General features: G+C 41.0%; 1 protein-coding gene across 1 annotated transcript; it reads right to left on the bottom strand.

Moving 5' to 3' along the window:
- Positions 1-4,425: 4,425 nt before the first annotated feature.
- On the bottom strand, positions 4,426-50,345 carry LOC122647870 (peptidyl-prolyl cis-trans isomerase FKBP16-4, chloroplastic). The gene is made up of 7 exons (XM_043841177.1): positions 50,228-50,345; positions 49,970-50,104; positions 48,800-48,855; positions 48,584-48,639; positions 48,173-48,230; positions 22,056-22,130; positions 4,426-4,638 (listed from the first exon to the last, which is right to left on the bottom strand). The coding sequence occupies exons 1-7, from the start codon at positions 50,292-50,294 to the stop codon at positions 4,426-4,428; spliced, it is 660 nt and encodes a 219-aa protein (XP_043697112.1). The 5' UTR covers positions 50,295-50,345.
- Positions 50,346-51,932: the final 1,587 nt, after the last annotated feature.

Genomic DNA, 51,932 nt, shown 5'->3' with positions numbered 1-51,932 from the left:
GGGTCTCCTTAAGAAGGCTCTATATGGTCTCAAACAATCACCAAAGGCATGGTTTGATCTCTTCCGACAGGCCATTTTGAAGAATGGATATTCCCAGAGCCAAGTTGACCACACCCTCTTTACCAAGCAGAGTAATCGTACTATCACAGCTCTTATTGTCTATGTTGATGACATCGTGGTCACAGGAAATGATACTGTTGAGATAGGTAATTTGAATAGCTATTTGGCACAGCAATTTGAAATCAAAGATCTGGGTCCCTTGAAGTACTTCTTAGGAATTGAAGTATCAAGGACCAAGAAAGGAATCAACATATGTCAGAGGAGGTTTATTCTTGATTTGTTGACAGAGACAGGGATGCTAGGCTGCAAACCAGGAAGTTCTCCTATTGAGCAGAATCACAAACTAGGAGATGACTGTGGTCCTCCTCTTGTTGATGCGGGGAAGTATCAAAGGCTAGTGGGGAAGCTTATCTATCTCTCTATGACTCGGCCAGATATCTCTTATGCAATAGGAGTTGTCAGCCAATTTATGCATGCTCCCAAGAGTGGCCATTTAGATGCTGTGTATCGCATTTTGAGGTATTTGAAGTCCTCTCCAGGGAAAGGATTGCTATATGCAAGATACAATCCCTTGAGAGTGGAAGGCTTCACAGATGCTGATTGGGCTGGTTCCATTACAAACAGGAGATCTACCTCCGGCTATTATACCTTTGTGGGAGGTAACTTAGTTACATGGAGGAGTAAGAAACAGCATGTTGTTGCAAGATCTAGTGCTGAGGCAGAATTTAGAGCTATGGCACATGGGGTGTGTGAACTCATCTGGCTCAAGAGACTTGTTCAAGAATTGAGGTTTGACACTGAAGGACCCATGAGGATGTACTGTGACAACAAGGCTGCCATCAGTATTGCTCACAACCCTGTTCAGCATGACCGGACTAAACACATTGAAGTTGATAGACATTTCATTCGGGAGAAGATTGACTCTGGCTACATTTGCACTCCTTTTGTGAAGACTGGTGATCAGTTGGCAGATATCTTCACCAAGGCTCTTGGTTCTCCTCAGTTTAGTACTCTCCTAAGCAAACTGGGAATGAATGATAAATATTCTCCAGCTTGAGGGGGAGTGTTAGAAGTGTTAGAAGTCATGTAGCAGGGGTAGTTTAGGAACTAGTTACTTTACTAGTTGTCTTATTATGTAATTCTTTTTCTTCTTTATTTCTCTAGTATCTCCCTAGGGAGGTGATTGTAATTCTCTCTTTATTATTATGTTTGAATCAATATAGGTGAATGGAGAACTCTCTCCATCACAATCGATTACAACCAAAACTTGCTCTCTTCTTCTCTAACTTCTTCTCTTGTCTTCCTCTTCTCCCTTCAACCTCCTCTCCTCTTCCACTTACTTCATTAACCTAAATCTAACTCTGAGTTGGGAGACAATTTGCTAGAGCACGCCAAGCAGTAAAGCTCTGTCTAGGGATGTGGCCTTTATACCAAACCACTTTTTGCCAAGGACAAGGTGTCCCTCTATGTCTAACCATATCCCAAGCGGAGCGGGAGCTGAAAGTGCCTGAGGTGGAGGGAAGCCATAATATGGTGTCCCCTCTGCCTCGATGTCCAGGAGGAATAAGGGGAAGGGAGCTCCAAAGGTCAGCGAGGGGGGGGGGGATGTGGGAGGGGACCAAGAGCCATTGGTGATGATGGAAGCCACTGAGGTAAGTCTGTCCAAGCCGGAATCGTAGATGACACGGGGGCTGACTAAAGAGGCCAGGACACCTGAGGGATGCCAATTGTCAAGCCCAAGATAGGTCTGCACCCCATCGTCAATCCTGCAAGAAATAGCTGCCTTGGCAATGTGCCTCACTTGAAGAATTCTGCGCCAAATCCAGGAGGAGTCTGGGCTAGAGCTGACAGTCCAAATAGAGTCTCTACGCAGAGGCCCCGCATACACCCAGGAAGTCCAGATACTAGACTTGTTGGAGAGAAGCTTCCAAACCATCTTAATGGAGCCAGCTAGATTGACATCTTTAATCCTTCTGAGACCCAGACCTCCTTCAGCTCTGGGAAGACAAATAGAGGACCAGCTCTTAGGGTAAAGGAACCTGGCGGAGTCCACACCTTTCCAAAGGAAAGCACACATTGGATTCGGCAGCCTTGATAGTAGCCTTTGGGAGGCCAAAAACACCACTCCAATACCCTACGTCAACTTGACCTAACCCTACCATCAAACCCTAGGTCCCATTAAACCCTAACCTATTTTCACCTAGCAGAATTACCTACTTCATAGCAGATCCTGGTTATTGGCTTCTAGTTGGTCTCCTACCAATCTAGGACTACATTAAGGAATCCCTAGATAGCATGGGACTCTTTCCTTTCTCAGAAGTAACCAGTTGGTCAATCGAAGCTTGCATAGATTCCATCATTGTCTGAATGGAATTGACAACAGTAGTGAGAGTATCAACACGTCCAATGAAGGTGTCAAATTTTGCATCACTTTCACTTTTGTATGAGTTAAGCTGTTGGATAATCTCGCTATTGGCGACTATGGTGAAGGTAAGTAGGATAACACTCGAAGGATAATGGCAAAACAATAAATAGATAAAGTTGGGAGAGAATGGCACAACTTGGAATTTAACAGAAGTTAAACTACAAGAGACAGAGACAATAAGCCCAGGTTTTTATCAAAAAAGATAATAAGACTAGGTGGAAGGGGGGCAATTCTGGAATTTAGAAAAAATAATAAAGAAACAAAAGAACAAAGGAAGAATAAGGGGTAATCTTGGAATAAAAAGAAATTAAAGGGTAAGCTAGAATTGGACAAAAGGGTGAGGGTAGATTAGGAAATAAAAAAATAAAGAAAAGATCGTGGGGTGGGGGTTACCGTTGGGGTGTGGACTCTGTTACTCGAACCAAAGGAGAGGTACGAGAAAATGGCGGAAGATGAGGAAGACAAAACCAGGTGTGCTGTCCAACTGCGATGGAGTCTCTTGTTTCGACACGGACCCAACCAGCGAGGGAACCGCGAGGGTAGGGCACTGCAATTGGAGAAGAGGAGGGATAGTGGACTGGGACTTCAACTGCAATGGTCCATGGACGACGCCGATGTAGGGAGTCGACGGTGGCGAGGGCAACAGTACACCAGGTACAGTGTATTTTCTCATTTTTATTTTTTTATTCAAATCTCTGCTTCTCTTCTTCTGACTCTCGCTCTATCTGCTCTGCTCTCTTTTTTTCTTTTTTTACAGGGTCGAACCCTAGAAAGGGTTGATTGAACTCTCAGAGGGAAAGGGGGCAGTGGGGGCTGTCGCTGGAAAGAGGCAGTGGGGTTTGTTGCGGGTTGGGGTTGCTGTGATAACATGGGATGATAGCGCGGAGTTTTTTTAAATTGAGTGAGGAGAGGGTTGCAGTGGAAGGGAAAGGAAGGGAAAGTTACAGTGGGAGTCAACAGGAGGGGAGGGGTTGGGTTTCAATGGGGTTTCAGTTGGTGGGAGATATTCTTTTTTTATTTTTATTTTTTCACTGCTGCTGGTCGCAGAACAGTAATGGAAGAGAGGGATGGAGAAGAAGAAAGATCACAAGGAAGGAGTTGAGGGATCCTTCGGCTCTGATACCAATTTGGTGGAGAGCCGGTTAGGAGAAGGGGGAAGCCTGGAAGAAATCAGAACTGCAGGGGGCAAGAGAGAAGAGGGAACACACATGCACAATCACTTCTTGCACAAACCAGCAATTTCAACTTCAATATTCAATTCTCAAATCTTCAAATCTGTTGCTCTCCAACGATTACAATGAACAAATAGAAAATGGCATTGCATAGGAATAGAAACCTAACTAAAATGGAAACATTCCAAAGAGGAAACTACCAAAATAAGCCATATCTAAGAAAAGGACACCACCCAAGAAATTCCTACGTAATCTACTCCTGAAATCAAATAAACTAAACTAAGGATTGCATCTACCAGCCCTTGCCAGACCAGAAAACTGGTTTAGGACCGGTTCTTGGCTTAGGCTTCCAAAGTGGGTCATATCGGTCCAGCAAGGCTAAGGCAACTGCATCAAAGTTGTTTAAAGTTGGCATGGACATATGCAACGAAGATCTTCGAATGCACCAGTAAGGAATGATATGATTCAGACTGGATGAGCTTAAAGAGCAAGGGGCAGGCCTAAGATGACTTTGGAAGAAGTAGTGAGGAAAGATGATTAGGATTGACAAGTACATATTCAAATAGGGTTGAACAGTGAAATTGGATCCATGTAGCCAAACCCATTTAGTTGGGATAAGGCTTAGCTAGATTGAGTTGAGTTGAATTGACTTGATTATTCTGGTCTGGATATACAACCCAAAGGCTTCATGTTGATGGTCCGCTTCAACCATATCCAGGTCCAGTTCTCCGGGAAAAAAAAGAGTGAAAAATGAGACCTTTATGACCGTTAAAAAGCTTTCATTTTGTCATAATTTCTCAATTTTATAGGACTACTATCTACATGCCATACATTATCTGAACAAAGGATACCCATGTAATAAAGAAATATCATACCAGGAAACCATCTCACCTGACCTCCAACGCGCATACCTTCAACACCCAGGTCTAATCCTCTAAGGACAGATCCTTTCTCAGATTGACCCACATCAAAACCATAAGGCTGCAGCAATGCAATACAAGCATATCAAACTAAGAAGTAAGAAAGATAGTCATGGAAAGAAGATTTCGTTATGAAGGGTCTTTTTGGTATCATTTTTCATTTTCATGTTCTGACAATTTTTTATTTTTTCATGTGTTTGACATCATTTTTGAAACTTGTTTTTATTTAAAATAAATGAAAACACCCCCAAAATCATAATAGACTCAAGAGTCTAATATGGATTATGGCCAAAAACGTTTTTTCCTTCATTTTTCGCTAGTTTAATGAGCATGTGCTCTTAAGCCCTCAAAGTCAAGGGTAAAAGCGTCATTTGCTTTTATTATTAGAAAGGCAAGCCCCTCCTATTAGAGTTATTAGAAGCTATGTAATAAGGATAGTTTAGGAACTAGCCTAATTTCTAGTTTCCCCTTTATGTAATTTCTGTTTTTTATCTTTTACCTCCCTAGGGCGTTGGATGTAATTTTCTTCCAATCAGTAATGAAGTTATTTAGGTATGTTGAGAAGTCTCTCAACATACAAGATATTCCACCGAAATACACTCCTCTCTTTCCTCTTGTCTTCTTCTTCTTCTTCTTCCTTTCTTACTTGCTTCCCTAACCTAAAATCCAACTTGGTATCAGAGCTTTAGGTTTGAGAGTCGCATCAGTCCTCTTGTTCCTATTCTTTTCCCTCTCTTTGGAACCCTAGAACTCAAGGGATTCCAAGGAAGAGGCTCCTATGTGAATAACTTGCTGAAATGGTGATAGGTTCTATACAACCTATTTCAGTGATTGAAGAAGTTCTTTGAGCTGTATTGAAGATTCCATGAAGTTTTGAAGGCAACCACGATACTGCTAGGGTTTCCGCCAGCTTTCAGTTGCAGTCCCTGATTTGTCTGCATTTCAGCATGTATTTGGATCTTGGAGCAGCTCACTAGGATCGTTTTCTGGTCCTTATGCCTCCTATGGTCTCCCTTGTTGAATGTTGATTCCATTTGAGCATAACTCAGTTTCGTGGAGCTTCTTCTCTGCCCAGGTAAACTGGATATTGCCGCAATCCTCTTGTTCTTGCCTTTAGAGCACAATGGGCTTCTTTTGTGGTTGTGAAGTGATTATGGACACCTCTATTTGAGGTTTTGGAACTTGTTTGAGTTGTTTTTGCTTCTGGAAAGTGTTGGAGTGAAGTTCTGTCCAGCTTTTACTTATCTTCCACCTTGCTGGAATTTTTCTTCTTGTATTGGAATCCTTGTTTGGGTCGAGTGTGTACTCCCTACTTCTTGTTGGTAGTCTTGTTTATGGTCAAGTGTCATTTCCCTTACACTATGGTTGATTCGGACACCTCTGGACTTAGTTCGGCTGATTCACAGCCCACTCCAATAGCATCTCAGCTTGTTTATGAGAACTCACACCCACAGATTTCTATTGTGAAGCTTGATAACACTAATTATTTGGACTGGTCACATTCAGTAAAGCTTTCCCTTAGGAGCAAAGGGAAACTTGGGAATATTACAGGTACTGTTAACGCCCCAGAGACTGGTTCTCCTGCCTATGAGAAATGGGAGACAGAAAATTCCACAGTCATGACATGGCTAATCTTCTCCATGAAGCCCGAGATTGGGAGAAGGTTTATGCGAAAAGAAATTGCCAAGGCAATTCGGGACAATGTCTCCCAGACCTTTGACAGGGTAGGTGACTCTTCCAAGGTCTATCAGCTTCACCAGAAAATTAATTCAATAAGGCAGGGTAACAGGACCATCTCTGAGTACTACAATGCTTATATTAGCCTTTTGGAGGAGTATGACCACTACATGGATCTCCAATTGACCAATCCAATGGATGAAGCAAAGGTGTATCGCACTCTGGAAAAGGAGCCTGTCTTCACCTTACTTGGTGGCCTGACCCCTGATTATGAACCAATCCGGCTCCAGATTTTAGGCCGGTCTCTTCTTCCATCTCTTGATGAGGTTTGTAGCTACTTACAGAGTGAGGGGACTCGGCGTGTTGCTATGGACACCAGCATCATCTCTTGAGAGGTCAGCTCTCAATTCTAGTTCTTTATGGGACACCCGTGAAGGTGGTAGAGGCCAGGGGCCCAACCATGGGGGAAGACAGAGCAGTAGAGATAGGTGGTGCTAGTGGAGGTAGCAGAGATAGGTTTAAATGTGATTATTGTGGGAGATCTGGACACACCAAAGATAGATGTTGGACCCTTCATGGTCGTCCTCCTGGTACACGAGGTGGTGCTAGTGGTACTCATGGTGGTCGTAGAGGGGGAGCTCGGGCACACTCTGTGATGACTAAGGCAGATGCTTCCCAGGATGACTCCACTTTGGTAGATGTTTCGGGGTTATGTCATAGCTGAGCACATCTTCTACACCTACAGTGGCCAACCCCTCTTCATCCTCAACTTTGCAAGTCTCCACCTCAACTTCTACTGCAGCCCAGTCTTGGGTCATTGACTCTGGTGCCACTGACCACATGACTGGTACATCCCATTATTATGATTCCTATACCATTTGTTCTGGTAAGGATAAGGTTAGGGTAGTTGATGGTTCTCTTTCCTCCATCTCTAGTAAGGGCAGCATCCCCATTACATCATCCATTTCTCTTACTTCAGTCCTTCATGTTCCTAACCTTACTCTTAACCTCTTTTTTTTGTGAATAAAAAATCTATTACCAAAAAGAGGGAAAAACGGGGGGAGGGGGAATATACAAAGGAAAGAGGGGGGGGGGGAGAGAGCTATAGGTCCCAGACAAAACTAAGAGGGGGACTGGAGCCATAAAAGAGCACTATCTAAACCCTAGGAATCAACAATATGCATGTTCCTTGGGGTGTCACAAAAGGGCTTTTGGGGAAGTAAACTAAGCTTTGTGGAAACATCTGGAGAGATGGCTTTCCAAATCAAGTCGAAAGATCGGGAATTGGAGGTCCATCTCCTAAGGTCCCTCTCCATCAAAATGTTGTAAAGAGCAACGTCAAGCACAAGCTTGCCAACAGTGTCGCAGATAGAACAGCCAGGATAAGTCATGACCAGCCAAAACCACTCTCTTGCAAAGGGGAGGGGTCTCCTGCTACGAGGCCAAATAAACGACAGGACTTTTTTCCATATGATAGAGGAAAAGGGGCAGGCAAAGAAGAGGTGGTCAATGTCTTCAGAACCGCTCCAGTAAAAGATGCAAGAAGGGGGAAACAAGAATTCTACGGCGAAGGAGGAAGGCTTGGGTGGGAAGGCAAAGGTTGAGGGTTCTCCTGGCTAAGAAGCTATGGCGAGAGGTGTGACCTTTGAACCAGACTAGCTTGTGCTAGAGGACAGTAGGGGCATGGGTCCTAACAAAGTTCCAGGCAGATCTAAAGCTAAAAAGGCCATTGGGGGAGGGGAGCCAAATAATCTTGTCCGCATGAGAAGGGGGGGAGGGGGGAGGGGGGAGGAGGAGGGGAGGACCAAAAACCTTGATAGATAATGGAGGAGAGGGGGGCAGACTTAGGGATGCCAGAGGAGTAAATTGATCTCGCTCCAAAGAAATTATACAGGACCCCATTGGGATGTCTATTAAGAATAGTTGTTTCAAGGGTATACTTGTACATAAACCCCTTTTTATGTATTCTATGTGTTATTTGTATTAGGCTAAGGGCTGAGTGTAATTAAATATTCTTTTCAATATAAGGCTGTTTGTCTCTAGTTGAGTGAGATAACAGATTACACCAAATCGTGTTTGAACTTTGTCTCTCTTGGAGCTTTTCTTCTTTCTTCTCTTTTTACTCTAAAACCTAACATGGTATCAGAGCAATTTATTCCTGGAGTTTGAAGGTGTTTGAAGGTTGCGTGGAAGGCTAGAGTTAGCTTCCATCTCCTCGTTCTTGCGGGTTTTGCGAAGGAAACCTTAAGGTATCTTCACCAAGCTGTTTCTTCCTTGTTTGACAACCAAATAGAGAGCAACCAGATGCTCTAGCTTCGTTTGGAAGTCCCCTTTCTTGCCATTTGATCATCTCAAGTCTACTGGCAGCATCAGAGGATAGAATCTGAGTTTCGGCCAGACACATTCTGCACCCTTTTCCGCCAGTCAGAGTTCTTGAAGTGATCCAGCTCTTCGATAGAGCTTTGTCTGTTACATTCTTTTTTACATTCAGCATCGTTTTTGGGTAAGGAAGACTTGCCCTTGTTGCTCTGCTGCTGTTTGCTGCTTTGTTGAGGTTTTACAAGCCTTATTCAGTTTTCTGGTCTCTGTTTTTGCCTCTTTTTTACTGCTGTGTTCAAGGGGCAGTTGTTGTGGTTGGAATACAGTTGTTTGGACTTACCAAGTATTTGATTTAAGGTCAATATGGGTGACAAAATTATGGAAACAGCCTTGCCTTTGTCTGCAGACCAAATTGCTGCATCACCCTCTATTCCTTCATATGAGAACCCAAATGTGCAGCTTCCCATTGTCAAGTTGGGCAATACCAATTACCTAGATTGGTCCCGATCCATGAAACTGATCCTTAGGTGTAGGGGAAAGATGGGGTACATAAATGGCAGCATCAAGCCTCCTCTTCCTACCGACCAAGGGTATTCCAAATGGGACACTGAGAACTCTCTTGTGATGGCTTGGCTTCTTTTCTCAATGAAGCCTGAGATTGGACGGAGATTTATGGGTAAGGAGACTGCCAAAGACATTTGGGGTAGTATAGCCCGTATCTTTGATCGTGTTGGAGACTCTACAAAGATGTACCAACTTCTCCAACAGATTGTTAGCCTACGCCAGGGTGATAGAAGCATCTCTAACTACCATGGTACTAAATCTCGTTTCGTTTCGTTTCGTAGTTTCGGTCTGACCGAAATTTCCAAGATACCGAAATTTCGTCGAAATCTCGGTCGAAATATGGTATTTTTCTGTGGGTGTAAAATGCCAAAAATGTCCGAGATTTTCGAAATTTTCGAAACGAAATTTCATCGAAATTTCCGAAATATTCGAAATATTGCATTTTTTCATATCGGACTTGCGTTTCGTTTCAGACAGGTCGAGATACTCGAAATATTTGATCTCGACCGAAATTTCGGGAGTTTTAGTACTATGCTAACTACTATTGTCTTGTTGTGGGCCTGTGGGAGGAGTATGATCACTATAGAGATCTTCAGTTGTGTCCTGATGATGAAGTCAAGGTACACAGGTTGTTTGAGAAGGAGAGGGAACTATTTCTTCTTGGTGGCCTAAATCCTGAATTTGAGCCTCTACGGGTACAAATCCTTGACCGACCTAGTCTTCCCTCACTGGAGGAGGTGTGTGGATATCTACAGAATGAGGAAACCCGTAGGGGTACCATGGGGACTAGTATCAACCCCACTGTTGAGCGATCTGCTCTTGTTTCTTCCACCTCTCAAGACTCCCCTAAGGGAGCTGATAAGGGGGCTGCTAAGGGACCTTCGAAGAGCCGATTCTTATGTGACCATTGTGGTAAATCTGGCCATACGAAGGACTTCTGTTGGGATCTCCATGGGAAGCCCCTTCTTGGTTCCTCTAGGGGACTGAAGGGACAGCGTAAGAAGGGGTCTAAGGCTCATGTTGGGGTCACTGAATTGCTGCCTTTCCCAAGCTGACATTGCTGCCTTTCGCCGGGTTGTAGCCCACCTGGATGGTTCACCTGCTGCTCCTACTTCTACTGCACTGCAGACCTCTTCCTCCTCCGGCACCACACCTTAGGTTATTGACTCGGGCGCCACGAATCATATGACTGGTAGGTCTCAACTATATAATTCCTACTCTGTTTGTTCTGGGAAAGATAAGGTAAAAATTGTTGATGGTTCATTCTCTTCCATCTCTAGTAAGGGAGATATCCAAGTTACACCTTGCTTACCCTTGAAGTCTGTTTTTCATGTTCCCAACATTGCTACTAACCTTCTTTCTATTAGCCAACTGACTAAATCCTTGAACTGCTTTGTCACCTTCTTTCCTACCCATTGTCTTTTTCAGGATTTGGTGACGAGGAAGGTGATTGGCAGTCGCCTCCACAGAACAGCTCTAGGGGGATCCAACGTGGCAAGGACATGGATGGGAATGGAGGATAGAACATGCTTCAGGAGAGTGACCCGTCCCCCAGCTGAGAGAAGTCTCCCCTTCCACCCTGCTACCTTGCTGCAAACTTTATCCACCAAGCCATCAAAGAAACTGATTTTAAGCCTTCCGCAGTGTAGAGGGGTGCCCAAATAAGTGATTGGCAAGGCATTCTGAGTGAAGCCAGTGACCACCCCCACCATCCTAGCTAGGGCCGGTGAGGCTTTAGTCCCAACCACAAAGCAGCTCTTCTGCTTGTTGACATGCTGACCAGAAAAACCTTCATACCTGTTAAGAAAGCCCATGATCTGTCTTAACGAACTCTTCAACCCCCTGGAGAAAATTATGGTGTCATCTGCAAACAAGCTATGAGATATCCCCGGGCACCCTCTCGAGAGCCTGAAATAGGAGGCGTGCCCCTCAACAAACAACTCCTTGATCGCCCTGCTAAGCACCTCCTTTGCCAAAATGAACAGCGTTGGTGACAATGGGTCTCCCTGTCGCACCCCCTGGTAGACTTGAAGAAGCCCGATTGCCTTCCTGCCAGCACAACAGAGAACCAATAGTTCTCGACCGTCTTCTTGATCAGATTGATCCAGTCCCTGTAGAAGCCAAATTTAGAGAGGACCCTCCACAGGAAGTCCCACTCCAGTCGGTCATAGGCCTTAGCCATATCCAATTTTAAAATCACATTCCTACCCCTCGCCTTCTTGTTCAGCTCATGAGTCACCTCTTGCACAATGGAAATGTTGTCATGGATGCACCACCCCTGAACAAAAGCACCATGCTCTTCGGCCACCAGAGTTGTCAGCAGCCCTGCAAGCCTAGATGTCATGATCTTTGCAATGACCTTGTAGGAGAAATTGCACAGGCTAATAGGCCTCAAGTCCGCCATCACCTCCGGGTTGTCTATCTTTGGAATCAGGACCAAGTTGGCGGCGGTAAAGCTTCTGGGAAGAGTACCACCTGCAAAAAACTCCTGGACAGCAGCCCACACATCATGCCCCACCACAGCCCAACAGGCCGTAAAGAAATGCCCCGAGAAGCCATCCGGGCCTGGCGCACTGTCACAGGACAAGGCAAAGACCGCACTCCTAACTTCCTCCAGGGAGGGGGTAGCTAACAGAGAAGTATTATCAGCCTCCGTCACCACCGTAGGGATCACCGAAAGAAGCCCCTCATCCACCACACGGCCCTGCGAGGTAAAGATGTCTGAAAAGTGTCGAACCACTTCCTCCTGCACCCCCTCCATATCAGAGATCCATTCCTCGTTGGCCCCTAAGGGGGCCTTGGTGTTAGGTTGCTGGAGGACGTTGGCCTATCTCTAACGCTTAAGGGGCTGTGGAGGGTCCTAGCGGATCATTCTCTCTGGAGCGAGTTCTTCAGAGCCAAATTCTTCAAGGGACTTCATGTTTCTCTGGCGGAGACTCAGGGGGTGAGCTCAAGATCTTGGAGGAATGCTCTGGCCTTTAGGGGGCTGCTGTTGGAGAGATCTAGGTGGCTGATTGGTACAGGGGATGTCTTCTTCTGGCTGGACAACTGGTCTGGGGCTGGTCCGTTGATTGATGCAGTGGACAATGGTCTTCTGGTAGATGTGGACTTGCGTGTAAAGGATGCTCTGAAAGAGGACGGCTCGTGGAAGCAAGGTTTGCTGGACCATATTGATGATGAGGCTATCAGGAATGACATCATCGCAGGTAACTTTCACATTTCTGACAGGACAGATGTCCTAGTGTGGGGCCCAGCAAGTGATGGCTGTTTTTCGACCAAGTTAGTTTGGAACGAAATCCGGAGTGTAACACCAGCTGTTCCTTATGCTAAGTGGATCTGGAACCCATCTCTACCTGTGAAGGTGGCATTTTTTGCTTGGCAGCTGCTGAATGGCAAGATACCAACAGAGGTTACCCTTATGTCGGTGGGGATCCCGCTGGCTTCTAGGTGTTTCTGCTGTGGGAACCCCATGAGGGAGACGACAGATCATTGCTTGGTTACTGGTGGAACTGCCTCCAAGGTGTGGGGTTACTTCTCCCGTTTGTTTGACGTTGTGCTTCTCCCCGGCCAGGAAGTTAGGAGCCGGATTGCTCTTTGGCATGGGTTGGCTAGCTGCCGCTTCCTCAGTGACTTTATCACAGGTCTGTTACCCGCTCTGATTGTTTGGGAGCTCTGGAAAGAAAGAAACATTAGAAAACATGGGGACCCCGGACGGGCTGCTCTCACGATTATTGGACGCATTAAAAGCTGGGTGAGAGAGCTACCATTACCTACTAAGATTGAAAGACGGGGGTCTACGCGGGACGGACTGATTCTGCAGTGTTTCAACCTTGTGGCACCGCCAACCAAGGTCGTTCGCCCCGTCCTTGTTTATTGGTGCCCCCTTTCTCTACGGTCAAGCTTAATGTGGATGGGGCCTATAGGGGTAACCCTGGAGATGGGAGGGGGGGGCGGTGTTATTCGGGACACGACTGGAGCGATCCTAGCAGCGTTCTCACACTTTTACGGGAGATGCACCAACTCTATTGCTGAACTGAGAGCCTTAAGGGATGGTCTACGATTATGCCAAGAGTTGGGTTACAAAGACTTGATTGTAAATTCAGATTCGGCCACCACGGTTAGACAAGTAAACCTTAAGAGGTGTAGGCTGTGGCAAGGGTGGTACTTGTTTCATGAGATTCTAGAGCTTGTCGAAGAGACGAGGGCCTCTGTGGCTTTTGCCTTCCGGGAGAGCAACAAGGCTGTTGATTGTTTGGCCAAGTGGGCTTATGACACTAGGTCTTCTATTAGTTTTCAGCAGGGCAACATACCAGTGGAAGGGTTTCATTGTATTATTAGGGAGGATAGAGAGGGCCTGCCTATCCTTAGAGTATAGCCCCACTTTTGGCTTTGCTGTAAGGGCTGTCTGGTTCGGATTTTTTGGTTTTATGAGCCTGTTGGCTTATTGGGCTGGGGTAAGGCAGAACGTCCCCCCCCCCCCTGTATTCTTTATTCTTTTCTAAATTAATAAAACTTTGGGGCTGGCCCGGGTCCCAAGGAAGTTCAGGTTAAAAAAAAAAGGTGATTGGCAGTGGTCACGAAGCTGATGGCTTATATGTTTTGGAGACTGGTGCTTCCCCTGCTGTACAACCTCAATCCTATGTTTGTGGGTAAGAAGGTGGACGTACTCAAGAGGATATTTTGCTTTGGCATCGTCGGTTGGGACACCCTTCTTTTTCTGTTATGAGGAAACAGTTACCTCACTTATTTACCTCCTTTCCTGTCTCTCATGTTTTTCATTGTGAACCTTGTTTATTTGCCAAAAGTTGTAAAACAGTTTATACATCCAATGGTAATCGATCTACTTCACCTTTTCATCTTATCCATACTGATGTTTGGGGGCCTTTCCCTGTTACTTCTTTGCGTGGCTTCCGCTACTTTGTGTCTTTTATTGATGATTATTCTCGGGTTACTTGGGTGTACTTGTTGAAACACAAAACTGATGTCCATGTGTCATTTACAAATTTTTATGAGTTAGTGTATACCCAATTTCAAACCCGGATCCAAATTGTTCGTTCTGACAACGGTGGGGAGTATATGTATAGTGGTTTGGAAACCTTTTTTTCTGACCATGGCATTATTCATCAGGTGGCCTGTGTTGATACCCCACAACAAAATGGGGTGGCTGAAAGAAAAAATCGCCATCTTCTTGAAGTGGCTAGGTCCCTTTGGTTTACCATGCATGTTCCAAAAACCTTTTGGTCTGATGCCCTCCTCACTGCTGTCTTTCTTATTAATCACATGCCATCTAGTGTCTTGAACTTCAAAGTTCCACTTGAGGTCTTACCTCCCTGTTCTTCTTCCTTCTCTCTTCCACCAAGGGTGTTTGGGTGTGTTTGCTATGTCCATATTAGCAAATCTGCCCGCACTAAATTGGATCCTAAGGCTTTAAAGTGCATCTTTCTTGGGTATTCCTCCACATCCAAAGGTTATAAGTGTTATCATCCCCCTACACGTCGGTGGCTTCTCTCCAAAGATGTCCATTTCTTTTAAACTATTCCTTATTTTCGGTCACCTCTTCAAGGGGAGTGTTCATCTCGGGGTGGTGTAGAGGGTGAAGAGGTTCCAGAGTTTGTTTTAGCTCCTCTTTTCTCCCCTGTTTCTATTTCTCCTTTTCAGATTGACAAGGGAAAGAAAAGTTCTGTGGATACTGTTGTTGAGGGGGAGCCTCCTGTGGATAATGTTGTTGAGGGGGAGTCTCCCAGTGCACAGGTGAATAGAGAACAGGGGGAGCTACTGGTGTATACGAAAGACAGGAGAAATCCTGCTTCATGGCTTCCTATAAAGAAGACCTGCCAAAACCCTGCTTCGTCTCCTCATCCTGAACTTCCATCCATCGAGACAGGTATACCTTCTTCTACTTCTATATCCTCAGACTTAGATCTTCCTATTGCCCACCGCAAGGGCACTAGGGCATGTACTAATCCCATTGCCAAGTTTGTTTCCTATGATTCTATCTCCCTTACAGGTATAGCCTTTTCTGTGGCTATCTCTTCCATATCTATTCCCAAGAATGTAGCAGAAGCTATGGTAGATCCAAAATGGAGAGAAGCAATGAATACAGAGATGTTGGCTCTGGAGAAGAATCACACTTGGGACCTTGTTGAGCTTCCTAAAGGGAGGACCCCTGTTGGATGCAGATGGGTTTTCACGGTCAAGTTCAAGTCTAATAGTACTGTGGAGAGGTATAAGGCAAGGCGGGTCGCTAAGGGTTATACACAGGTGTATGGCATTGACTATCAGGAGACCTTTGCCCCAGTAGCCAAGCACAACTCCATCCGTGTACTTCTCTCAGTGGCTGCAAATCTTGATTGGCCATTGTACCAACTTGATGTGAAGAATGCATTCTTACATGGTGACCTAGAAGAAGAGGTTTATATGCATCATCCTCCTGGGTTCAAGCTTACTGGTGATAATGGGAAAGTTTGTCGTCTTAAGAAGGCTCTTTATGGACTCAAACAGTCTCCTAAGGCTTGGTTTGAGAGGTTTAGACAAGCCCTCCTACAGAATGGGTATACTCAAAGTCAAGCTGATCACACATTGTTTATACAAAGGAAGGGCAGTACTACTACAGCTCTCATTGTTTATGTTGATGACATTGTGGTTACAGGAAACAGTGAAACTGAAATCTCAAAACTTAAGCTTTATTTGGCTCGGCAGTTTGAGATCAAAGATCTCGGTCCATTGAAGTAGTTTTTGGGGATTGAAGTTTCAAGGTCCAAGCAAGGGATCAGTGTTTGCCAAAGGAAGTTTGTTCTTGATCTACTTACAGAAACAAGTTACTTAGGGTGCAAACCAATCTCCTCCCCTATTGAGCAAAACCACAGACTGGGGGAAGATTGTGGCGAACCTCTTGTGGATGCTGAAAAATACCAGAGATTAGTTGGCAAGCTAATCTATCTTTCCCTCACCAGACTTGACATAACTTATGCTGTTGGAGTGGTGAGTCAGATTATGCATGCACCCAAGATGGGACATCTTGATGCAGTTTATAGGATCCTCAGGTACCTGAAGTCCTGTCCTGGAAAGGGACTTCTCTTCTCTAGGAATGATCACTTAAGAATCGAAGTTTATACAGATGCTGATTGGGTCGGGTCTATTTCGGATAGAAGGTCCACTTCTGGATACTGTACTTTTGTTGGGGGAAACTTAGTCACTTGGAGAAGTAAGAAGCAACCTGTGGTAGCAAGGTCAAGTGTTGAAGCAGAGTTTAGAGCCATGGCCCATGGTGTGTGTGAAATCTTGTGGTTGAAGAAACTTGTTCAAGAATTGGGGTTTGAGACAATTGAGCCTATGAATCTATACTGCGATAACAAGGCAGCCATCAGTATTGCTCACAATCCGGTTCAACATGACCGGACAAAGCATGTTGAGGTTGATAGACACTTTATCAAGGAGAAGATTGAGTCTAAGACTATTTGTACTCCATTTGTGAAGACAAATGAACAAGTGGCAGACATATTCACCAAAGGACTTAGTTCTCATCACTTCAGTTTCATGTTAGACAAGCTGGGTATGTATGACATATACCACCCAGCTTGAGGGGGAGTGTTAAGAATAGTTGTTTCAGGGGTATACTTGTACATAAACCCCTTTTTATGTATTCTATGTGTTATTTGTATTAGGCTAAGGGCCTGAGTGTAATTAAATATTCTTTTCAATATAAGGTTGTTTGTCTCTAGTTGAGTGAGATAACAGATTACACCAAATCGTGTTTGAACTTTGTCTCTCTTGGAGCTTTTCTTCTTTCTTCTCTTTTTACTCTAAAACCTAACAATGTCAGGGGTCAAGCCAGAGGGAGATGGAGGATCCATCAGCAATAGAAGAGGAAGTGGCTCTAAGAGCCAAAGGGCGGAGATGGAGGATCTTGCGCCAGACCCAGGAGGAATCCAAAGGGGTGGGGACTCTTAACGTTTTATCTGTGAGTCATTTGACTAAATCTCTAAGCTGTTGTGTCACCTTATTTCTGTCTTATTATCTGTTTCAGGATTTGGTGACGAAGAGGATTATTGGCAGTGGTCGTGAGGAGCAAGGCCTTTATCTTTTTTAACCTTTTTTGCCCACAGCTCAGTCCTATGTGTGTGGACGTAACGATAGTAGTTTTGTGGATTCTGTTAAGTTACGGCATCGTCGTTTTGGCCATCCATCTTTTATTGTAATGAGAAAACAATTACCTCAATTATTTTCTTCTATTGCTTCTTCTCATGTCTTTCAATGCGAACCATGTATGTTAGCCAAACACTATCGTTCATCTTATCCATACCATGGTAACAGATCTGCTTCTCCTTTTCATATTGTGCATACTAATGTATGGGGACCTTCCCCTACTACTTTATTTGGCTATCGTTAATTTGTCTCATTTGTCGATGATTTTTCTCGTGCTACTTGGACTGTCCTTATGAAACATAAAAGTGATGTCTGTGATGAATTTAAGAATTTCTATCAGATGATTCATACTCAGTTTGATTCCCGAATCAAAATTGTTCGGTCTGATAAAGGGGGGGGAGTACATGTTTGGTGGTCTCCAAACATTCCTTACTAATAATGCCATTATCCATCAGCTAACGTGTGTTGACACCCCCCAACAAAATGGGGTTGTTGAGAGGAAAAATCGTCACTTATTAGAAGTCACGCGTAGTCTCTTATTTGGCATGCATGTTCCCAAGACCTTCTGGTCTGAAACTCTTCTCACTGCTTCATTTCTCATCAATCGCATGCCTATCAAACTCCGTGAATCCAAATCTCTCTTAGAAACCTTATCTCCATAGGTTTCTGCTTTCTCTCTTCCTCCCAAAGTATTTGGATGTGTTTGGTATGTGCATGTGAACAAACCCACTCGCACTAAACTTGATCCCAAGGCTCTCAAGTGTCTCTTCCTTGGGTACTCTTCTACAACCAAGGGCTACAAATGTTACCACCCTTCTTCCTGTCGGTGTCTACTCTCCAAAGATGTCACCTTCCTTGAATCAGTCCATTCTTTGCCCGTTCTTAGCAGCCTCTTCAGGAGGAGAATTGTGAAAGTGAACAGGATGCTGATTTTCTTTCTCTTTCTCCTCTAACCATCTCTCCTTTTATGCTTGACATTGGAAAACACAGAACTGTGGATGAGGAAAATACTATTGAAAAGGAAGTTGTTGCAAAAGAAGTGGTTGAAAAACCAATGGTTATATACAAAAGAGGTGAAGGCTTGAAAGGAAAGAAGACCTGCCAAGAGTCCTCTTTGAATTCACATCCTGAGATCCATTCTCCTCAGTCAGGTGACATTCCTTCCCTTCCTTCTGATTTAAACCTTCCTATTGTTGTTAGAAAAGGAAAAAGAGCTTGTACTAATCCTATAGCTCAGTTTGTTTCCTATGATGCTCTTTCTCCTACAGGTTTTGCCTTTAATGCTGCTCTCTCTTCTGTTTCTATTCCCAAGAATGTTACTAAGGCTATGTTTGACCCAAAGTGGAGACAAGCTATGGCTGAAGAAATGATGGCACAAGAGAAAAATGGTACTTGGCAATTGGTGGATTTTCCTAGGGGCGAGTCCCAGTTGGATGCAAATGGGTCTACACCGAAAAGCATCAATCTGATGGTACAGTTGAAAGGTACAAGGCAAGATTGGTGGCTAAGGGGTACAGCCAAGTCTATGGAATTGATTATCGGGAAACATTTGCTCCTGTGACTAAGCATAACTCTATTCGAGTTCTATTATCATTGGCAGTCAATAAAGATTATCCTTTATATCAGTTAGATGTGAAGAATGCCTTCATGGTGACTTGGAAGAGGAAGTCTACATGCAAACTCCACCAGGTTTCAAAATTCCTTCTACTGAAGGGAAAGTATGTCTTCTCAAGAAGGCATTATATGGTCTCAAACAATCACCGAAGGCGTGGTTTGAACACTTCTGACAGGCTATTCTGAAGAATGGATATTCCCAGAGCCAAGCTGACCACACTCTCTTTACCAAGCGGGGCAATGGTACCATTACAACCCCTATTGTCTATGTTGATGATATTGTGGTCACTGGAGATGATACAACTGAGATAGAAAAATTGAAGATCTACTTGGCTCAACAGTTTGAAATTAAAGATCTGGGCCACTTGAAGTACTTCTTAGGAATTGAAATATCAAGGCCCAAGAGAGGAATAAACATATGTCAACGGAAGTTTGTTCTTGACTTGTTGACAGAGACAAGGATGTTAGGCTGCAAACCAGTAAATTCTCCTATTGAACAGAACCACAAACTAGGAGAAGATTGTGGTCCCTCCCTTATTGATGCGGGAAAGTACCAGAGGCTAGTGGGGAAGCTTATCTATCTGTCTATGACACGCCCAGATATTTCTAATGCAGTGGGAGTGGTAAGCCAATTTATGCATGCCCCCAAGAGTGGCCACTTGGATGTTGTATACCGCATTCTAAGATATTTGAGGTTTTCTCCAGGGAAAGGATTGTTATATGCCAGGCATGATCACTTGAGAGTGGAAGGTTTCACTGATGCTGATTGGGCTGGAACCATCACAGACAGAAGATCTACCTCCGGGTATTGTACATTTATGGGAAGAAATTTGGTTACATGGAGAAGCAAAAAACAGCATGTTGTAGCCAGATCCAATGCAGAAGCAGAATTTAGGGCTATGGCTCATGGAGTGTGTGAGCTCATGTGGTTGAAAAGACTAGTTCAGGAACTGGGATTTGATACTGATGGTCCTATGAGACTCTACTGTGATAACAAGGCAGCCATCAGTATTGCTCACAATCCAGTGCAACATGACACATTGAAGTTGATCGGCACTTCATCAAGGAGAAGATAGACTCTGGCTGCATTTGTACTCCTTTTGTGAAGACTGGTGATCAACCAGCGGACATCTTCACCAAGGCTCTTGCCTCTCCTCAATTTGGTACCCTCCTATGCAAGCTGGGAATGCACGACATTTATTCTCTAACTTGAGGGGGAGTGTAATAAGGTTAGTTTAGGAACTAGCCTTATGTCTAGTTTCCTCGTTATGTACTTTCTGTTTTTTCTGTTTTTTATCTTTTACCTCCCTTGGGAGTTGGATGTAATTTTCTTCTAATCAGTAATGAAGTTATTTAGGTATGTTGAGAAGTCTCTCAACATACAAGATATTCCACCAAAATACACTCCTCTCTTCCCTAGTCTTCTTCTTGCTCCTCCAACTTCTTCTTCCTTTCTTACTTGCTTCCCTAACCTAAAATCCAACTCCTCCTTTTCTTCTTCTTCTTCTTCTTCTTGCAACGAAACTCACCGATCTACCCTTAATATGTAAATTGTGAAGTTAAAACTGCGTGATCTGTGTTGCTTGCCGGCTTTGTTTGAGACTTTAAGGTGTTGAGATTTAAGAAGAAGCGAAGAAAAATGACGATGGTGCAGTAGTGAGAAGAAGGGTAATGGCAACTGGGCAAGTTGCAAAGCCGGCAGCAGCAGCGTTGCTGAGTGCTGTGTGGTCGAGGGGACAAGAAGACGAAGAGAGGGAAGTGGTTTAAGGGTTCGTATGGCAACGCAAGACCCAAGAAAGAGAAAATAATCGAGAGGATCAAGGACAACGTTGAGGTTCCGAGGTCCACTCCTTGGCCTCTTCCTTTCAAGCTCATCTAATATTTTTCAATTTCGCCACTGTATCTCTCTAGTTTGTGTGGCCTCGTTCTCTGATCTCTATTTCTAGGGTTGGAATTTTTGTTTCTATGCACATGAGCAGAATCGTATACCTGCAAATCTCCTTTTCATATGAGTTGGTATTTTTCCATCCAAATTTTTTATTTTTCTCCAGAGATTTTAATTGGGATTGAGCATTTTTGGGTTACTATTCTGATTTCTAATCATTGTCAATGAATTACCCGAGGAAACATTTATAAGGGTTCTTGATCAAATTGCCCCTTTGCAAGTAAAGTGGGCTTATAGTTGAACTCTGGAGAGGTAATTGAGACTTGAGAATGTTGGCAGTTGGGTCCATCTTCTGTTTACTATTCTACCTTTTCTTTCTCCACGTTTGCACCAAATGAGCTATTTCTTTTGTTGGCATTAGTCGACCACGGGTATACTGATGTTCTTCCGTAGAAACAATAGTATGTAGCAGTTTGAGTCACTGATATTTGAGGGCAAAGATTGCATTGCTTGATTGTGTTGTGCCATGTGATTGTGACTTCACTGCCTAAGTAGAAGAATCCCCATCCCTTACGGTTTAGAGTTGATTTGGCATTTGTGTTGTCTCATGTATTTCAGGAGAAGAATCCCCATCCCTTGGGGTTCAGAGTTAATCTGGGAAAGAAGACGGGTGATGGGAGAATTTCTTCACCTACCACTAAAATATATATGGGCTTTGGGCCACTTTCTCTAAAAAATATTTACACATAAGTAGTGACCAAACTTATTTTTCATTCTACAATCTATTGTGTTTAGTAGTTACCAAACAGTTTTTATTTTTTGATCAAAATGGTTTTCAATAATGATTTTTTTAAAATAGGCCAAAAACAAAATGAAAAACGATACCAAAAAGACCCGAAACTGATAAGGCTCATTGCATCTGCATTGAAAACTCCCACATCACCTGTGTCACCTTAACAGGACACAGGCACCAGAGGAGGGGTTATGGGTATGGGATAAATGGCTACAAGTTTTTTCATGTGTATGAACCACGGACTGCAATGTAGTTCCATATCCAATTATAAAATGCTAATTATTTGAGTCATACAAAATGTTAAAGCAGAAGAAAAGGAGCATTTCTTATTTGTCACTAGATACCAACATGCATAAAGGCGGCAACAGTGATTATATTCCACTACAACAGAACCAATAAACCAATAATTTAAACTTCACACATGTACTGAAGGGTCCAGTGAATAACTGGTACACATGAAAAATCCCAGGCTTGACCTTACCGTTCCACCACCAACCCCGAGTCCTTGTCTACTTGTCATAAAAGTTACACCCTTCCACTTGGCAACGTAATGGACCTACACAATGAAATTAATGTCACCAGATCTGAAAGTAAACAGGTTAGAACTCAAAGCAAAAAAATACAGAATCTATGAAAAATATTAGAGATGCATTATATGGCAATATGCATGTCTTCTGCTGGAATGGAACACTTTATTCACTGGCGATGCAAGTATGAGATTACTAGCTATTTATCTTTCCTCATTTACTGTTGCAGTCTAAGAAGCAGAAATTCAGAATGGCATGTAGTTTGAGAGAATTTTCTGCAACACCACATCATTTTCCAACATCTGCTATTGCTTTGCTTGAGACTTCGTTTAGCTTACCACAGCAGTGCCCATCATCACTACTTGGGCCCAGTAATCTCAGATCTAATTGATATACAAAACAGAATTAGGTTGTCTCCAACAGAAACATGGCATACAAAGAGGACTTATGACCTAGAAAAACATCCAAAATCCCATTAAACCAAAGGCCTGCTTCAAACCTTTATGTAATCAAGGCACAGGGAGTTTATTTTGAGAAAGACAAACTGATGCAGATGGCATGTGGATCAGTAGTCCAAGATACGTTGGACCCAAAACTATGTTATGGGGGTGAGAAACTTCATATTTCTTCATGGCAGGAAGTGTCTGACTTCCACGTCAACATAAATTCATACATAAGCATATACATATGGTGCATATATGTATGTATGTGTAACATTTAGATACATGTGTATGTGTGACTGCGTGTGAGTGCATGCAAGCACTTTTATTTGTGGGTTTCTTGACAATAAATACTAAATTTCTGGAAGAAAAAAAAAAAACAAAAGTTTATCTTGGTTCCACTGAAAAAGGTTTGATATCAAAGCAAGTTTTGACCCTTAGGAAACTACCAGAAACCAATATATGGGCCTCGAGAAGTGGTTGACCATAACGAAATATGAGTTTGATGAATTACATTAACTACCTCTTGGTGTTATCAGCAGGCATAAGCTGGCTACAAACAAAATGAGCATAGCCTGCCCAGATGCTGCCCTATAAACAATGGCCTGAGAGATCCAGTTTATCAACACTATGACGGAAAACATGATAGATATGCCAAAGCTTCTCAGAGGCAGATTCACAGGGTATGCCACCCAGCACCTTCAAGATGGTTGGTTCATAAACCCCTACCTCAAATAACAGATAGAAAGCTCTTAAAGAGGTTAGCCATGGCACTCAGGCCCATGCCCATGCATATAAGGGACTAGTGCAAAAAAAAGGGTTTCTCAAATTCAAAAAAGATACCAAGGGATAAGATACGAAGTAAGGATGCAACAGAAAGGGGTACGAAGGATGAGCAAGGAGTTAAGTGCAAGATAAATCTATGCATATAATGCAACATGCTTTGAACAGAGTATGACACAAGGAAGAAGATTTCATGCAACACAATGAGGTTAGCTACACTAGAACACTAGGCATCGTCAATAGGCTGGAATCAATGATGAAATACCCATGATTTTCTGATGCAGCAGCTTTTACAGACAACTAAAAAACTTCGCCTGTCCACTAATTAGTATGCTTTTCATTTTTAAAATAAATAATAGAGCTTCTGGTGCTTACTTTTCTATTTTATGTCACCTTAAATAATATTATTAATGATTTGTCATTTAAAGTTGTATTCAAGCCATATGAGACTTCAAGGTAATTAGTCATAAGCAGTCACTAAACTTCTAAACCATCTGCAAATTGAAACCTGGTTTAGCAAATTATGCAGCCTGAAAATCACCTAAAAATTGAGCTAATATTATCCTTTAATCATCAGGAAGAACCTAATGGTTATGACATAAGCTCACTCTGATGATTTTATGTATAGGATCTCTCCCCTTTCACTTTACTCAGAACTGTTGAAGGTATTCATTAGAGCTCTCAATCCTACTATCTAACCCTAGATCCTCATGATCAGTAAATCGTTCTCTTTACCCAAGTTTATTAATTATTGTCTCTTTCTTCTACTGCTTATTTACTGTGATTTTAATATTTTGATGTGCTGCAATTACCTCTTCTGGCTTTGGACTTATTCTGCATCATAGCCTCTGAAGGAAAGATGTTCATCAGAAGGCAGATCTTAGACAATGAATAAAAAGGGGGGAGGAGGAATATTCAGGAAACCAGAACTAATTATATAAAGACAACAAAGTTTCAGTCAACCAGGTTACCAGTACTTGCATAATCAAAAGGGGAATTTCAGTTTTTTTACATGTAAAAGGAAGACCTTGCAAAAATCTGATGAAGAACAAGCACAAGGCATGAGGAGCCTATAAGTACCACAGAGTACCCACAAAATATATGGAAATGGAGAATGGCCGTGCAAGGAAAAAGTTGGTTTCCAAAGAGAATAAAAAAATTTAGTCACCATAAAGAGCAAAATTCGGGGCCTTAATTTTGAATCCAAAATGTAACCTCAATCCTAAAGAGGATCAGAAGGTGTGATGCATCAGTATTGCTTGGGTAAACTCATCTCTACCCATACAAATGGGTTTAATAGCATGAAAAACAATTAAAACAATATTTGAGGCATGCTATATCAAATAAAAAGGATCCAAATATGCATACCTAAACTAGCTCAGAATTTGCATAAGTGGAGATTAATCTCAAGCATCAACAATTTCATTAAGGAAAGTTGACAAGAAATTTAATCTATGATATGAATTTACTTGGGGATATTTGAAAAAAAAAAAATAGAAAAAGAAAAAGAAGTAATCGGATGCCATGACTGCATGAAAATGGAATTAAAACCTAAGCATGAACATAAATTTAAGTATTAAATCAACCATATTCATGAAAGTCGCTGAAAATTTGGCATGCTATAGAAGAAAATCATTCTACCAACTAAATGGGGTCGGCCACATGGATCCTTGCTCTCCAATCAGCTCTATTCGAAGTCATACATAATACGAGGCCTAAGCTAAGCATGTCTTTCCTCACCACTTCTCCTATGGTTATTTTAGGCCTGCCCCTGGCTCTTTTGTTCCCTCAATCTGAATCAATTCACTCCTTCGTACCGTGGCATCCCAAGGCCTCCGTTGAACATGGCCATGCCACCTCAAACAACTCTCTCTAAGCTTATCATGAATCGAAGCTACTCCCAACCCAGCTCTAATATGGTCATTCCTTACTTAATCCTTCCTTGTTTTCCGACACATCCATCTCAACATCCTCATCTCCGCTACACATAGTTTATTTATATGGCACTTCTTAACTACCCAACATTCTACACCATACATCATAGTTGGTCGAATGACAGTCCTATAAAATTTTCCTTTAAGCTTTAAAGGAATACATTGATCACACAACACCACGGACGCACCTCTCCACTTCATCCACCCTATTTTAATCCCCTGGGCAACATCATCCTCTATGTCACCTTCTTTATTTATGATTGAACCCAGATATCTAAATAATCACTTTGTGGAATTTCTCTCTCACCAATATTCACCACCTCAGTATCTATCCTAGAGTGGCTAAAGTTACACACCATATATTCCGTCTTAGTTTTACTTATCTTCAGACCTTCTGATTCCAAGGTTGATCTCCATGATTCCAACTTGATGTTGATCCCTGCTTTTGTCTCATCCACCAAAACAATATCATCCACAAAAAGCATACACCAAGGAACGTCATCTTGTATGCCTCTGGTTAAGTCATCCATGATAAGCACAAACAAATAAGGGTTTAAGGCTGATCCTTGATGTAACCCATTTGTAATTGGGAATTTTCTACCTTGACCCCTCACAGTTCTGATGCTAGTTACCACACACCATCATACATGTCTTTAATTATGTCCACGTATTTACATGACACCCTTCTCTTCTCTAGTATATTCTAAAAAAACTCTCTTGGAACACTATCGTAGGATATTTCTAAGTTAATAAAGACCATATGGAGATCCCACTTGCCCTCTATATCTTTCCATGAGTCTCCTATGTAAGAAAATAGCTTCCATCATGGATCTTCTTGACAAAAAACCAAATTGGTTCCCTAAAATCATAGTTTCCTTTCTCAGGTTGAGTTTCAATAACCCTCTCCCATAACTTCATCGTATGACGCATTAATTTTATGCCTCTATAGTTATTGCAGCTCCGAATACGACCTTTATTTTTGTAAATCGGGATTACAATGCTTCTCCTCAATTCATTTGGCATTTTCTTTGTGGTCATAATCTTGTTAAACAACATGGTTAACCAAGATAAACCACAAATTCCTACACTCTTCACACTTCTATAGGTTTGGTGCATTGCCTACTTTCATCTTTCTTAAAGCTTCTTTTACTTCCATCCCAATTTTGTGCATATATCTACACCATGTAATGTCAAGAAGAGTAATGTAGCCTTCCGAAGCCCTATTACTCGAGAAGTCTTCATTAAGTAGGCCGTAGAAGTACTCTTTCCATCTCTCCTCAATGTCCCCATCGGCTCATCCCTTATTAGTACTCCGCCATCCTCACTTTTAATACATCTAACATGGTCGAAATCTCTCCTCTTCCTTTCTCTCATCTTAGCCATATCTTATAGATAGTTTTTTCCCCATCCTTTGTGTTTAGGTTATTATAAGGATCTTCATATTTCTTCGCCCTTGCTTTCCCCACAATCTTCTTAGCTTCGTTTCTGGAAAATTTATATATTTTCAGATCCTCCACCTCTTTAGTCCTTTTCCATGTCTTAAAACTAGTTTTCTTTATCTTAATAGCTGCTTGAACCTCATCATCCCACCATAAAGTCTCCCTAGGGGCATGACATATACCTTTTGATTCCCCTAGAAACATTTTAGCCACCTTTTCAATACAGGCCATCATCTTGTCCCACATCGTATTAGTGTCTCCTTCAAAGTCCTACTTTCCTTGTTTGACCACTTTATTAGTAAATGAATTCAAGGACTCTCCTTTTAATCTCCACCACCTTATCTTAGGGCAAATAGGCTCTCCTATCTTACGCTTGTACATAATGAGGCACATGTCCAGGACCACCATTCTATGTTGAGTAGTTAGGCTCTCCCCAGGTATAACCTTACAGCCCTTATGAAACAATCTGTCAGACCTTCTTGTTAGGAAGAAATCTATTTGGCTGATATGATGCCCACTTTTGTAAGTAACTAAATGCTCCTCTCTTTTTGAAAAAAGTGTTCACAATGGATAAATCATAAGCTACTGCAAATTCTAAAATTGAGATCCCCTCCTCATCCTTTCTCCAAATCCATAGCCTCCATATACACCATCATAGCCTCTTCTCTCCCAACATGTCTATTCAGATCACCTCCTATAATAATCTTTTCTCCCTGACTAAAACCTAGTCGTACTAATCCATCCATGTGTTCCCAAAATTGTAATTTACTACTTTCATCCAATCCTCCTTGGGGTGCGTAGGCACTAATTATATTGACAACCTCTTTCTCCAACAAAAGCTTGATGGATATAATCCTATCTCCAACTCTTTTAACATCCACCACATCATTCTTTAGAACTTTGTTCACTAGTATACCCACTCCACCTTTATAACTTTGATCTCCCGTACACCAAAGTTTATAGTCATCCAACACCTTAGCTTTTTTACTCTTCCATCTTGTCTCTTGAATACAAGCAATATTAATCCTTCTTCTTCTCATAACATCTATCAACTCAGACTCTTAGCCGTTAAGGATCCAATGTTCCAAGATGCAAATTTAATCCTACGCTTTTGGACTCGATTCATTACTAGCACTTGTCCACTGTGCGAGAACCCTTGCTTACTTGTCATTGCATCTGGTCAACGATGCAGAGCATCGCTTACAGGGGATGCCTAGGAAAAGGTTGATAGGATATGCTATTAAATAGTAAAGTACTCATGAAATAAGTTCCATGCAAAAGGTGATTGGCTGAATATAATAAAGTGTTGGCTACCGACTGGCGCACCAAAAAATAAATATAAATATATATAGGATAAAATATAATGAAAGGGGCACCTAATGCATTAAACGGACAATCTCAACACTTGAAATAGGGCACACAACATGGTACATAGTCCAACACAGCTCATTAATATTCATCAATAACTTGCTTTGCATGCAAAGAGACAAGCAAAATCAGTACCTGCAAGTTACAAAGTCCAATGTGAAAGTGTATTTACAGATCATCTTAGTCGGGCTAAGATGATACCCATTCATATTCATATTCAAATAGGTAACAACTTATTCAAAACTATTATCAAAAAATAAAAACTAACACGACTCAAATTCACCAATGTGCTTATTCACAAGACATACATACCCATTCATATATGACCCCAACACATACTCACCCATTCATATATGATCCCAACACATACTCACCCATTCATATTCATATCTAATCCCAAGACACACTAACCCATTCTCCCATAACATATTGATCACTCATCTCCGGAGCCCATGGATCCCAAGACACACTAACCCATTCTCCCATAACATATTGATCACTCATCTCCGAATCCCATGGATAATTGCACAAATGGTGGAAGTATTGTTAACTTCAAGCTCCTTGCAACATAGCAACAGTATCATATGATTACGAAAGATACCACAGCGCTTAAAACGGGACCTATAATCTGTACTATCTTCCAAAAGAAATCCCAAATAGTGTAAGGTTTGTCACCAGATGACTCAGCCTTGATAGCCGAAGCTGTTGAAAGCAGAAATATGAACACATAGACAATGAAGAAGAGATGATAATAGATGGCCATTAATTGCAAACGAACCTTAGGGGATTAGTAGGTAGGTAGCATAGTTGTCGTCGCCATGGCGCCGACATGGCGTCCTGGCGCTGGAGAAATGTTCAGATCGACCTACGCCATGGCGTCCTGTCTCACTTTCCCTCTTCGATTTCTTCTTCTTTAATTTTTTGTTTCTTCCCCAACCTTAGACCCACTCCCTGTTTCCCTAAATCTCCTATTTTAGCCTTGGTTTCTGAGTTTTTTCTTTCTGGGTGGTACTACCAGATTCTGGAAAGCCATCATTGGATCCTTACACACACATCGACTGGTTCTGAGATTTGATCCATAAGTTCTTTTCTCTTGGGCGATCCATACCTGGAAGTTTCATATCCATAAGTCTATCTTTCTGTGAGATTCAATTTTTCGAAGTAACCTGCAACTAAGACATCCGCCAGATCTGATTTCAGATCTCACCATTCCGTAGCCAGCAGAATTTTTTGGGGCTATTTCTCGTTGGGATCGGTAGACCTTGGTGCTGCGATTTTGTTCCAGAAATTGCAGGGAGAATCGTCTTCATAAGGAGTTCCCTCTGCTGGAACTACTCTAGTTCACCGCCTCTCTGCCTCTCTTTCTATTGTGTTATTGCAAGGTTGAAGAAGACATTAGGTCTTTAAAATTGCAAGTAAGGCCAACTTATATTATTTATATAAAACCCCCTATATTCTCTATTGCTATTCTGTTTAGCCCATTCAGTTTTCTCTTTAACTCCATTAAATCACAGTTCTGCCACTCCTTTACAACTTCAGATTAATTACAATTCTGTCATTGCTCTTATAAATTTTGATTTATCTACTAGTTTGCCATTCAACTTTGCCATTGGATTTAATTACAATTCTGCCATTGCTCTTATAAATCTTGATTTATCTACTAGTTTGCCATTCAACTTTGCCATTCAACTTTGGATTTAATTACAATTCTGCCATGGTGACATGATCAAACACCCCTCCACCGACTTGGATCGCCGTGACGCCGTGACAACTATGGTAGGTAGTTATAGGTTACATATATATAAAGAAAAATGGTGGTTATGTACATACTTGAAAAGTGGAAGGTTTGGAATGATGAAAAACCAAGTACAGAGGTATTTCCACAAAAAGGAGACTAGTTAATGAAAATAAGTGAGGTCTTTTGGTGAACACGTTTTTAGTCAAAGAAAAGATGTAGAACTTGAAAAATTGGATTGTAGTATCTTTCGTAATCATATGGTGCTTGTTGGAGATAAGATTTATTTTGTAACATGTCTAGGTTTGTTGTATCTGTATGTTAGATAAGGCATGTAAGTCAGCCTTAGCTAACATACCTTATTTGTATTCCTCTCTTTCACTATAAATAAATGAAGGCCTAAGTCACTCTAACAAGCCAACACATTCTCTCAAATCTTTCTTTCTTCTTCCCTAATTCTTCTTGGTAGCAGAGCCTAATCCTTTTTTGAGAATTTTTTTAAAATTTTTTAAGGGGAGTCTCTCGCCCAATCCTGCAATCGCTCACCAGGGCCTCCGAACCCTCTGCCCTTGCTCTTCAAGGCCTCCCGCCTCTGCGTTGTTGTTCCCAAGGCCTCTCACCCCTCTGCACTCGCTCTTCAAGGCCTCTCGCCCTTGCACTATTGAATTCTAGGGCTTCCTGCCTAGTGCTAACGCCTCCCTGGGCATCCTACCCATCGCCACCGACAACTAAGGCTCTTTGCCCTTCATTTCCGTCGATCGCCAAGGCCAGTTAGGCCTCCTGTGACCACGCCTAGGCCTCAACAGGGCCTCTTTGCCCCTCGGTCGCTTCTGTTGCCTCTCATTCGTCCTAGAGGCCTCTTTGACGCTCTGCCAGGCCCCCGTCTCTCTCGGTTGAGGCTAACATTCACAAGAAAAAAAATCTTTTAAGAAGAATTCCCAAAAAAATATTGGTCTCTGATATGAAGAAGAATTAGAGAAAAAGAAAGAATGATTGAGAGAATGAGTTGGCTTGTCAAAGTGACAGAGGCCTTCGTTTATTTATAGTAAATGAGAGGAGTATAAATAAGATATGCTAGCTAAGGCTGACTCACAGGCCTTACTAGCATACAAATACAACAAACCTAGACAAGTTACAAAATAAATCTTATCTTCAACTAGTACCATATGATTGCAAAAGATACCACAGCTCAATTTTACAAGTTTTTTCATCTTTTCTTTGACTAAAAATGTGGTCACCCTCTCTTATTTTCATTGACAAGTCTCCTTTTTGTGGAAATACCTCTGTCCTTGATTTTTCATCCTTCACAACCTTCCATTTTTCGAGTATGTACATAACCACCATTCTTTTTTATACATATGTAACCCATAGCTACCTACCTACTAATCCCCTAAGGCTCGTCTGCAATTAATGGCCATTTATTATCATCATTTTTTCGTTGTCTCTATGTTCATATTTTTGCTTTCAACAGCTTCGGCCATCAAGGCCAAGTCATCCGGTGACAAACGTTAAACTATTTGGGATCTCATTTGGAAGACAGTGAAGAATTTAGGTCCCGTTTTAAGCATCGTAATATCTTTCATAATCATATGGTACTATTTCTATGTTGCAAGGAGATCAAAGCCACCACTCCGCCATCTATGCAATTATCCATGGGATCCAGAGATGGTGATCAGTATGTCATGGGAGATATGATATGAATGGGTTAGTGTATCTGGGGATCAGATATGAATATGAATGGGTATGTCTTGGGATCAGATATGAATATGAATGGTATGTATGTCTTGTGAATAAGACTATAAGTACGTTGGTGAAAATTTGAGTCGTGTTAGCTTTTCTTTATTGGTAATAGTTTGAATAAGTTGTTACGTATTTGAATATGAATATGAATATGAATGGGTATCATCTCAGACCAAATTAAATACACTTTCACGTTGGACTTTGTAATTTGCAGTTACGGATTTTGCTTTTCGCTTTGCATGCAAAGCAAGTTATTGATGAATATTAATGAACTGTGTTGGAATTCATGGGAACTTTAAGTTATTTATTAATATATAGGATAGAAAAAGGTGTCCCACAACTCATGCAAACATATAGGATACGTAACCACATGAAAGGTCTAACATATGTACTTTGAGACCAATGATACAGCGGTTCAAACAAAGCAAATTGGATCAGGCAAAACAAAGTAATGATAGTGCAGTACATAGGAATAATTATCTCAAGACTTCCCATATGTAACTCAACAAGCAGTGGCGCATTAAAGGGGGTACAACACACACAACAAGCAAGAAGGAAAAGGGGGGGGGGGGGAGAGCATACACAACTAGCAACAAAAAAACAAGTGGTTACCAGGGTTCCTACCAAACTGAGTCAAGGAAGATTTTACCAGAGAGACGAGGGAAACCGGACAATCTCCACCAAGCTGTGCCTATATAATCTTACCGCAGTGATGTATCTGAACGCCAGCAACTACCGCCATGATAGTAGAGCCTTGGTCTGTCCGGTGGCCTTAGGCCTCAGGGGACCTAGGGATTGTGGGGGTAGGGATAGGGAGAGGGAGGGGGCAGTGATGCGGATCCGGGGTCCAGAAACCCTACTCGAATCAGTTATGGGCCCATCTGAATAATAGAAGGCGCTAATAAAAGGATTGATGGCAAAGCCTGTAAATAAATTGAAGATTATAATAAAGGGTGGCAATACTGTCGATATATAGGAGTTTTTTTAAAGGAATTGCAATAGGGTAATTTCTAGCAACTTAACTTTAGAAATAAAACAAAGGAATGATGAGTAAAGTCTGGCCAAAAAGGATAAACTAGGAAATAAAGTGAAGATACTAAAGAGGATATTAGAAAAGAAGAAGGGTAGAATTGGAAAGAAGAAAATTAAAGACTAATAACCAACCTAATCGTCTTCCCGTGGAGAACTGGTTGGAATCAAGGAGCGACAACTCCTTCGCAAGACCTCAGATCGACCTAGGAATTGGAATGGGGAATTGCAAATCACTGATCTCTTAAGGGTAACTGTTGGTGTCCCTAAATATCAAGCCAAGCAAGAGTTTCAGAGATCTTAAACTGGGTTCAGTGATATCATAAGGTTCAGATCTGAAACTGAAGTTCAATTTCACGATGGAAAGGAGTTCAGAAACCAGGGATTGGGGTTTTGGTCGCTAATGGAAGGGCTACCTTCGACACAAATCTCAGGGAGGAAAGAGTGGAGGGAAGAGATAACGAAGGCCAAGAGAGGACCTGCTGTTACTGTTAAAAACAGAGAAGAAGCAGTAAATCACTGGGAAGGAAAGAAAGAAAAAAAAACCAGAAAAGAAGAAGAAGGAAAGAAAGGAAGAGGAATCACACAGAAATGGAGGGGAATCGCACACGCACCAGCCCACAGGCTTCAACCAAACCCAAACTTCAATTCATTCTTTCAATCTGCCCAATGAATTGGGTTACAAGCATATGTATATATAAAAAAAATTAAGTGATGAGGACATCATACCATCCAATCGAGGGTTCAGGGTTTACCAAAGGAGACATAGCAGAGCTCAGCCGTCCACTGCTTCTATATGGATTGACGACGAGTTCTGCGGTTACTGTATTGCTGACCCCATTTGCAGTAGTGGTTCTGATTTCTATTTATTTTATTTCAGTTTCTCTTAATTACTACTTATGTTTCACCTGTTTTTAAGTTGTAACTGCTCCATTTACTACTATTTCTATTTCTCCTGTTTTTATGTTGCAAGTTGTAACTGCTCTATTCTCCCCCCCCCCCTTCCACAAGTTGGCTTTTTCCTTCTTTTTTTTTTTTTTTTATTTGTTATTTTCTCTCTTGTAGTTATAACTACTTCTTGTAACCACCCCCAGCCCCACGGTTCCCCTTGTTTTCCCTCTTTCTTGTCTTCTTCTCAACTTCTTCTCTTCTTCTTCTATATTTCCACTTCCTGTTCTCTCTTTCCCCACCCACCCCCCACATGCACTGTTTTTCCTCCTTGTTTTTCTGTTGTACAGTGAACATGGAAGATTAGATCTGTGTTTATGAGAACTGGTCAATATTTGCATCTTGCCCTAAATCTGGTTGGTATTTACTTACTCCTACCTCTGTCCTTTAATTTTCCTTTCACCTATTGTATGCCGTAGTTACTTTATATTGAATGTGTTATTGTTTAACACGAATGTTGGCTGCTACTGTTACTATTGCTTAACCTTGCAATTTTAGGTTTAGGATTCTTGAAGTTCATGCATGTAGTATTTGACTAAGTGCTGCCTGAATTTGACCCCTATGGTACTCAATTGGAATATTGTTAGTCTAATGTATTTAGCCTAGGATTTATATTGTTCAATGCTTGTTTCTTTTGCTGTCTATCTCATGTATGCATTCTATGTATGTTGCTGCCAGCCCTAACTAGACAACCTGCAGGTGTATTTGGAACCTACCTGAGGCTATAATTGTTGCCTTTGTATGAAAACTTACCTCTCTAGGTTTTATCCTACATCATTAAGTTTCCTAATTGAAGTCTAAAACAGAATTACAGAAATATAATTAAAATCTACTTCCTAAATCTTAGACAAATAGAAATTCAATAAAACTCAAATTGGAAAATTTCCCTACATGTCTAAAAGCTACTCAAAATAAAAGATTATATATATTTCCCACGTTAAGATATGATATCTCGTGGGGCCCTCTTATGTAAATCACGATAGGAGGAATCCCTCTATCGTGGATGATCCTTTTATGTTTCTACTTTTTTAGGTAGATTAGTTGATTAGTATCTTGGGGATTTTCTGTTTTATTTTCTTTCCTATTCTAATTAGGAAAGTGCTGATTGTAAATCTCCTTTACTGTATTATAAATCAAATCTGGGAGAGAAGAGTCTGCATCGGCTGTGAGCTCTCTTTCTCACCAGCTTCTCCTCTTCTCTTCTCTCCCCTTTGTCTCTTGTTCTTCATACTACTGGTTTCTTTTACTCTGATATTGTAACATGGTATCAGAGCATTAAAAATCAGTGGTTCTCCTCTCCACGATTCTGTTCTCTTGGTGATCCTTAGTTTTGTTCTTCTGGCGGCAGCAGCCTATGCTGCATATTCTCTGCCCTAGTTATTAATGATATAAGGAAAACTAGGGCTGCATACTACTACTACTACCTTCTCTCATCGATCCATGTAGAAGTATTGAGTAAGAGATCGATTTTATGCTGCTGTGGTGCTTGCAACTCCACTGATTCTGGGTTTTCTTCAACAAGTTTTCAGCCTGGCTTGGTTATCTGCCAAAGGATGTGCATGACTTTTTCAGGGTTTATTGGCTGCTACTATTACTTCACTCGACCACAAGATTGAAGTCTTCTACTGGCTGGATTGCTCCTCAAGTAAGGTTCTTTTTGAGGTCTATTTTACTCCATCTACAGTTTTTTTTTGAGGTACTCTGCTGCAATTCTGCCTTGCCTATTTTTGGTGCTTGCCCTTGCTATTGCCTACTCGATTTTTTTTTGGCACTGCTGAAACCTTGCCTTGCATATTTTTTGTCTGGTACTGCTCTGCTCGATATCTGGTGTTGCTGCTACTCTACCTTGCATTAGTTTTTTGGTGCCTCCTGCTACTGCTGCAATAGTACTACTGTTTTCTCTTGGTTCTCCACTTGTGTGGCTCTACTATTTTCTGTTATGGCTGATCGAAAGGCTACTGTGGATAATGTCCATATTCAAATTACCAGTATTAAACTGAATGGTGTCCCTAATTATATGTTGTAGTCACAAGCCGTACTGGTTTATATCCATGCCAAGGGAAAGATGAAGTATCTTACGGATGATCCCCCCATTGTTGATCCTAAAGATACCACTTCTATCACTACTCATGATGATTGGATGCGTGAAAATTCTGTACTTAAAATCTGGTTATGGAATAGTATTGAACCCTCCATTGCTGCCAATGTTATGTTCCACAAGACTGCTAAGGGAGTATGGAATGACTTAAAGGAGAGTTTCTCTCAGGAGAAAAATATTTCTCGTACCTATGATTTGTATGAAAACCTGTTTAGCTTCTCTCAAGGGGATAAATCCCTCAATGAATATTTCAGCGGTTACAAGGGCATCATTGAGAACTTCATGTCCACCAACCACTCACTACTGACTTGGAACAGCTGAAACTCTAACGGGCAGAATTTCATGTTGCGAAATTTCTTGCTGGTTTGCATCCAGATTATCAGTCGCTTAAGAGTCACCTCCTTACGGGTGAGAAAGTTCCATCATTAAATGAAACCTTTTCCTGACTTCAGCGCTTGTCTACATCTTCTAAGGTTGATTCTGCCCCTTCTCCAAAGGACAGTTCTGCCTTTATTGCTGGTCGGGGACGAGGTTCTTCCTTTCCTGGTCGTGGTCGAGGGCAAGGAAGAGGCTGTGGCCGTGGTACTGGTGGACATGGTGGACAGCAAATTGATAAGTCCAACCGTTTTTGCACCCATTGTGGCAGGCAGAACCATACTATTGATACTTGCTGGGCTAAGCATGGCAAGCCTGAGTGGGCTAATGAGTTGGCCAATACTGTTACAACTGAACAGACTCCTGAGTACTCCTGACAAGATACACTCTGGCGAACCAGCATCTGTACCTGGAGCTGCTTCCACTGTGTCTATTCCACGTGATGATTATACTCAGATCTTGAAATGATTGCAGCAACTTGAAGCCACTTCCACCACTCCCACTGCCACTCTTGCTCACATAGGTAATTCAGCCTTTCTTACTACATCCACTCCCTGGATCATTGATTCCGGTGCTTCCTCTCATATGACAGGTAAAACTGATTTATTTACTTCCCTTTCTAAAGTTCATCAGTTTTCTCCTGTTATTCTTGCTGATGGTTCCACTACTAAAGTGACAGGTTATGGTACTCTCCTACTTCCTTGTCATCTGTTTTACATGTTCCTCGCTTACCTTTGTCCTCATTATCTGTTAGTCAAATTACTAAATCTCTAAACTGTTCTATCACTTTTTTTTCCATCTTATTGTGTTTTTTAGGACCTTCAGACAAGGCGAACGATTGGTGGCGGGGTTGAGCAAGGCGGTTTATACTACTTGGACAGCACAGGCCCATCTACTGCTGCTGTTACATCTATTGCTGGTTCTTCTTCTCTGCAATGGCACTACCGTCTTAGTCACCTATCCTTGTCCAAACTGCAACTTATGGTTCCTAGCTACAAATCCATTACCCGTCTTGAATGTGAAGCCTGTGAATTAGGCAAACATCATAGATCTTCTTTTCCTTCTCGTGGTTTACCTAGTAGTATGTCATTATTTTCTTTAGTTCACTCAGATATTTGGGGCCCGTGTCGTGTTAGTAATAGATTTGGTTTCCATTATTTTGTCACCTTTGTAGATGATTACTCTTGTTCTATTTGGGTCTACTTATTAAAGGACCTGACTGAGTTTCTTAATGTTTTTAAGAATTTTTATCAAGAAATAAAAACGCAGTTTGGTAGTTCTATTAAAATTTTCAGATCTGATAATGCTCTTGAGTCTGTGCAAAAGGATGTTTCTGCTTTCTGTTTGGATAATGGTGTGATTCATCAAACTAGTTGTTCTCATACCACCCAACAAAATGGAGTGGCTAAACATAAGAACCGGCATTTGTTGGAAGTTGCCCAGTCTCTTATGATTCACAGGCATGTTCCCAAGAATTTTTTGTGCGAAGCTATCCTAGCTGCTTGTTTTCTAATTAACCGAATGCCTTCTTCTATGATAAATAATCAAACTCCTTTTACTGTTCTCCATCCTGATGATTCTCTTTTTCCTCTACCACCCAAGGTGTTTGGTTGTGTATGCATGGTTCAAAATCTCGCGAAATATCGGCAATATATCATGATATTTCGTGGATTTCGAGCTTACCGAGACGAAATGGTAGGTCGAAATGAAAAAAGAAAAAGACAAGATTTCGATCGAAATCTCGTGAGATATCGACGATATTTCGTGAGTCACGAAATATCGCCGAAATATACTGTTTTGGCTAAAAAAAAGTCACGTGAGCCCATGGATATATTCCAAAATTCGCAAGTCTCAGTCGATATATCGACTGAGACTTGCTGAAACTCATTCCAGAGCTCATTTTAAGCCTTTCTTCCTCATTTTTTGCTCTTCTTCCTCCCTTCCAAGCATCATCCAAGCATTGTTCAAGCTCCTTGTCGCCGGGAACACGTCGGAGGCTCATCTAAGCTCATCCTCCAAGTCTTTTTTCACTATTTAAGGTAAATCCTATATCTCTAAAAACAATTTTTTTGAAAATACTATATACAAATGTTGTTGGATGGTGATGATATTAATATATGTTAGACATCGGAGGCCGATCTACAGCCTCACGGTGTCAAAAATTTTTTTCCGTATGTATTTTTGTTTTTTATTTTCTGGTTTTAAAATTTGATTTTCCTACAACTAAAATAGGAAATAATTAGGGGTAATATGACTTAGATGGGAATGAATTAAATATATGTTAGACACCAATGGCCGATCTACGGCTTCACGGTGTCGAATTTATTTTTCTGCCCATAAATAATTATTTTAATTTTTGAAAATTAAGAAATATATATATATAATTTTAAAATAAATAAATAAATAAGGAAAAATATGAGTTTTAAGTTTGAAAAATAATGAAAAAATATGAAAGTAATTTCTACATGTTTTGAAATGCATTACATATATATTATGTTTACTAATTTTCGGTTTTGTGCGTTAAGTCAATATTTATATTAACATTATATATAAAAAATTGTTTTTAATTATGTGAAAAATATAAGGGTTAGGGGGAAAATATTAAATAACTATACAAGTGTATTAGTAATCTAAAAGTGTCAATTGAAGTGCATCTACATTAAGTTTTTTAATTATTTGTGTTACTTACATTGCAGTAAACAAGTATTATTATGACGGATCGTGATAGACAACGTGCGAAGGGCAAGCAAAAGGTGGGGGAAAGTAGTCAACAGAGGGGGCAGAGGGAGCAAAGAGAACAGAGGGAACAAGAGAGACCAGCCAGCCAGCATAGGGGTGACATTGCATGGTTACATGGTACTCCCATTAATGGGGATAAGAGAAAATCCCAATGTAACTATTGTCACACGCAGTTTTTGGGAGGTGGGTCTAGTAGACTTAAACAACATCTGACTGGAGGATCTGAAGATGTTGTAGGTTGTCATATGGTGCCTACTCAAGTAGCTAGAGAAATTGGTGACGGTTTGAGGGGAAAGAAGAAGAGGAAGGCTGACAAGCAAAGGATAAGAGAACAACTTGAGGATACAGTGAGGAGTTCAATGGGAGGAGGAAGCCGATACCATGATGATGATGATGATGAGGATGAGGACATTGCAGTACCTGATGACATACAAACAGCAGAGGAGGCTAGGGATTTTAGGCGGACTGTTTCAAGGAGTAGAGTAAGTTTTCAAGATGACCAGCAGAGACAGAGAGTAGGGGGTAGTGGAGGAGCTGGCAGTTCTAGAGGTTCTAGATCTTTCAATCCTTTTAGAATATCACAAAGTGTGAGGGCAGCCCCAACACCTCTACCAGTACCAGTACCACCATCAGCATCAGATCCTAAATTGCATAAGAAGAAAGGAAGCAGTCAACCAAGAATCAAAGGAGCATGGAAGGGGATGAAGGGATTGGTTAAAGAATCAATAGCTAAGTAGATGCTATACCATACCATCCCAGCATACACTGCACAAGGCCCCCATTCAACCGAAATCTTGTCTTTTTTCATTTCGACCTACCATTTCGTCTCGGTAAGCTCAAAATCCATGAAATATCACGATATATCGCCGATATTTCGCGAGATTTTGAACCATGATCATATCACACTGGATCATCTTCTTCACAGACTGGATCGATTGGTGACCCTAGCATATATCCTAGGATAGGTTACCTACAGTATGTTGATGACTCCATTTACATGACACTTGTGGATGACTACACTCTTTTCTTCTCCGATTCTATACCGTGGTCCACATATGTCCTTCAAACAGAGAACAATGGACGTCGACTCCAACGGGGCATGAGTGGGATTGATCCAGGGAGGCACAACAACTATTATTAGCACTTGTAAGTTGTAAGTTGTAAGTTGTGATTTCACTGAATTGTGAACTTGTGAGTTATGTCTTTGACACTTTGTGTATTGCCTTTAAGGCTTTAAGAATTTGAGCCATTGAGTTTTGACTTTTGAGTTATTGACTATTAATCTATTATGGAGTTTATGAGAATATGATTTATGAATTATGTCTTATGAGTTTTAATTAGTTTGTTTACATTTCTTTTGTCTTTAATTGCCTAATCAATTTGTATTTAACTATTTATACATTAGGGTCAACGACCGTATGTCAATCAAGGGTGCAAGCCCAAAACACCAATTTGAATTCATGTTTTTGCAATTTTATGGTTTAAATGTGTTTATTTAGCTTAAATAAGGGTGCCCATGAAGTTTCAGGCCTAGATATGGCCAAATACCCCCCGAGATGGACCCCCGAAATATTGCAGAAAAAATGTAATATTTCGGGCATATTTTGCAATATTTTGGATATTTCGGGTATCTCGGTAGGCCTGAGATACCGATATATCGCGAAATATTAAACCTTGTGTGTACGTTTTGTCCAAATTCTGCAGTCTCATGCTGACAAGCTCTCTCCTAGGGCCGTTAAGTATGTCTTTCTTGGTTATTCTCGCACCCAAAAAGGGTACAAGTGCTGGGATCCGCTGACTCATAAACAGTATGTGAGTGCTGATGTGACCCTCTTTGAAAACACACCGTATTATTCTGCTCCTACTCCTTCTACTGCAGGTTTGGATCTTCCTCCACTTCCTCTGGTTATTCCTCTTGATGTGTCGGAATCCTCCACCACCTCTACTCGACCATTGCAGGTGTACCAGCGCCAGTAGAAAACTGTGCCTCCTCCTAGTGATGACCCTACTCCACCAACTGACCAATCTACTCCAAATCTGGAGGTCTCCTCAAATCTTCCTATTGCTCTTCGGAAAGGTAAGTGTAGTTGTACTCAAGAGTCCTTAATTGCTTACCCTATTGACAAGTATGTGTCCATTTCCCACCTACCTTCTACTTTTCAAAATCTTGCTTTTTCCTTATCTACTGATCCTATTCCCTGCTCTCTTTCTGAGGCTTCCTCTCACTCTGGCTGGAAGTTGGCTATGGATGCTTTATTATCTCGTGGGACTTGGACTTTAGTGGATTTACCTCCAGGGAAAGATATTGTAAAATGTCGTTGGGTGTACACTATCAAATACAATCCTGATGGTTCGGTTGAGCATCTTAAAGCCCGTCTTGTTACCAAAGGATATACTCAGACTTACGATGTGGACTATTTTGAGACGTTCTCACCGGTTGCTCGTCTGAATTCCGTGCGAGTTCTCATTTCTGTGGCTGCCAATTTGAGTTGGCCTCTTTACCAGATGGATATCAAGAATGCCTTCCTCTATGGTGATCTCCAAGAGGAAGTTTACATGGACCAACCTCCAGGGTATGTTGCTCAGGGAGAGAATTCTACCAGAGTGTGCAAGTTACATAAAGCTATGTATGGGCTGAAGCAATCACCTAGAGCTTGGTTTGACAAGTTCAGTACTATAGTGACTCATTGCGGGTTCTCTCAGTGCTATGTTGACCACTCTATGTTTGTTCAACGCAAGGATTCCAAGGTTGTTGTGCTGGTAGTCTATATTGACAACATAATTATTACCAGGAATGATGAGTCAGGAATTACAGAAGTTAAGTCCTATCTACATCAGCATTTTCAGATGAAGGATTTAGGTCCTCTCCGGTATTTTCTTGGAATCGAAGTGTTACGTAGTAAAAAAACGAATCAGCCTGTCCTAGCGGAAATATGTACTGGATCTTTTATCTAAGACAGGTATGCTTGCCTCTAAGCCTGCTGATACTCCCATGGATCCTCATCACAAGCTAAAGGTTGATGGTGGTGAAGATTTTGAAGGTGTACACCAATACAGGAGGTTAATGGGTAAACTTATTTATTTGACTGTTACTCGCCCTGACATATCCTTTGCAGTTGGCGTCATTAGTCAGTTTATGCAGCCTCCCAAGAAGCCTCACTGGGAGGCACAGCCTGCTGTATCCTACGATATCTTAAAGGAGCTCCAAGAAAGGGAATAAACTTATACCTCACATCAGAGAGTAGATCTAATGGGGTTCTCTGATGCTGACTGGGCTAGTTCTGTTGGTGATCGGAGGTCCACTACTGGGTACTACACCTTTGTTAGCGGAAAACTAGTTACTTGGCAGAGCAAGAAACAGTCTACTGTGGCTAGATCTAGTGCTGAGGCTGAATATCGAGCTATGGCCCATACTACAGCTGAACTAATGTGGTTGAAATTTCTGTTACACGAGTTGGGGTCCTCCATCTCTACTCCTATGAAAATGTTTTGTGATAACCAAGCTGCCATTTGCATTGCAAGCAATCCGGTGTTTCATGAGAGGACCAAACACATCGAAGTTGACTGTCACTTTGTGAGAGATGCTGTTATGAAGAAGCTCATCTCCACAGATCAGCTTGACCTGTTTACTAAGCCATTGTTTGGAAGAATTGTGTCAAGCTGGGCATGGGTGACCTATATGCTCCAGCTTGAGGGAAAGTGTTAAGATATGATATCTCGTGGGGCCCTCTTATGTAAATCACGATAGAAGGAGTCCCTCTATCATGGATGATTTGTTTCCTTTTATGTTTCTACTTTTTTAGGTAGATTAGTTGATAGTATCTTGGGGATTTTCTGCTTTATTTTCTTTCCTATTCTAATTAGGAAAGGGCTGATTGTAAATCTCCTTTACTTTATTATAAATCAAATCTGGGAGAGAAGAGTCTGCATCGGCTGTGAGCTCTCTTTCTCAGCAGCTTCTCTTTTTCTCTTCTCTCCCCTTCATCTCTTGTTCTTCATGCTACTGGTTTCTTTTACTCTGATATTGTAACATCCCAAATAAAATAAATCCTAAATATCCTACTAAACCAGAAATAGGTTGGGACTTGATTCATCTTGGTTTGGGTTTTCAAACAGATTCGGGATGATCCATGGGAGTGCACCTGCTTCAATTCCCCCAGTGTTGAGAAAAACTCGACCACAAGTTTTAAAAAATGAGAGGATTAACACCACTCGATCAGCATCCACAATCAACAGCTTTGATGAGGCGATGATCCAATGCATCTCACGATCAACCGTCACAATCTTTTGATGGCTATTAGCGAACGACATCTCTACGATGGGAATCTGATCATGGGGGTGTCACAACTGAAATCGAACCGTCGATAAATTCTTCGACCGCAACTTTGATCGGACCATTCCCTTCCACTTGATCGCCACTCTCATTATCCACTTCTTCTATCACCACTGATCCATCATCTAAAGCCTCTATCACGCTTAGCACCTTATCACAACAACATTTTGTACTCTTGGTAAGCTCTCGAAAATCCGGTTTGATATCTAACAATCCATCATTAATTCAGGGTTGATCATTATTGAAAATATAGGATTTTGGCTCTAATACCAATTGATGCAGATCCAGGGTCCAAAAACCCTACTCGGATCGCTAATGGGCCCATCCGAATAATAGAAGGCACTAAAAAAAGGAGTGATAGCAAAACCCGTAAATAAATTGAAGTTTATAATAAAGGGTAGCAATACTGTAAATATATAGGAGTTTTTTTTTAAAGGAATGGCAATAGGGAAATTTCTAGCAACTTAACTTTAGAAATAAAACAAAGGAATAATCAGTAACGTCTGGCCGAAAAGGATAAACTAGGAAATAAAATCAAGCTAAGGACCAAAGAGGATATTAGAAAAGAATAAAGGTAATATTGGAAAGAAGAAAATGAAAGACTAATAACCAATCTAATCGTCTTCTTCCTGGTATCATGCAGAACCAGCGGAGAACTGGTTGGAATCAAGGAGCGAGAACTCCTTCTCAAGACCTCGGATTGACCTAGGAATTGGGATGGAGAATCGCAAATCACGGATCCCTTAAGGGTAACTGTTGGTGTCCCTAAATATCAAGTCATGCAAGAGTTTCAGAGATCTGAAACTGGGTTCAGCGATATCGTAAGGTTCAGATCTGAAACTAAAGTTCAATTTCACGATGGAAAGGAGTTCAGAAACAAGGGATTGGGGGTCGTGGTCGCTAACGGAAGGGCTACCTTCAACACAAATCTCAGGGAGGAAAGAGTGGAGGGAAGAGATAATGAAGGCCAAGAGAGGGCCTGCTGTTACCGCCAGAAACACTGAAGAAACAGTAAATCACTGGGGAGGAAAGAAAGGAAGAGGGATCGCACAGGAGGACGGAAATCACACACGCACCAGTTCACAGGCTTCAACCAAACTCAAACTTCAACTCATTCTTTCAATCTGCCCAACGAATTGGGTTACAAGCATATATAATATATAAATAAATAAAAAATTAAGTTTCCTAATTGAAGTCTAAAACAGAAATAGAATTAAAATCTACTTCCTAATAACTTCCTAAATCTTAGACTAATAGAAACTCAATAAAACTCAAATTGGAAATTTCCCTACATGTCTAAAAGCTACCCAAATCGCTGCACTTACGGTGATGGGGAAGGGAAGCGAGATCGCAAGGGGCGAGAGAGTCTGGGGTAGGGAGATCTAGGGACGAGAGCGTCGGCCTAGCTTAAATCATAAAACTTAAAATCAACATAGATCCCAAAAATTAACAGAAAAATCAAAATATTGAAACTTATCATGGAGAATCCAATAGAAAAGTAGAAGAATAATAAATGGAAAGAAGCACAGTGTGATTCTTAACAAACTACAAGACTATGCCAAAAAAAACTACGATCAATATGCTAAATTGAAATTAACAAGCTAATTAACCAAATAGACTCTAGAATTTGGGTTATGAAGTTCAAGATAAAAACTCAAAGTGCAAAATAATGTTCATGATCAAAAACCATAACCAGACAAATAGAAATGCCATTATCATCAACATTAAGCTCTAAAAAAACTCAAAATTAAGTTTGACCAATTGACTGACAACCCCAAGCAAATAGAATTGACTAGGCTCACTTCAAACATATGATTAAGGCCTAAAAGAACAATTTTTTTCTGCCCCGAAAAATAAATTAAACATAACAATACTAAAGCCCAAAACAGTTGGTGCTCCTAACATTTTTGCTCAAAGTCAGTAAAAGGATCTCATCTAAGGTAATTGTTTGACTCTGGAAAGATAGAAAGATGTAGTAATATGGTCAACATATGGTGTTGGCACAATTCTCTTTAAACATCATTCTCCCATCTTTACAAAATGGAAGAATGTTGGAGGGATACAAGATCATCCCAGGAATACTATGGAGGAAAGTGAGGCAATTTACACTTACATATACTCTAAGGTCTACGAGAAAAATGATTGGGAAATGTATTGTCTTGTGGAATTCATAACTAGATCGATACAACAACAACAAACAAACTCAACCTTATCCCAACTTACAAGGTTCGGCTAACTCATAGGGGAATTGATATAAGAAAGATCATAGGGGAATTTAAAAATGGGATCCCCATGAAGAATTCCTTTTTTTGGGTGTGTATGTGTGTGTATGTTGGGATGGGGGATTCATTCTTTTGGGTGAGCTGAAGAAGCTCATTTGGAGCTCCCCTTCACACACAAGTTGCATTCTTGCTGAGGATATTGGTGCTTGAGATGTGTCTCATCGCTGAACGATTAGGAACTAAACCTTTCATTTTCTATCAAGTGAAATTTCTCAATTCAATAGATTCCTACATTCAGCCCCATAATTCTCCACAGGAACTGTGGCCCCATTCAGTTTTTTAAATCCCTACACAGGTTCTGAATTCAACTTCCTAAATGGACTGTCGATCTTTTACTCACTCAATAATATATGGTTTTCCCCCACCCATTCAGTACTACAACATTATCTACTTTTCCAAAATGGATGTCACAACCTCATCTGTTAAAGGTATTGAACTGTTCCTTGTCTGATTTCATGGAACTCGTAGCAGCAGAAAAGTTCTTTAATTGATGTCACTGAGAAACATCACATCTCATTCCAATGTAAGAAATTATCTACTGGAAGCTTTTGTACACATGTCACTAATCACTTTTATCGGACCAATTATCCATAATACTTGCCAATTTTTCTTCCTCTTTCTCCTCAAACATTTAGTTGTGTGTAGCAAAAATAGAATCGCTGAATAGTATTCAACATCTTTTTATAACAGTTCATACTCAAATTGTCAGAATGAGTTTCTCCACACATTCTAATGTAGTCCTAGAATAGGAATTAATCCCACTAGGAACCAAGTAGAACCAAGCTTAGGGTAAGCCTGCTGTTTAGGGCTGATTAGGGGCTGTTTTAGGGCAAAATTAGGGTTTAGGATGGGAATTTGGGAATGGGGTTTATAGGGTTTTAATCTGCAGGTTTAGAGGGTCATGATGATATAAAAATATCTGGATTTGGTTAGGTTTCAAAATTCTGCAGATTAAGGGTTAGGGTTTCGGGTTTTTAAAATTAGGAAAATAGCCAAAACTAGGGTTTACAGTAGGATTCAGGGGCAGCAACTGAGATCGAGTATAGGCAGGGGTGTGATGGAGCTATGGTCTGAATCTGATTGAATTCAAATGGGTGATGAGTATTAAAAATAACCTAGATGATCTAGGGTTTAAGGGAAATCGATAGAGAGGGAGAATGAATGGAAAAACAGAAATTAAAGAGCAAACTTACTACTAGATTCCACTGGCAGCAGCTTGATTGAAGAAGGATAAAGCCACCTTCGAATGAGAGACCCTCCCAGCCGTCACGGCGTAAGGAGTCGCAGGATTCCACCCACCCTTCCACCTTGATGTACCCACAAGGATGCAAACACTCTTGAAGAGCAAGGAGGAGCAGCAGCAGCAGTCGGCCAGCAGCAGAAAACAGGGTTTTTTTTCAAATTTCAATTGTGGGGGAGCCTCCCACGATCTCTTATATTTGTAATAAGGCCATAGGCCAATTCCTACTACAAATTAAATACCTCTCCTTCACAAAAACGTGGAAGGGAGTAGGGGTGTCAATGGGTTGGGTTGGGCCGGGCCTGCCCTAAACCCTGACCCGACCCTAGAGGCCTTAACCCTGACCCTGACCCTGACCCGACCCTGTCAGGGTCAAGAAACTCTCAACCCTGACCCGACCCTGCCAGGGTCGGGCCGGGTCGGGTTGGTCCTGATTTATGGCACCTTCCACGTGTCTGACCATGTTTTTGTAACATAGGATCTCAACCTATGGGACAGCTAATAAATATGTTGAAAAAAATGGCATGTGTATAAACTCTCTCTACAATTGTAACGGTGTCCCCTCAATAGGCTTGGAAGCTTATAGGGGCTACAACTAAATAACAATCATGTCGTGACTCTTTTTATGGTCCCGATCAAAATAGTAGATGATCTACTCTTTTTATGGGTTCCCACTTCATGATGATGACAAAGCTAGTAGTTATCTCTGTACAATTCTCTTTTTTTTTTTTGTCAAGAAAATACTAATATTAAGTATATATATAATATATATATATATATATATATATATATATATATATATATATATATATATATGTAATATTATATACCTATAATTAATACAGGGTCGGGTCGGGCTAGGCCCAGGATCTAAACCCTGACCCGACCCGACCCGACCCTGCCAGGGTCAGACTATAACTAAACCCAAACCCGCCCTCAGGGTCGAAAAATCAGGGTCGGACCTGGGCCGGGCTCAGGGCGGGTTCGGGCCAGCCGGGCTTTATTGACACCCCTAGAAGGGAGAGGTTTAAGTCTAATTAATTACTTAAAACAATGTAATGACTTAACTACCCCTACTAACTTAAAAATAAAAGAATCTAACTTAGAACAATTAACTTAAGTGAAGATTCCATACTAGCCAATAGGATATAAGAACCTATTAGCCAATAGGAACATTTCACTTAAATTAGACCAATTGAACCAATTGGATGCAACCAATTTATGCCGGTTCAATTTAAAAAACAGAAAAATAACTATATGGAAAAATAGAAATCCTAGCCTATGGCTCCCTATTTAAACCCTAAGTTCAGGGTTTCTTCTTCTTCTTCTTCCTTCTTGGAGCTGCATCACGTTCTTCAGAGAAGGTATGAGATAGTATAAATGAGTGATTTTCAAAGCAATTTTAAGGACCATTAAGAAAAATATGAAACTTGGAAGACAAATGTACATGAGGACTCAATGATTGCATCCACAAGCCAGCAAAATTTAGATGTATTATCCTAAAGCTATAAATTTATAAAATGTATATGCATTTCTTAAGATAATTTAAAGCCATAAGGTCAAAATTTTAATTGGATAACAACCATACTGCAACTCGTGATCCCTTCACAGCCTCTGGCCCACCTCCAACCTTTAAATCATAGTACCTGATTGAGGGAATATTACCATAGAAAAGAGGATTTAATATGTTGCAAAAATGTCCACGCACTTGCAAAAAAGGTAGGAAAGAAAGAATCCCAATCATGACTTCAAATATTAAAAGCAAAACCAAAATAAAACCAGTCAAGCTGTATCATATCGATCATGAATTGCAAGCGGGAGGAAACTTAAGGCTCCTCCCCCTCTCTCCCATGCAGGGAGAAAGGAAGCTACCAATTCCAAACTGTCAGATCAAAAAGAAAAGGAAAGGATGAAGAAAATAGAGTTCATGTAATAAATCTAGAAATCTTCAGTTGCACTAGAAAGTTCACATAAGAAAAATCATGGAGATTTTACTAACTTCAGACCGTTTGGGAGGGTTGTGTATTCACTCTCAGGAATCTTTGCCCCTCTAAGCTGCAGAGAACAGAAGAACTACAGTGTTATCTTAGAAAAGAGACTGGGGAAAAACAAAAAAAGAGGTAATGGCTCACAGCCTTAGTAAAATGCCTTTGAGATTGTTAGATAATTAAGAAAGAAATAAAAAAGAAGTCATCAGAAAATAAACAAATCTTACAGCTCTTCTACTTGTGCTAACTGCAGCAGCCTTGTCACAAATGTAAATACCAGTGGCTGATCCATAATAAAACATCATAAGATGGCCGAGAGTAAGAATAAGGGAATCCGTTTTAAAAGTAATGGTGATCTAGATAAGTTGACAAACTGTAATAAAAAACAAACAAACTCAAAGGGTTGGGCACCAGGGAGGTCCCCTAGCACAAACAAAGTTCTCTACTCTAAAGGGAGACATCTGATGGGACAAGTCTAGAAATCTTGTTAGTCAAAAGAACAACACTCCTAAAATGCAAACATCCAGTAGACCACATTTTATCAACCATGAAACCATTCTAAGGATTAGATGGTTACATTTATCTCATGAAGTCATTATTATGATCTGAGGAGAATCTTCAGATGACTTCCTTCAAATGGTGGGGGTCCCAAACCCAACCTTTACATAGACTTAAACCCACACGGCCACACCTCACTCCATAAAACGTGGGCATACCTCCATATTTCAATCAAGTCTACCACTTAGTACCAACTAATACCAACACTCTGTCTAGTCGAATATAAAATGATTAAAAGTATTGTACAATATTCTAAAAAGAAAAGAGCATATGTAACAGAAAATAGTCACAATTTAGACAGTAGTTGAAATATGAGGTAGATTTTATCTTTTGTCACGCTTTTCTGCTTAAGAAAAAAATCTAGTAGTTTGGTTGAAAAGTAAGGCAAAATATTCGCTACCTTCAGTAAGTTCTTGAGCTAGTTGCTCAACTATTTTTTGTAGCGATTAAAGAAGTTACCATTACTTCTATTTTAACTTCATATTACTTAACAACATTTTTTTGGTAATGACTTCACAACATTTTACATCTAAGGACATGGAGCCTAAAGGGATTTCAAATTTTGATGCATTCTAAGTACATCAGCGTACCCTGAGTATTAAGCTGCATAGAACACATGGACTCATTAAAAACTAAAACATGAAATCCCTTGTGACTACTAGGTAACAGAGAACTTCAGGCATTTGCATAATCTTGTAAACCCATGCACAGATGCTCTTGAATATGTAAAATTAAATGTTATCAATCTAATACATTTCATTTCTCAGCTTACGTGAAAAATTAGCAAACCAGAGATGGAGAGCACAGAAAAAAAGAAAATGTCGAGGGTATGAACTAACCTGCTGTAAGAAAACAGCCCATGAGTGCCCTCCTTCCACCAGAAGGCAGAAGCAACGCACTGGGTATTGGCTGATCATCAGACGAAGAGCAGCAACAGCGCACCACCGATGAATTCCGATTGTATGGTCTCTTTCCTGCGAATGAAATGGAAATTGGTCCTCCTTGGTTTCAAATTTCATCAAAGAAAACCAGAAGAAAGAGAGGGTAAAAACCAGACGAAGAGAAAAAAGATGTAGATAAATGGGTAGGTTGATTACTCAAAAGGAGAGTGAGGCGGAGAGACGGGGGATGTTGCTGTTGGTAGGGGAGAAGAGAGAGTTCCATTCCTTCGGTAGAAGTAAGAATGGAGGAAAGCAAATGAACCTCGCAATGAAATTAATTGTTGGCTGGATTGCTGTATAAACATAACCAACTAACAGAAGTGGAATGGAAACGGATAACATTTCCATTTTCATCCACATTCCCAAAATCTTTGTATTTAAGAGAATAATATCTTTTTTTGGTCAAATTTAATTAAGAGAATAATATCACGAATCTTTGGTAGTGTCTTTATTTTTAGAATGAAGAACAAGAGGGATCGAACCCGAAACCACTCGGGACTTGGTTCTATTGCACTTGCTTCAAGCTCAGCTGAGTGTGTGCGGTACGCTGCTCCTGCACCCGGACACATTGGCAGGCAAAATGACCATCGTACCCCTGAAAATTCCGCTTTTCTATGGGGTGCCTCCGTTCATATGGTACCTTTTTTGTAGGGATTTAGTGTGAGAATATCCACGATAATGTGATTATCTGGTTTTTCTTATTGACATTCCTCGAGATGTCAGATAATTTATAACCTTAATTTTTTGTCCTTTAAATAAATTATTTTTTTTCCTAATGAAGTAATAGTGTCATTTTCACATGTAAACTCAAATAAAAATGTGCATGACAATTACACATTTTGAGAATAACATAAGGGAAATAAAATGCCACCCAATTGCATGGCGCACGCCATCCCTACACCCAGACACAGGGGCACGTGAAATGATCACCACACCCTGGTCATTTCCATCTTTCCAAGGGGTACAGTGATCATTACGTGCACCCTGTATCTCGGTGTAGGGACGGTGTGCACTGCGCAACCGGGTGGCATTCTTTCTCCCATAACATAATGTCACTTTCAAATTTTTTTAAAAATCCTATTATACCTCTCTATATTAAAAAACTTGTAGGAAAAAGACATCGAGCAATTAAAAAGTGTCGAATTCTAAATACACATATAGAGGTGTCATTCAAACACACTTTTATGTAAAAGTTCAGTCATTCAAGATTTGAGTTGGACTTAGAAGACAAGGAACCATCAAGCCAACAGTTCATTCTCCCCAACCAGGGTTTTAAAAAGTGGCATTGGGGATGGCTAGTGTCTGGATGGAATCGGCCTAAATCGATCTGATTCAATCGATTTCAAATGGTTTTGGAGTGAAAATAGGATCAGCCTTAGAAATGGTAATTGGCCTAAGAATCAGTTCGATCCAACTGAAAAAATGGGAAGAAGATTCTTAGTAATCGGCCAATCCGATTCCGACTCAGGCATCATCGACTAGGATTGGTAGGAATCAGAATCGATGTCCACCGATTCAGGCATCATTGATTAGGATTGTTGGTAAGGATCGGGATCGATGTCCACCAATTCCAATCCGAATTGGACGATTCACTGATTCAATTCCTGATTCTTCAAACCATGTCCCCAACCCAAATGAAAAGGAGAAAGTTTCTCTTTCACCAGGATGAAGAGAATGAGGGCTATCGTTCTTCTCACTCCTCCCCCCATCCATTGTACAAAGTACAATAAAACAAGAATCTCTTTACCCACATTGAGAGAAACACAATCCAAAAGAAAATAACAACCTCTCCAGACAAAAGAAAATGACCACCTAGCTAAACCATGGTTTGGGGTATCGGTATCGGATCCCACCAATCTCG

This window comes from Telopea speciosissima, unplaced genomic scaffold (assembly GCF_018873765.1).
Source record: "Telopea speciosissima isolate NSW1024214 ecotype Mountain lineage unplaced genomic scaffold, Tspe_v1 Tspe_v1.0252, whole genome shotgun sequence".
Lineage (NCBI taxonomy): Eukaryota > Viridiplantae > Streptophyta > Magnoliopsida > Proteales > Proteaceae > Telopea > Telopea speciosissima.
The sequence above is the reverse complement of the archived record's forward strand: the minus strand, read 5'-3'. Positions and strand labels throughout refer to the sequence as shown.

What these genes read in the sequence shown, in the direction of transcription:
- LOC122647870 (XM_043841177.1), bottom strand. Translation starts at nt 50,294, where the DNA reads ATGGAACTCTCTCTTCTCCCCTACCAACAGCAACATCCCCCGTCTCTC. An exon ending in TTAGCACAAGTAGAAGAGCT is followed by an intron (nt 48,640 to 48,799) that starts GTAAGATTTGTT and finishes TGTTCTCTGCAG; the next exon opens with CTTAGAGGGGCAAAGATTCC. An exon ending in ACCCTCCCAAACGGTCTGAA is followed by an intron (nt 48,231 to 48,583) that starts GTTAGTAAAATC and finishes TCCCTCAATCAG; the next exon opens with GTACTATGATTTAAAGGTTG.